The 69,543-nt window shown below is 46.6% G+C and overlaps 4 protein-coding genes across 17 annotated transcripts; 1 reads left to right on the plus strand and 3 right to left on the minus strand.

Annotated features, from left to right (window-relative positions):
- The first annotated feature begins 3,086 nt into the window (after positions 1-3,086).
- Positions 3,087-10,508, plus strand: MPI (mannose phosphate isomerase). Of its 9 annotated transcripts, none has more exons than XM_082387018.1 (8): positions 3,087-3,183; positions 3,667-3,794; positions 4,776-4,976; positions 6,038-6,179; positions 6,514-6,696; positions 8,412-8,585; positions 9,275-9,483; positions 9,791-10,508. In XM_082387018.1, exons 1-8 carry the CDS (start codon positions 3,168-3,170, stop codon positions 10,007-10,009), a joined length of 1,272 nt encoding a protein of 423 aa, XP_082243144.1. In that variant the 5' UTR covers positions 3,087-3,167; the 3' UTR covers positions 10,010-10,508. The 9 variants fall into 9 exon arrangements, with proteins under 9 accessions (XP_082243144.1, XP_082243149.1, XP_082243150.1 ...); XM_082387020.1 differs by having other exon boundaries at positions 3,156-3,183; positions 4,760-4,976; XM_082387017.1 differs by having other exon boundaries at positions 3,158-3,258.
- Positions 10,509-10,762: 254 nt separating this feature from the next.
- Positions 10,763-20,339, minus strand: FAM219B (family with sequence similarity 219 member B). Of its 3 annotated transcripts, XR_014243156.1 has the most exons (6): positions 16,970-17,625; positions 16,679-16,766; positions 15,889-15,966; positions 15,400-15,448; positions 13,059-13,918; positions 10,763-11,379 (listed from the first exon to the last, which is right to left on the minus strand). XR_014243156.1 is itself a non-coding variant. In XM_082387081.1 (5 exons), exons 1-5 carry the CDS (start codon positions 17,166-17,168, stop codon positions 13,751-13,753), a joined length of 579 nt encoding a protein of 192 aa, XP_082243207.1. In that variant the 5' UTR covers positions 17,169-20,339; the 3' UTR covers positions 11,663-13,750. The 3 variants fall into 3 exon arrangements, 2 of the variants coding, with proteins under 2 accessions (XP_082243207.1, XP_082243206.1); XM_082387081.1 differs by lacking the exon at positions 10,763-11,379 and having other exon boundaries at positions 11,663-13,915; positions 16,970-20,339; XM_082387080.1 differs by lacking the exon at positions 10,763-11,379 and having other exon boundaries at positions 11,663-13,918.
- Positions 20,340-24,666: 4,327 nt separating this feature from the next.
- COX5A (cytochrome c oxidase subunit 5A) lies at positions 24,667-36,331 on the minus strand. 4 transcript variants are annotated; one of them, XM_082387075.1, is made up of 6 exons: positions 36,133-36,331; positions 34,677-34,817; positions 31,778-31,894; positions 29,888-30,009; positions 27,474-27,596; positions 24,667-24,832 (listed from the first exon to the last, which is right to left on the minus strand). In XM_082387075.1, exons 1-5 carry the CDS (start codon positions 36,236-36,238, stop codon positions 27,483-27,485), a joined length of 600 nt encoding a protein of 199 aa, XP_082243201.1. In that variant the 5' UTR covers positions 36,239-36,331; the 3' UTR covers positions 24,667-24,832; positions 27,474-27,482. The 4 variants fall into 4 exon arrangements, with proteins under 4 accessions (XP_082243201.1, XP_082243202.1, XP_082243204.1 ...); XM_082387076.1 differs by lacking the exon at positions 36,133-36,331 and adding an exon at positions 35,742-36,086; XM_082387078.1 differs by lacking the exon at positions 34,677-34,817 and having other exon boundaries at positions 36,133-36,327.
- Positions 36,332-45,580: 9,249 nt separating this feature from the next.
- Positions 45,581-47,114, minus strand: RPP25 (ribonuclease P/MRP subunit p25). Its single transcript, XM_082387074.1, has one exon. The coding sequence runs from the start codon at positions 46,892-46,894 to the stop codon at positions 46,253-46,255; it is 642 nt and encodes a 213-aa protein (XP_082243200.1). The 5' UTR covers positions 46,895-47,114; the 3' UTR covers positions 45,581-46,252.
- Positions 47,115-69,543: the final 22,429 nt, after the last annotated feature.

Genomic DNA, 69,543 nt, shown 5'->3' on the forward strand with positions numbered 1-69,543 from the left:
AGGAAATATTTTACTATTTCCCTCATCCACTTTTCTTAGGGTCCAGCTCAACATTTTTTCAGGAAATGTCCTGAAGTGGGGGAACGGTAGGGATCTATGTTTGTGTCCCCTTAGAAACTACTTAACCGTAACCCTCCCCCCCGCCCCCCCATGGCTACCCCTTTTAGGGCAGTATAAGGAAAACCTCTCGTGTTTCCCCTTTACTAGTCACACAGGACATTTCTGTTACCAGACGTGGAGTTTTTTTCCCCACACTAATCAATTTTCTGATACCAGCTGGGTGTCATTCAATTTAGTTCTGACACTATCTACCTGGAGTTAGGGTCAGATCCCACAGGTTAAGTAAGCACTCAGTCCCACAAGATTGCCTCCACTTCAGAGGCCAATTACAAGTCCGGGTGTCATGTCATCACCTGTACCTCTATAAATCGGGGTTCCCACTACCCCCTCCTTAGGTTCAATAATTTGCTAGAATGGCTTCCAGAACTCAGAGAAACACATTTACTGGCTTATTATATAATAAAGGAGATGATAAAGGATTCAGAAGAATGGACAGTTGAAGAGATTCATAGGGCGAGGTCTGGGTTCTGAGCGCAGGAGCTTCTGTCCTTGTAGAGCTGGGGTTTGCCACCCTTCTGGTAAGGAGATGTGTTCAACGCAGAAGCTCTCTAAACCAGTAGTTCAGGTATTTTTATGGAGGCATCATCATGTAGGCGTGATCAACTATTAATGCGATCTCTCCCTTCCCCGTAAGATGGGAGGTGTGGCTGAAGGTTCCAAGCTTCTAATTGTGGCTTAGTCTTTCTGGTGACCAGCCCCCATCCTGATGCTATCCAGGAGCCCACCAACAGTTGCCTCATTAGGACAAAAGATGCTCCGATCACCCAGGAAATTCCAAGGGATTTAGGAGCTCCGCGTCAGGAACCAGGGTCAAAGACCAAGTATTAGAACAAAAGATGCCCCTAGTACTCTTACTGCTTAGGAAATTACAAAGGTTTTAGGAGCTCTCGCCAGGAGCCAGTTATTCTATCACAGTATCACAGGCAACACACAGAGATCTTTGCTGTCTGCAGCCTGAGAGGAGAGCAGTCCACACAACATGAGGCTGTCCTGCCTCCTCCTTGTCTGCCCAGCCTCGTACATTGCTGAACTGTTGAAGAAAGAATGGAATTTGATATCGCCAACGTGAAGCTTTTCCACCCATCTATCTCTGAAGACCCCTGGGATCTGTCTACTTCCCTCTGAGAGAGACATCATACATTTATTCACTCATTAACTTGTTCAACAAGAGAGGAGGTATAGTAAATTGGAACTCTATGCTCTTGGACCTGTTACCTCTCCAAGACCCATTTTTCTCATCTCGAAAATGGGGCTAATGACAGTACCTATCTCATAGGGTTGTCCTGAGAATTCTTGAAAAGGGCTAGCATAATCGTTAGTACATAACAAATAAATGTTAGCTGCTATTATCGCTTGAGCATCAGCTGGGCACTGGCAGAAATGTGAAGCTGAATTAGACGTATGGTCTAGATGGAGAGAGAGGAAAGTAGATCATCACTAGATAACAAAGTGTGATCAGTTCTATTAGAGGTAGACAAGCAAGAGTTAAGGGCGAAAGGTTCTAGGTTCTCCAAACACCCTAGTTCCCTTCTAGATATATTTTTCTGTGTGTAGGGAGGGTGGTAAGGGGTGGGGGCTCTGTCCCAACAATCTAAGTTCTTCCTTCCCTGTGCAGAGGTACTGTGAGGAAGGGACTCTAACTTGACTTCAGTGATGGTGATAGTGGGAGGTGCTCTAAGAACTCCCTATGCCTAGACTAATCCCTCATTCTTCTCCCAGAAGGTTCATATTGCTGGAGGAGTGGGGATGAGAGGAAGGAGAGGTATTCAAAGTTAGGAGGTATGTGAGATGTGCTGTTTGTATCGTTCATTTTCTTATTCCTTAGTGTATGGTGAAGCTTCCTTTGAAATGCAGGCTGATTTATCTGAGCCAGGGGACCCTTAGGGAGGTCGATGTCCATAGCTGGGCAGAACATGGCAGAGAAAACAGTACCCCTCTTTCCCCTGGACGTGTGTGGTAGACGCCATGGGAATCAGTGCGGGAGGAAAGAGGAGGCAGAGTCAGGATTATAGGCCCTTACTCCAGGTTCCCTGGAGCTTTGACTGCTATGCTCCTGGGCCCCTCCAGCTGGCCGCCCTCTTCCTGGGTTGTTGAGTGAGGAGAGCCGTATGTCAGAGCCTTTCTCTCCAGGATATAGCAAGATTACTCCACAGCCAAGGCCAAGCCCAGCCTTCACAATGCAGGACTCCTGGTGACTTCCCTTGACTTCTGTGTGTGTGACTTGCGAACAGCTCAGCCTGGAGGAGAAGCTAGGGTTCTGAGTCCTGCAGTACTTAGGGCAGGGAGAATCAGAGGAGCACCAAGCACTGCCTGCCTGCCTGAGTCCCACATCATCCCATCTCACCCTCCAACAAGCCTGTCAGTCCAGCATTATTATCCCCATTTTACAGAGGAAGAAACTGAAACTCAGATTAAGGGCCTTGCGTGTGACATTTGCCATCATCATCAAGCATCAGTGAGTTCCTGATGAGATCCTAACAATTCTTTGCTCAAACCGGCTAATGAAAACCTGAAGTCGTGACAATAGCCTACGGAGTTCTGCCCATTGCCTTTCCTCTCTAACCACCTCACTTCCACCCTTCCTGCTCACTCTGCTCCAGCCACTCTGGCCTGTTTGCTATTTACTCCGTAAAATGCCAGGCACATTTCCACGTTCCCACCTTAGGGCCTTTGTTTTTCCTTCACAAGAATGTAAGCTCTACAAAGGCAAAGTAATCGTCATCTCGTTCTCGGATGTATCTCCAGCCCTCAGAACAGTCCGTGGCATTTAGCAGGTTCTCAATAAATGTGTGCCTGGTGAATGAACAAATAAATGAATACTGAGACCTAAGATTGTGGGCTGGAAGCCTCTGGACTGGAGGGTATTCGTTCTGAGAGCTGGAGGGTGGGAGAGGGATTCGGAGTGCGGGGAGTGGCCACAACGGGCGCACGGGTCTCCGAAAAGGCCCTCGAGAAACTACACTTCCCATGAAGCTCTGGGGGCAGAGGGGCCGAGGGTGCTGCCGGGAAAAGTATACGTGGGCGAAGCCAGGTCTGGTGCTGTGAAGATGGCCGCTCAGAGAGGTGGGCTGTTGGCTGGGGTGCCCGCGAGCGTGGGGTGGGTCGCGTCCTCGGACCCTTCCCGACCTGATATGCCAGGTAGAACCCACCCGCGGAGCTCTGCGGAAGGATGGATGGGCGCCGGGCAGAGGAGGGGGCACCTGCGATGGGAATTGAGCCGTTATTGCAGCCCTCGAAGAAGGGTCTTGAGGGGAGGGGGCTGCGCGTGGGTTACTTCGAGACCCGGTGCGGTGGAAATAGATTCCTCCCACCCCCTCCCCGTCACCTTAACGCAACTATCTGCCTCACGTCAGCAGAAGATCTTTACTGCCCGTCTTAGAGATGGGAACATCGAGGCCTGCAGAAGGGTCTCAACTAACAACCTACAAACTCCTTATTTGACTCTATCTCCCAGACAGAACCCTCAGCTAGGGTGTAGTTTCCCTGGGACAGGAGGGTCAGGCCTCAGGAGTGGAGTGGAAACTGACGCTCTGTCTGTACCCCCAGTATTCCCACTTTCCTGTGTGGTGCAGCAGTATGCCTGGGGGAAGATGGGTTCCAACAGTGAAGTGGCTCGGCTGCTGGCTAGCAGTGACCCACTGGCCCAGATCTCAGAGGACAAACCATATGCAGAGGTGAGACCCGGGCTGTATTTTAGCCTACTTTACCAGCAGGTGGGATCAAGGTACTCCTCCACTCAAGGGGCCCCAGGCAAGTCATGTGAATCAGCTGGGAAGGGAAGACAGGAAAAGAGAGAGGAGGCCTCCTTGCCTTTTCAGATCTGTGCAGGTTGATGAACCCACATGGTAGCACCAGAAGAAGTAAGGTTTTGTCATCATAGACTGGAATTTCCCAAGAACTGTCAGCACTTACTGACTTTTATTTTATTTTATTTTATTTATTTATGGCTACATTGGGTCTTCGTTGCTGCGTGGGCTTTCTCTAGTTGCGGCGAGCGGGGGCTACTCTTCGTTGCGGTGCACAGGTTTCTCATTTCGGTGGCTTCTCTTGTTGCGGAGCACGGGCTCTAGGCGCGCGGGCTTCAGTAGTTGTAGCTCACGGGCTCTAGGCGCGCGGGCTTCAGTAGTTGTAGCTCACAGGCTCTAGAGCGCAGGCTCAGTAGTTGTGGCGCACGGGCTTAGTTGCTCCGTGGCATGTGGGATCTTCCCAGACCAGGGATCGAATCCACATCCCCTGCTTTGGAGACGGATTCTTAACCACTGCACCACCAGGGAAGTCCCAGCACTTACTGAATTTTACTTCAGCCCTCCTTGACAATTAAAATTTTTACTTTGACTAAGTTTGACATTTTTAATAACCTAAAATATATATTTTTCCTGCCCATTTAGTAGAGAAAAAGCCAAAGCACAGGAAGGCTTAGCCTCTACTTCTGAGACTAGAATAAATGAATGTTAACCCCTCACAGAGCCACCTCAGAGTCAGAGCTCTGCTGCCCTCATGTATGTCTCTGATGGTATGAGCATTTATACCCGGTCTTGGGAGTCCCATTTCAGAACTTAGCTGCCCTGTGGGGAGCACAGGGTAACGGATTGGGGCAGGCCAGTGGGTGGTGCCAGCTTCTTCCTTTTTCCCTCCCAAGTTTCCTGTTTTTACAGCTGTGGATGGGGACCCACCCCCGGGGAGATGCCAAGATCCTTGACAACAGCATCTTGCAGAAGACCCTAGGCCAGTGGATTGCTGAGAACCAGGACTGCTTGGGTTCGAAAGTCAAGGACACCTTTAATGGCAAGCTGCCCTTTCTCTTCAAAGTGCTCTCCGTTGAAACGGCCCTGTCTATCCAGGCACACCCTAACAAGGTACAGGATCAGGGTAGGGCACAGAGGTCAGGGTAGAGAAGAACTTATGTCAAGGCCCTCCCACAACTTTTACTGCTGCTTTTACCCTGCCCATGCCAGGCTCCAGCCCCAAATTAAATCCAAGCCTGTCAACTCCCAATTTAGCTCTGCCAAGCTGATTGCTGGTGACACATGTGGCAGCTAAGTTTAAGTGGACAGCTGACCAGCCTGTGCCAGGGGAGCTTCTCCATGCTTGTTCCTGGGCTCCCCTCAGCCAACCCAGGACTATTCATATCTGCCATTTTTCCACCTGGCTCTCTCAAAGAGTTTACCTTCCAAGGCAGGGCAAGTACCCTAGTCATTGCCTCAGCTCCACTCCCATGTCTTTCTGCACAAGCCCATGAGTCGCAGCCTAAGCATTTGTCTGTCCAAACTCCTCATTTCTAGATGAGCAAAGTAAGACCCAGAGAAGAGAGGGATTTACCCAAAGTCACACAGCTTGTTAGTGTCAGAGCTTGGCTTGGTGTTTGGGTTTCCTGATTCGCAGTCCTCTTTTTTTTTTTTTTTTTTTTTTTAATTTTTCTTTATTTATTTATGGCTGTGTTGGGTCTTCGTTTCTGTGTGAGGGCTTTCTCTAGTTGTGGCAAGCGGGGGCCACTCTTCATCGCGGTGCGCGGGCCTCTCACTATCACGGCCTCTCTTGTTGTGGAGCACAGGCTCCAGACGCGCAGGCTCAGTAGTTGTGGCTCACGGGCCCAGTCGCTCCGCGGCATGTGGGATCTTCCCAGACCAGGGCTTGAACCCGTGTCCCCTGCATTGGCAGGCAGATTCTCAACCACTGCGCCACCAGGGAAGCCCTCGCAGTCCTCTTAAAGCCTGCCCCACCTCTCCCCCAGAGTTGGTCCACGTGCCTGCCTTGGGTTGGCTGAGCCCTGAGTTTCTGAATTATGCCTTGACTGGGCTCAGTGCCAGAGGTAGGAAGCTGACTGGGGAGTGTCGAGAGCAAGGTCTGGGTGAGATTGGCGTCTTCCTAGATGATGGCTGCACCTTAACCATTCTCCTCTTCCCTGGCTATGCCACAGGAGCTGGCAGAGAAGCTGCACCTCCAGGCTCCACAGCACTACCCCGATGCCAACCATAAGCCAGAGATGGCGATTGCCCTCACCCCCTTCCAGGGCTTATGTGGCTTCCGGCCAGTTGAGGAGATTGTGACCTTTCTGACAAGTAAGTTTGGGCAAAATGCTGAGAGCATGCATATTGGCCTAGGATGCATGGGCAGCCCAGGGCAGAGCTGGAACAGTGGCAGAGAACAGAGGCTGAGTGTCACAGGAACTGAGGGGCTGGTTGACCTCATGAATTCTTGACACTCCGAGGGCAGGCCCATGAGACCAGGCTCGGGTGTGATTGCTGAGGGTTGGTGGTGAGCAGTCGCTTTTCACTGCAAAGCTTGCCTGGCTCCTTGGTTAGGGATGAGATGGGGAGGCCTCCTCCAGCTTCCCACTTTTGCGGTTCCATCTTAACCATTCCTGATATGGGCCCTGGCCTGACCTTCCTGCAGAGGTGCCCGAGTTCCAGTTTCTAATTGGAGATAATGCAGCAACACAGCTGAAGCAGAGCCTGAGCCGTGACTCCCAGGCTGTGGCCTTTGCTCTGCGGAGCTGTTTCTCCCACCTGATGAAGAGTGAGAAGAAGGCAGTGGTGGAGCAGCTCAACCTGTTGGTGAAGCGGATCTCCCAGCAAGGTAGGTGTCTCAGGCCTGGGTGCAATGCCCCGTCCTGGACCCCTGGCACAGACACTAGGCTGTGGGGATAGGGTTCTCAACCCCTTTGTTCAAGTAGAACACCAAAACGGGCCTGACTTAGATGGCCTGTTAGTGACTTAGCATTTCTTTGCCAGTCTTTGTGGAACAAGACCCTAGGTTGAATGCTGCTTCTAGCTGCTCTCCATGGAGGGTTTTATACTTTGGGGCTAGAGAGCAGGAAGGAGATGAAGGGATCCTCTCTCTCCTCCAAAGGCCTGAAGTCCAGAGCTCTCAATCAGTAGATCTTTCCTTAAATACCTGCTCTGTGCCCAACCTTGTGCTAACTAAGGAGAGTTCAGGAAATGACTGTGATGGGTATGGTTGTGTCACCTTTGGGTTGGAGAGTCAATACAAGCAGTGAAAAACAAGGCAGAATGGACTCTCTGCTAGGAGCTTATATGGCACATGTGATGAGGCCCCAGCTCCTTTTCCAGGCAAGCCCAGAGCTCTTCTGGTTCTGTTTCTACCCATTTCCCCTACTACCTTTGACCCACAGGGAACTATTTATTTTACCCAAGCATATCCTACGTTTTGTTTTGTTTTGTTTTTTTACTGTCTTCTCTGCTTGCATGCCTCTCCCTTTAGGGCTTCTTGCACTCACAGCAGAGCTGATTACTTCTGCTCAGAGCTCCCATAACACCCCGTTCATACGTCAGGTATAGCCCTTAACACCTGTGAGTAGATATCATCACATGCACACCTGTTAAAACTGGAGTTTTCTCTAGGCCAGGGACCCGTCTCCTTGACCTTCGTGTGTCCCCACAGTGCTTAGCACAGAGTAGGCATTCAGCATGTCTCTGTATGAAGACTCGAAATAACCCTCCAATCCAGACCAACTGGTCTCTTCATTGTGGCACTGACACACTCTGCTTTTACTTAGAGACACCCTCCCCCTTCTCTCCACAGTCAAGGAAGCCCAGCTCACCACCCTCCCCTCCTCCCCCCAGTTCCCAAGAAGCCTTCCTCCACCACTCTAGCTCAGGCTGAGCTCATCTCCCCTGCTCAGCCTCCAGGACACATTTTGGCCCTTGGTTGCATCCTGCCTCATGCTATCTGGGGTGACCAACCATCTCAGTTTGCTTGGGACTGAGTGATTTTCAGTGTTAAGGGAAAGGCCTGGGCTAACTGGGACAGTTCGTCACCCCACATGGAACCCTTGGGTTATCTCCTAACTAGATTTTAAACTCCTAGAGCAGAGGTTGTCAACCAGGGGACACTGGCAGTCTGGAGACATTTTTGGTTGTCAAACCCAGGTTTGGGGTGCCAGTGGTATCTCGTGGGTGGAGGCCAGGGATGCTACTGAACATTCTGCAATGCACAGGACAGTCCCCACAACAAAGAATTACCTGTCCCCAAATGTCAATAATGCTGAGGTTGAGAAACACTGTCTAAAAGGACTACACTCTAGCCCTTTTAGTGCCTAGTAGAGTGGTGGGCATATAGATAGTCAAAATGGGGAAAACGGCCATCTGTGTAGGCTGGAATATCAAGGAATGCTGGCCCCCAAAGGGTGGGGGAATGTGACTAGGAGAATATGCCCACCAGTTTCTGGATTCCTTGGGTAGGATCTTCTCCAGGACTCTCCTTGGCCAAGGTGGGGCTGTGAACACCACTGAGGGTTCCTAAGTGGCCTTGGGGTGCTCTGTGACCCTCAGTGGCTGCTGGAAACAACATGGAGGACATCTATGGGGAACTCTTGCTGCAGCTGCACCAGCAGTACCCAGGTGATATCGGATGCTTTGCCATCTACTTCCTGAACCTGCTTACCCTGAAGCCGGGGGAGGCCATGTTTCTGGAGGCCAACGTGCCCCATGCCTACCTGAAAGGAGGTGAGCCGCATTTCAGCAGTGAGCCCCACTGCCATCCGCCTCAGGCCTTGTTTCCCCACCTGGACAAAATAGGAGGGGGTGGTCGAGGAGACCACTTTTAAAGTCCCATCCAGCTCTGACCTCCCAGGGTTCCTGGGGTCAGCAGGGAAGTGACCAATAGGGATGATGAATGCCAGCTTGAGTTGGACACTGCTTGGATCCTCACACCACCCCTGTGAGGTCATGATGCTCTCATGTTAAGACCTGTCAATATGTGTGGGAACCACAGTTTGAGTCCAGGCTATACTGGATCAAGGCCATTGTTCTCTTCCCTGCCTTCACATGTCTGTCCTGTCTTCGCAGAGATTTTATGTTAAAAAACACATTGCCGCAGAATGGTGTCACATTTTGACTATTAGCCGTTTATCCACTCGTGGACAGGATTCTGTGGTAGAAGGGGAGAATACAAAGTCTTCAGAGGGTTGGGGCTCCTCCAGGGGATAACATGACTCCCCTTGACAATGGTGGGTGACGTGTCACCTGTTTTGGTATCTGTTATCTTAGCCCATTCTCACAGAAGACGCAATTCACACATTTTTACCTAATTCTACAGGGAGCTCATGGCACTCAAGTTAGAAGGCCCCGCCCTGGAGAGCCAAATTCCAAGGCATCCTTCATTAGCTTACCACGTGACAACTGTCTGTCCCCAGACTGCGTGGAGTGCATGGCATGTTCAGACAACACGGTGCGTGCTGGCCTGACACCCAAGTTCATCGACGTGCCAACTTTGTGTGAAATGCTCAGCTACATCCCCAGCCCCAGCCAGGACAGGCTCTTTCCTCCAGCATGGAGTCAGGAAGACCCCTACCTCTCTATCTATGATCCCCCCGTGCCAGACTTCACCATTATGAAGATGGAGGTGAGTGACAGCTATCGTGGGTGTTTTTTGTGTGGCATGAAGAACGCTGGTAAGGGCCACATGTGGAGTATACCTGGGGCTGGGTTTCCTTTCCGCCAAGCTCACGTGGTGGGAGAATGGCCACAGGGCCTGTCTGTGGCTCTCTGCACCAGGGACCAGACAAGGGCCTCCGTGCTGACAAAAGCCTGAGCCGTGGGGGAGAAGGCGGCAGAGCTCTCCCTCTCACTGTCCTTGGGGCTCTCCCGGGACCCCTATGAGCTAACAGCGGCTCAGACCCTGCTCCATCTTGCTGTTTCTTTCTGCCCAGGTGCCTGGCTCCGTCACTGAATACAGGGTCTTGGCGCTGGACTCTGCCAGTATCCTCCTGATGGTGCAGGGGACAGTGACAGCCAGCACCCGCACAGCCCAGGCCACAATCTCCCTGAAGCGTGGCGGGGTGCTCTTCATTGGGGCCAATGAGAGTGTCTCACTGAAGCTCACGCTGCCTGAGGACCTGCTGATGTTCCGTGCCTGCTGCCTGCTGTAGAGGCCACAGCCTTCCTGGCTCTTCTCTGCCAGTCACCCTACGTCCTGGCCAGCCTCACCTCCTCAGGCCCAGCCCAAATCGCTTCCCTGTTCCGGGCTCTTTGGGTACACCCTGAAAGAGCTCGGGTAGAAGAGCTTGAAGTCAGTGACTCCTGAGCAGGCCTAGGCTGAACCGTCTTCTTCCTGGTAGGAGGGGCCCACGTGAGAACTGAGGGCTGATACTCCCCTTGTATTCTTGCCACCCTTGAGCCAGGCTCTCCTGCACGAAGCGGCAGCTCTGTTCCAGCCTATAGCATTAGGCAGGCTGGTGAAATCTATGATTAGCTCAGCATCAGTCACGGCAAGATAGGTAATTAATTTGGAAGAACAGCGTTCTGGCCCTGGGACTGCCCATTTTCCTCAGTGCAGAGAAGGAGGGAAAAGGGTAGGCCTGTGGACTAATGCTGCTCTGTCAAAGCAATTAAAGATCACCTGTGTTGAGGCCTTTGGGCTAAAGAGCACTCAGCCTTTTCCATTCCAGTCCCTGAAGCGGGCTGAAAGAGCCCTCCCTGGATGTTGTCCAGTTTTTGCTTTATTCCTGTTTCAGACAGCTTCCTGAGGTAGGCAGGCTAGACTCCAGAGACCTTTTAAAGGAAGGTGTGGGAGAGATAGCCTGCTGTAGCCTCAGCTGCAGAGCTTGCAGGCAAACCTTGGGCCCTCCAGCCCTGCAGACAGTGGAAGATGGGTCTAAAGAAAGGCATTGTCAGTGCAGAGGTTCTTCTCTTCAGTGCTTTAGTTGGCTTTAGGGCAGGGATCATCAGGCTAAGGCCAGCAGGCTGGATCTGGCCACACCCTTTCATGTACATACTGTCCAGTTCCATTCAGGCTACAATGGCAAAGTTGAGTAGGTGCACCGAACTGTATGGCCTGCAAAGCCAAATGTACTGACTGGCCCTTCACAAAGGTTGTCAACCACTTCTCTAGAGCACATTCAGTCACTGTAGATACAGGGACTAAAGGACAGGACAATCTAATTAATGTTGTGAAGAGAAATCAAGCTACTTTTTTTCTACATTGGCAGGAAGTATCTATGAGGGCATCTACTCTCCCTGTGCCTACCCTCTAGAGGTGGGACACACCCAGGAGGTTGCACAGCTGTGTGTTTTGCCACTGAAGTTTCTGACTAGCAGTCTTAGATGCTATCACCCCAGACTAAGCAGAGACCCAGCCTAGTGGCTCCTTCCTGTAGGTAAGGGATTAATCTCACACAAAAGAATCTTTCTGGGCTGCTGCCCACACTAGACCTGTACAATGGAAGTCCAGGAAACTACCTTCAAAAAAGTTGTAGCCAATCTGTTCGGCTTTTTTTGGCTTCCAGTAAATTTTCTTCAGCTGAAAAAAAAAAAAAACCCTGAAAAGCAAAACAAAACCTGGGAAGAAAGGGTCTGCCAAAGGGAATTCATTCTAAAGAGAAGTGATATGCAAAGGCCTATTCCATCCATGGTCCCCAATGAGCAGGCCTGAAAACGACGCCTATTGGGAACAAGAGAAAGGAGAGGCAGTCCTCAGAACAGTTGGGGCTATTAGGCTATTTCTTCATTTCAGAATTCAGAAGGGGCAATGACCGTAGTCTAGGCCTTTGTTAAAAATCCTATTGCAACACAGAGACTCAGGCTCAACTAGCATGATTGTATTTATTCTTACAAACTTACAGAGCTATAGAAGCCTAAGCCAAGAGTTCTGTAAACACCATACAGTACTACTCCCATCTGTGAGGTAAGCCTGAATACCTCCCTGTCTCCTCGGAGTGCTGTCACCTGCAAAACACCCAGCACTTTTAATTAAGGCAGTCTGGTTCTAGACACCTTGGTGCCTTTATTCGTGACATTAGGCTTTATTCGTGACATTCGTGGCTTCTAGCTCCAAGCAATCGACCATTTCTACCCTTCCTTGCTGTACAATGTTCCTGCAACTTTTTCTGCGAAGGTAATGCCTTCCACACAGGGTCAACCAGCTCTGAAACATTCCGGGGAGAGGTGCAGCCAAATACACCAGTGTGGCTTTATAACAGCAACCACCGGAGGGCCTTGTTCTTGGGGTCCTGCTGCCATCCTCACCCCCAGCAGCTGTCAAACACTCAGGCTACTCTGTCCTAACCAAATGAAGCAACAGATTGGGCAAGTTCCCAAGTTGGGGCCACACCTCAATCCTGACTACCCTACCCCTTAGGCTGGGAACCCTGTCCACTCCCATTCAGTCCCATTTGGTTTTAGGTAAGGCCAAAAAAAAAAAAGAGAACCACTAAAAAATTAAATTCCATAGAGAGGTCTGGTATAGCAAGAGATGCTATCTACTGGGGGTCACAGGGGAGATTATGCCGGCCTTTTGGTGTGTTCAAACTGGGGACTGAAAGAGGCTGTATTGCACCCAGAGGTTTACTGTAAAGCCCAATCCTGAGTATCCACTGTGAGGCCCATGCTGTGGTCAGAGGAATCTGGATGCAACAGAATGGCTTTCCCTAAGGTGAAGGGAGGCCCTCTGCAATGGCAAGATTATTTCCTCAGGTGGGGGCCGTGGGAGCTTTCACAGTTCCCTCCTCCTCATCCCGTCTGTGAGCCTCTGTCTCTGTCAAAGCCCACATATCTGCACCAGTATACTTCTCACCCATTGCTGCTCCTCAACTGTAAAAAGTTAAACAAATAGGGGAATTCCCTGGCGGTCCAGTGGTTAGGACTCCACGCATCCACTGCAGGGGCCTGGGGTTCATCCCTCCCTGGTGGGGGAACCAACATTGCCACAAGCCGCGGTGCGGCCGGGATGGGGGAAGAAAAAAGTTAAACAAATTGGGAAGGCACCTAACTACTCCTGCAGCTCCCTCTGCTGGTAAGCAAAAAGTGCAGGCTTCCCGGGGCGAGCTCCAGAACCTTCACCCAACCTTAGCTCAAGGACTGGGTGAAGATACTAGCTAAGACCAAGGTGAAGAATGGCAACCAAGGGAAGACAAATAAATTTTGTCTACACAGTAGAGCAGTTTTTCTCTAAGGATGGACGGACCAAGTTACTAAGCTCACCCAGACAGTTGGACCAGATGGGAATGCTCTGCTTCCAGGGATTCTGGAAGGCTTGATCAAGTTGTGCCATTAAGCAACCTGCTCTACAGTCAAACAGGAACAACTGGAAGAGGGCCAAAGGGCCCTGCTTTATGTTCCTTTGAAGGTCAAACAGGTAACCCATCTTGGAGCTAGGAAGAGGAGAAGAGCATATGGAATTTCTTGAACTGGATTGGTCCCAAATAGTTAAATTCTTTTTCAAAGACTCCCAGCTGCAAGGCATAAAGTGCTGTTCTCTGCCTCCACACAACACCATCCAGCATAGCCTGGGCGCAGAAGCTCTCCTTTCCCCTCTATAGGGCATGGTGACAAATACCACTCAAGATATCTGCAAGTTTTTCTCTTAGCCAACTTTGTCACTCACCATAAGAACCAGAATTTCTCTGTTCCTTCCCTTACTAAAGTGGTTTCTCCAAACTCTACTCCAACAGCAGAGGAAAACTGCAGAATTCCACCTATCCCCTATGGCCCAGGTGGGGGCCTCTGGCCTGAGAAGCACCAGGTGTGGGGTAACTGCGGTCACTGACTTTCCCAGAGGGTCAGTGTCTCCAGTGATTCTGGGGTTGACAGCAGTTCCCACTGCACTGTGACCAATGAAGGGCCAACAGGACTCTGCAGGCATGGTGAGCAGGGCCCATCTTAGGGGGTTATGTCTACTGGAGGGTACAGAAGGAAGCATCCCTAAGACAGCACCAGCAGCAGGAGCATGTTGAGGAGGTCATAGGCTTGGGGGGAATGAGGTCCAAGTCCTCATCATCTGGAATCTCATCCAGGTGGTACCCATCCTGGAGCAGCTGCCGGCTCACATCCTGGTTCACCTGCTAAGAGCAGGAGAGGAGAGAACTATAAGCCAGGCTACAAGGCAGAAATAACTGCTGCCCAAAAGGCAGACCCACATTTCCTTACTATGCATGCTCCACCCTCAGGCCAAGGCCACACAACCCTGGATTACAGGAAGAAGTGCCTCACCCAGCAGGGAGGGACATCCAGGGGCCTGAGCCAGTACTATCCAGGCTGCATTGTCACTAGCCCCCAGGGAAGCTGCCCTCACTAAAGAATCCTGAGAAAGCTGATATAAATATCAGATTACAGATTATGTTTGAAAGTCAAGCCCTGACCATTCCCACTGGGAACCCAGGTTGGTCCCTATGAAGGCTGAAGAATATGGAACAATGATACCAGAACAATCGGGTAGAAGGGTAGAGGAATATGGGTTAGAGTTGAATGGGGTGGGGAACAGATTTTTCTGCACTGCCAGTTAGACATGTCATCCTTTGATGCCAACAGAGCTCATTCCTTGCAAAGTGGAACCTGTCAGCCCAGCTTCACCAATTCCACTGAGCAGAAGGAAAATGAGACTGCAGAGTGTAGGACTTTCTCTGGTTCTTGGCTAATTTTTTTTTCTTTTTTTTTTAACAATCTTAGGCACCCAGATGTTCAAGGAGGATACAATTTTCAAACTGCCTGTATTCTCTGGCAGAAACTCAGGGGGCGGCCAAGGGTTTCCAGGAGAATAAGGAAGAAATACCAGTGGTATACAGTCAAGTCCCCAGCACTTCATCTCTGTCAAAGGCAGTAAGCCGCACATGCCAGAACTTTACGTCCCCATGTTTCTGTCTGGGCCAGTCACTCTGGAAACTGTCCAGAAGTCCAGCCCAGGAGTATCTATCTCTGTCTCAGTTCCCATAGATGGAACAACTGAAGGAACAGAAGTTGGCCTGGAAGAAAGCAAGCTTGGAGGAGGATGGCCAGGGCAGGGACAGGAATGCTAATCTCAGATAAAAGACAATCAAAAGAAGGGAGACTAGAATTACTGTGTGACACTGGAGGCAGGACTAGGACCACTAAGTCCAAGCTGCAGGAGACACTTCCAATTAACAAGGAAGATTTCTCTACGATCTACCTGAATTGTGTGTGCCGGTGGGGGAAGATAGGCAGCAAGGTTTCTTGAAGGTAGTACTCACTACTCACTACCCAATTACAAGAAGCATTCAAACAAGCAGAGGATGGTAAACACTTAGCTGGGATTTATCAAGAGGATTCCTTTTCTAAGTGGTGGCCTGGATTAGAAGACTAGTGAGGTCATTTCCATCCCTAAGGGTCTATGGTCTCCTGGACTTTCAACAGCGCTCCTCAGACACCTAAACTTCTGCTGGGGGAAGAGGGCAGAGTAGAAGATTGGAGAACAGACTGGAAGTCTAGCACAGTGCCATGCATACAGCAGGAACCAGACAAGCATTTGGCAGTGGCAGTGACACTGCCTGCAGCCTGGCCCCACCACAGAAAGGTGCTCTGGACTTGCCTCTGCAGAGGAATACCCGGAGGAGTATCTGGATTCCAGCTCCCCATCACTAGGAGAAAAGGAAGACAGTCAGTTCGGGGAGATGCCCGTGGAGCACAGCTACAAATGGCAAGGTGCACAGCATGCAAAGGGGTCTGGAGGACTTGTGAAGCAAAGACCACACACCATAGAACTCAAACCCATAATCTGCCATGAGTATAAATGGCTCCTTCCATTGGCTCCAGCATGGACAGGGTCACTGTCACTAACAGTGCAGACATAATAGGGCAGGATGACTCCCCCAGACAAGGTTGGTGCTTCAAATCCAAGAGCAGCAAGATCACCTATGAGTCCTCTAAGCAAGCCATCCTGGGAAGAGATAGTGCTCTGAAGCAGCAGTCCTGGAACATGCACAAAAGGTCTTGGAAGAGACAGGGAATAAGCGAAGCAAGTGATGTGAAATTTTACCCAAGTCACTCCCCAAGGGGTATTTTCAAGGAGGGCACTCACCTGTCAGAGTCGAGGGACACCAGGTTTTCATCTGGACTCTGACTAAGAGCAGTATAGCCCTTGTTAAACTTCACTGACCTGAGGGGAGATGGGGGGGACAGACCAAGCATAGATGAAACGCCAGCATTTCACAGGGAAAGCCAGAGTCCTCGCCCTTATGGGAAAAAAAAAACAAACTGCACTACTCCTGACTTGCCTTCTGTCTGGACAGCCACCACTGCCTGCCATGTATCTGGCCACAGCTCCTCAGAATGTGCATGTCCCCACACCACTCCCCCTGCTGCTCCCGAGCAAAAGCACACCTCCTCTTTCATGAAGCAGGAAAAGCCCCATCTCCCCACCTTATTTAACCAGAGAACAGAAAAACCAAAGTCCTTAGACAAATTCCTTCACCTGCTTTAGCTCTTTGTAAAAGAGGCCCTGGATAAGGTCCCATCCAGCCCTCAGAGTTTACCGTTCTGTTAAGAAAAAAATACAGCCCTGGCTGTTTCCACACTGCTCTCCATCCTCACTCCTGGGGACCCCAGCCACTATGCTCCCCCCTAATTTAGACAGTGAATGATCCTAGGCACTGACGAAAACTCTTATTCCAAAGCTCCTTCCCTGACGCCATCACATCCTGGAAGGGAAAGACAAGGTCGTTCCTCTTCCCCTTTTAAAACAGTGAACCGGACAGGTTGGCCTCAGGGGCATCACTAGCTGGGCCTTAAGCGTGGGTACTCTGTCTCCCAGACTACACTAAGGCCTTCTCTGGAAACGCTTGCACAGAGGAGGTGGCGCCTGCTGAGACCTTTTCCCTGAAGAGTCGGGGCGGTTCGGCGCGGCCCCCAGCATGCGTTTTCTCCGCAGAACTGCCTTAGCCAGGTCCCGGTGCTTCTCTGGAAGTCAAAGGGACCGGGTCAGCGGGCTGTTCCCCACTCCGCCGTGCCTCCCAAACGCCAGGAGCCCGCTCTCCGAACAGACTTCCGGGTGCGGGAGCGGGCTGTAGGAGCCCCTCCGGGGTCGCCCCAGCGGCGCTCCGGAGCCCGCCCGGGACGCGGCAGCCCGCCCAAGCAGAGACCCCTCATCGGGCCGCACTCACGCAGCTTGGCCTGACCGGAAGGCGCGCGCGCCACCATGTACGGCCCCCGCTTCTCCACAGCCGCCGGGGTCCGCTCCCCCAGCCAGGGGACTCCAATGCCGCTTCGCTCGGTGGGCGGCCCCGCAGCTCCGGTTCCGCTGGGCCGGGGTGCCGGGTGAGACGCCCTCACCGCAGGCCCGCTGGGCTCCGCGGTCGCCATCGCCTGGCCACGCCCCGCCGAGTCGCGGAGCCCCGCCTCCTGGCTAACCAGCCGTCAGCCGGGAGAGAGGCGGTCCCTCCTCGAGCAAGATGGCGGCGCGCAGGTGTGGACCGTAAGCGCCCGAGTTTTCTCGTCGCGCCTGCTTCAGGGTTGGCTCAATTGTTCCGCCCTTCTGGGGGCTGGATTGTTTCAGTCCCTCCTTTCTAGCACCCTGCGGTGCTCGTAGTCGGCCTGAGCCTGGGGATGTCAAGCCAAATTATGTCTCTAGTCGAAATTAAATATCGATATTTCCGAGGGGCTGCGGGTGCGCGCCTTCAGACTCAGAGCCCGTTAGGCCCTGGCGCGCACGCGCTCCCCGCAGTGTTTCCGCACAGGTCCTATCGCCACAGCCGGAGCTCCCCAAGGGCGGAGCGGGGAGAGGCTGTATTGAACCGAAAAGAGCGGTATGACAAAGGGAGGTATTAGCTCCCGTCTCTACAAAAGGAAACAGGCTAGAGAGAAAGGTTCAAGGACCTTGTGGAGGTCACACAAACTAGAGGCAGTGCCTTGGTAACGCCAAACCTTCGTTATTTCCAACACCACGCTGTGCCCGAGACCTTGAATGAGACCTGACCTTCTCTAGGCCTCAGTTTCCACATTTTAAAATGGAACCAACGTCTCTACCTGTCTTACAGTGATAAACAAGGACAAAATAGGACTTGGATAGAAGAGCAAAAGTGCGTTGTGTTTGGGACTTCCCTAGTGGTCCAGTGGTTAAGACTCCACGCTCCCAATGCAAGGGACCGGGTTCCATCCCTGGTCAGGGAACTAGATCCCCGATGCGTGCCAGGCAACTTAAGATCCCACAGGCAGCAACGACGATCCGGCGCAGCCAAATAAATAATAACTATTCAGAAAGAAAGAAAGTGCGCTGCGTTTGTGTGCGTCGGGGCATGGAGCTGTTATGGCTCTTGACGTTTCTGGACCCCAAGGATGTGCTTGTGGCTGGCTGGAAAGTAGCTCCAGATCCTTGTAGTAATTGCCAAATCTCACGAGGCTGTCCTAAGGTGAATTTATTAGCTTCCACAGGGTAGGTCAACAGTGTGCAACTTATGAACCCCCAGGGCCACCCAGAGAGTTGAGCGGGAGTATGCCGCAGACAGCATAAGAGGAAAGGACTAAATTTTTTGAAAAATCAGAAGCGCAAAGGAATGCTATTTTGGTAGATTCCACCGCTGTTTTTGACCTCCAGAAACAGCAATTTCATGTGGCTCAACTTAATATTTAATCCTCCTGACCTCCCAATGAAGCACTGTTACTCCCATTAAGCAAATGAGGCTTAGATTTGGTCAAACTCACCAGTTAAGTGGTAAGCCTGGAATTTGTTATTTATTATGTTTTTATATTTTTTTGAATTTTATTTATTTTTTTATACAGCAGGTTCTTATTAGTTATCCATTTTATACATATTAGTGTATACATGTCAATCCCAATCTCCCAATTCATCACATCTGCATCTATTGAGATGATAATACAATTTTCATCCTTTTATTTTGTTAATGTGATGTTCATTAAGTCCCCTACATACAACCAAGTTCTGTTTTGAGAACGTGTTTGTAAGTCCAATTTGTTCATAAGGCCAACAAAGCTAGCCTAGGTAGCCAACTAACACAATTGGCTATATAGTACTGTACTATAATAGGTTTATAGTATTTTTCACACAAATAATACATAAAAAACAAACACAAATATAAAGAAAACATTTTAAATCTTAAAAGTAAGTACCTTGAAAAGTATGCCAGACACGTGAACTAACTCAAGTGATTGGACATACGAACGCACGTTTGCATCTTTGAAAGTTCACAACTTGCAGGTTCGTATGTAGGGGACTTACTGTATCATGTTGATTGATTTGTGGATATCGAACCATCCTTGAATTCCTGGAATAAATTCCACTTGATAATATTGTATGATACTTTAAATATATTGTTGAGTTCTGTTTCCTACTATTTTGTTGAGGATCTTTGCATCTGTGTTCATCAGGGGTGAATTTTTTATCCTGCTACTTCTTTCTGAGGTTCTCTTTCCCCATCTCACCAGGTTTCAGATTCTACCTTTTGACTTTTCCTATTATTGGTAGAGCACAGATAACTGACAAATGGAGCCTATGAATCTGTGGGTGTTTCTGGGTTTCCAGGTCACCAGCCCCACCTTAATCCCCACATTAATTCATGTCATCTCCCTCTAGGGAAGAGATATTTCCTGATCCTCATAGCATCCTCATATGGTACTGTCATACCTACTTCACATATATATAAGGAAAGTGACAGTCACAGGGATTAACTGATTTGCTGAAGGCCACAAAGTTGTATAGGTAAGAGTTGAATCCTTATCTGCCTCAAAGGCCTGACCTATTTTTATACGTCAGGTGTACGTCTTTAATGTTATGGACTGAATTGTGCCCCCACTCACCCAAATTCATATGTTGAAGCCCTAATCCCCAATGTGCCTTTATTCAGAGCTAAAGCCTTTAAGGGGGTGATTAAGGTTAAATGAGGTCATAAGGGTGGAGCTGTAATCCAACAGGACTGGTGTCCTTATAAGAAAAGAGACACCAGGGAATTCCCTGGCAGTCCAGTGGTTAGGACTCTGCACTTCCACTGAAGGGGACACGGTTCAATCCCTGGTCAGGGAACTAAGATCCTGCATGCCATGCAGTGTGGCCAAAAAAAAAAGACACCAAAGATGTGTGCACACAGAGAAAAAGCCCTTGTGAGGACACTGAGAGAAGGCAGCTCTCTGCAAGCAAGGCAGACAGTCTCATCAGAAACCAACCCTGCTGGCACCTTGATCTTGGACTTCCAGCCTCCAGAATTGTGAGAAATAAATTTGGTTTTTTGTGTGTGGTTTTTTTTTTTCTTTTTTTTGGCCACACAGCTTTCGGGATCTCAGTTTCCCAACCAGGGATGGAACCTGGGCCACGGCAGTGAAAGTGCCGAATCCTAACCACTAGACCACCAGGGAACTCCTAAATTTCTGTTCTTTAAGCCTGTGGTATTGTTATGGCAGCCTTAGCACACTAATACAAATGACATTCTCCAAATTTTCAGAATTTACTTCCAGAGCTTAATACTTGCTCTAACATGATACTTCTAGAATTAAAATGCTGGGCAGAAAGCTAATCATAAATAAAAGCATGACCGCAGCTGTGGTGAGCCAAGGCTACCACAGAATGACAACACTTTTTTATTAAAGAATTTTTTTTTTAAGGCATTGTTTATTTATTTATTTTTGGCTGTGTTGGGTCTTCGTTTCTGTGCGAGGGCTTTCTCTAGTTGTGGCAAGCGGGGGCCACTCTTCATCGCGGTGCGCGGGCCTCTCACCATCGCGGCCCCTCCCGTTGCGGGGCACAGGCTCCAGACGCGCAGGCTCAGTAATTGTGGCTCACGGGCTTAGTTGCTCCGTGGCATGTGGGATCTTCCCAGACCAGGGCTCGAACCCGTGTCCCCTGCATTGGCAGGCAGATTCTCAACCACTGCGCCACCAGGGAAGCCCCACACTTTTTTTTTAACATCTTTATTGGAGTATAATTGCTTTACAATGGTGTGTTAGTTTCTGCTGTATAACAAAGTGAATCAGCTATACACATACATATATCCCCATATCTCCTCCCTCTTGCGTCTCCCTCCCACCCTCCCTACCCCACCCCTCTAGGTGGTCACAAAGCACCAAGCTGATCTCCCTGTGCTACGTGGCTGCTTCCCACTAGCTATCTATTTTACATTTGTTAGTATAGATAAGTCCATGCCACTCTCTCACTTCGTCCCAGCTTACCCTTCCCCCTCCCACTTTTCTTTGTTTTGAACAAACTTCCCCAACGTAGGAAAATTATGCAAAATTGGGCCAAATGAACTTGCCTTTGCAAAACATGGAAGATGGACTCCATGTGCTGCTAAGGACAAGCGCCCTGGCATCTGAACAAACAGGAGAAACTGCATTGGCAGCTAGCAAAGCTTAGGAAAGAATGGCTAGGCTTAAACCATTTTCCTAAGCACCATGATTATAAAAATGATTATAATGAATAAGACCTAATCTTATTAATCTTTCATTCTCATTATAAGCCTGCAAAGTAGCTCCCATTTTCAGATCATAAAACAGAAGCACAGGAAGGTTAGCTAACTTATCCGTAGTCATATAACTGCTATATAGAATGGGATTTGAACATAGGTCTGAATACAAACCATTTTCTCACCCTATTTCTACATTGTGTTGCCTTCCGTCGGCTGATGGGTAGATGTAAAAAAAAAAAAAAATGCTGGACATACTAACATCATGTCCCCTTGAGGCAATATAATTGGAATTTCACATCATCTGTGTAGTACTGGAGCACCCCCTTACCCACGTGGGATACATTCCAGGACCCCCAGTGGATGCCTGAAACTGGGGATAGTACCGAACCCTGTAAAGACTATGTTTTTTCCTATACATACCTATGATAAAGTTTAATTTATAAATTAGGCACAGTAAGAGATTAATAATAATAACAATGTAGTGTAATAAAAGTTATGTGAATGTGGTCTCTCTCTCTCCCTCAGAATATCTTATTGTACAAATTTAATGTCTTTCCATCTTAACTAAGGGCTTATCTCACTGTGGCTGTTAACTTTTGCAGTTCAAGGTTCAACAGTAAAACTAGCACAAATTTTTTTCCTTCTTTACAATAAAACAGACTGGAGTTGTTCTTAGACCTTAGCACCCTCAGCATAGGACTTTTTTTTTTCTTTCCTTATTAAGTCAAGAACTTTCACCTTTTCACTTAAAGGAAGCACTTTTCAGGTTCTCTTTAGCATATGCAAATTGCCAGCATTACTAGTCTTGCACTTTGGGGATATTATTAAGTTATTTGAACACAAGCACTGTAATATCACGATAGTCAACCTGATAACTAAGACAGCTACTAAGTGACTAATGGGATGGATGGGATGGAGAGGGAAGGCAAAAGATTTCATTATGCTACTCAGAACAGTGCTCAATTTAAAACATGTTTATTTCTGGAATTTTCCATTTAATATTTTTGTACCTCAGTTTACTATGGGTAACAAATTGCGGAAAGCAAAACTGCAGATAAGGGAGGGGACTACTATATCTTTGCCAGAAACGTTTAACTGGATTTTAACATGAGGAAACAATCAGGAAGATGCAGATGCAGGACATTCTACACCACTGGCCTGGCCTCTTCAGAAAAATCAGTCATATATATTTTATGCCAAACTTCTTGAAGCATGTTAATGGTACTGTGGTTATTTAGGAGGAAAAGGCCTCTCTCTTAGACGTTGCTTAAGTATTTAGGGGTAGGGGCTTCCCTGGTGGCGCAATGGTTAAGAATCCGCCTGCCAATGCAGGGGACACAGGTTCGAGCCCTGGTCCGGGAAGATCCCATGTGCTGTGGAGCAACTAAGCTCGTGTGCCACAACTACTGAGCCTGTGCTCTAGGGCCCATGAGCCACAACTACTGAGCCCACGTGCCACAACTACTGAAGCCCACATGCCTAGAGCCCGTGCTCTGCAACAAAAGAAGCCACCACAATAAGAAGCCCGCGCACCCCAACGAAGAGTAGCCCCCGCTCGCCGCAACTACAGAAAAGCCCAAGTGCAGCAACGAAGACCCAACGCAGCCAAAAATAAATAAATAAAATTAATAAATTTATTTTTAAAAAAGTATCTAGGGGTAAAGTGTCACATCTTGAACTCACTTTCAACTGATTGAGGAAAAAAGTGTGTATATATACTAGAACGAAACAAATGTAGCAAACCATTAATCGGTTTGAAATTTTTCAAAACAAAGAGTAGGGAAAGAAAAAGCTAGAGACCCCATCCTGTTAGGGTAGAAGCCCTACCCATCATCAAGCTGTGACTGTGTTCTAGCTCTACCTAAAAGTAGACCATATTGTTAGTTTCACATCTCTACTTCTTAAAAAGGGGGAAAGTGGGACGTTTTGGTAGGGAATCAGCCTTCTATAAAAGGTCATTTGTGTTAAATCTTACCAAAACTGATTTTTCTTTTCTTTTTTTGGCCACACTGTGTGGCATGCAGGATCTTATTTTCCCGACCAGGAATCGAACCCATGCCCCCTGCAGTGGAAGCGCAGAGTCTAAACCACTGGACCGCCAGGGAAGTCCCCGAAAACTGATTTTACTAACATTTCCTTACATGGCTTTAGGAGAGAAGACATCTAAATTTCAACCTAGTATTAATCCAATTCGCCTGATGCTGCAGTCTGAACTGGCTGTATTATAAGTCACTCAAACCTAAAACCTCTTTATCCAGCAGCTGGTTTCTACTATTATGGGGCTTCTAAAGTAAGACAGGATTTGTGTATTTTATTCTCTCAAGTAAACTTGGACTTCCCTGGTGGCGCGGTGGTTAAGAATCCGCCTGCCAACGTGGGGGTCACGGGTTCGAGCCCTGATCCAGGAAGATCCCACATGCTGCAGAGCAACTAAGCCCGTGCGCCAGAGCCCTCTAGCCACAACTACTGAGCCCGCGTGCTCCAACTACTGAAGCCAGTGCGCCTAGAGCCTGCGCTCCACAGCAATAAGAAGCCTGTGCACCGCAATGAAGAGTAGCCCCCGCTGGCTGCAACTAGACAGAAAGCCTGCACGCAGCAACAAAGACCCAATGCAGCCAAAAAAATAAAAAATAAAAAATAAATAAAATTACTTAAAAAAACCCGAAACTCATTTACTCAGTTCTTTAAGCAGAAAGCCTCCAAATCTACCCCAGCAAAGTCTTCGATGTCCAAGGCTAATACTGTACTGCGAGGGAAGAACAGGTAGGGAAAAAAAGAGGCACTAAGGGGCTGGCTATTATCAGCACATCCTCAAGACTATCTTAATGACCACTTTAAAACTTTATTTTACCCATTTTTTAAAAATTTATTTATTTATTTATTTTTGAATGTGTTGGGTCTTCGTTTTTCTGTGCGAGGGCTTTCTCCAGTTGCGGCAAGCAGGGGCCACTCTTCGTCGCGGTGTGCGGGCCTCTCACCATCTCGGCCTCTCTTGTTGCGGAGCACAGGCTCCAGACGCGCAGGCTCAGTAGCTGTGGCTCACGGGCCTAGTTGCTCCGCGGCACGTGGGATCTTCCCAGACCAGGGCTCGAATCCGTGTCCCCTGCATCGGCAGGCAGATTCTCAACCACTGCGCCACCAGGGAAGCGCTATTTCACCCATTTTTGGGAAGGTACACAATTTGATCTATCCCCAAGGACCATGGTACTAAGTCCATGGTACTTGCTGGCCTGTCAACAAGAAAATTCTACATGAATGACTTCTAATTTTTAGCTAATTTACCAGCCAGTGCACTCAAATATCTTTATGTAGCTGACTTTCATGTTGGGTGGTTTCCAGAGAATTGAAGCAGTTCTCTCAGCATATAACGCGGCAACCAGTGAAACCAACGACCCTATAATAGTTCTTTTTTTTTGCTTTTTAATGCAAACACATGAAACAATACCTAATTTCAGTTCAAACTCATTTCCCTTTTATTAAAGTCCAAGTTACATTACATGGTTTGGTACTCAACAAAGGGAAACTTGTTCAAATAAGGTAATATGTTTTCATCAGTATTTCCAGGTGATTGTTTACAATCAAGTAGCATTATCAATAAATCCTTAGGAAGCCCATCTGTAAGAGAAAACATGAAAAATTAGCTAGGAAATAAAGAAAAGGTAGAAATCTTACTAAAAATAACCTTTAGAGCAACAGCCCAAGAAAATCACTGCTTCTGTGTAGTCTCTTCTGCTCTTACTTAATCCTGCCTGCAATCAACACACCAGGTACTAACTGCCTAGTTTTTTGTTGTCATACACCCGGTAATTATTGGGGTAGTCTTTTCCAATCAGAAAAGTGTTGGGGAGTTGCCCTCTTAAACAAATTTTAAGTAAAAGAATACAGTGTTACTGCAGCTACAAAATATCCTACATAACAAAGATCTTCTGGACTCCTTGGAATAATACTTGATAAATGAAAGCCCTTCCACGTTTTACAAAGATGTGCTCTCTGGCTTCAGGGAGGAGGAGGAGGTGGTAGTGGTATAGGGGTAGACAAAGATAAAATTAAGACTCCTGCTCCAAAGCAAGCTGTGAAGAGAGACCTCAAAATTGGATTACAAAACCTCAGGCATTTTCTGCTCACTCTGTCAGCAGGAAGACTGAATGTAGGGATTCTTTCTGACTTCTAAGATTTTTTTAAAACTTAATTTAATTATTTATTGGCTGCATTGGGTCTTTGTTTTTTTTTTGTTTTTTTTAGATTCCATATATATGTGTTAGCATATGGTATTTGTTTTTCTCTTTCTGATTTACTTCACTCTGTATGACAGCTCTAGGTCCATCCACCTCACTACAAATAACTCAATTTCGTTTCTTTTTATCACTGAGTAATACTCCATTGTATATAGGTGCCACATCTTCTTCATCCATTTGCGTTGGGTCTTTGTTGCTGTGCATGGGCTTTCTCTAGCTGCAGCGAGCAGGGGCCACTCTTCATTATGGTGCAGACTTCTCTCTGCGGTGGCTTCCCTTGTTGCAGAGCATGGGCTCTAGGTGCGCGGGCTTCAGTAGTTGTGGCTCGCGGGCTCTAGAGCGCAGGCTCAGTAGTTGTGGCGCACGGGCTTAGTTGCTCCGTGGCATGCGGGATCTTCCCGAACCAGGGCTCGAACCCATGTCCCCTGCATTGGCAGGTGGATTCTTAACCACTGCGCCACCAGGGAAGCCCTGATTTTTAAACAAGTGCTTATTAAGTGTGAAATTAGATGTTCACTAATGGTATCCTAACCCGGCTCTTTATCTTGTGAGGAGTCTGATACTAGCTCTTTAAATAATTTGGGGTCCACTTTTATTGAAACTTTTATAAGATAGTTTAGTTCCATCTTTTAAAAATAAACTTCTTACTCTTAGGAAGCAAATCCTCTATTTAAACCTCATCATTTACCTCTGTGAAGTAAGAGTATGGCCTTAGTAAATGCCTCAGTACTGCAGTGCAAAGGATGTGTGGCATAGTAAAAGCAATGGACTCTGGAGCCAGATTGCCTGGATTTAAATGTGGGCTCCTCTACGAGTTGTATGACCTTGGACAATGTGCCTCAGTTTCCCCATCAGTAAAATAGTAAAATGGGAATAATTATAATAATAGTAAGTACCTCACAGGACTGTTTGAGGATTAAATGAGTTAATACTTATAAAGCTCATAAAACAGTACCTGACACATAGTAAGAGTTATATACACTATGTGTGTTTGTTAAATAAAATAAATATATGACTTTTTACTTATATATTTTCTGTTTTACAAAGGATTTTCTGCATACTGCTCACTACCCAGGCAAATCTGTGGCTCGTTTTATTACCTAATCTGTCATACAGGACAAGGTATCAAATAAGCTTTTATTATCAATGAATATTACTTAACTATCATATTCCAACTTGGGCACACAATAGAAGCATCAAATCAATAAAACCCTGCTATTAGGGCTTCCCTGGTGGCGCAGTGGTTGAGAGTCCGCCTGCCAATGCAGGGCACACGGGTTCGGGCCCTGGTCTGGGAGGATCCCACATGCCGCGGAGCAACTGGGCCCGTGAGCCACAGCTACTGAGCCTGCGCGTCTGGAGCCTGTGCTCCGCAACAAGAGAGGCCGCGGCAGTGAGAGGCCCGCGCACCGCGATGAAGAGCGGCCCCCACTTGCCGCAACTAGAGAAAGCCCTCGCACAGAAACGAAGACCCAACACAGCCAAAAATAAATAAATAAATAAATTAAAAAAAAAACAAAAAACAAAAACCCTGCTATTAAAAATAAACAGATGTATAAAAGCATGCATGATGAACACCTTGTATGTAGTAGATTACCTTTAGTTGGGGGAGGTTAAAGGGCTGGAATTAGGGAAGAGGTACAGAGAGGGCTTCAACTCTAATGTGAAACCTGTCATTTCTTGGGGGAGGGGGGAAACTAAAGCACACATGGCAAAAATAATAACATCTCAAAATCTGGGTGTGGTTACACTTATTCCCTATGCTATTCTTTATGCTTGAAATATTTTATATAGATTTTAAAATAAGGCTTTTACTTGCCTTTACGCCAGTAAAAGAATAATTATGACAACTAGAAACAACAATTCTAGCTCCTTAAATTAATCATCATAGGTACTCTCTCAATCTCTAAGCTCATAGCCTCTAACAAGGCCACAAAAAAGTCTTACTCTGAGAATACTGAAATGCCACTCACTCACCCCTCCCTGGATTCTTTCCTGCCTTTTTCAGGTATGTAGCTTACCCATGGGGTTTACACTTTGTCAAGGCCCAGTTCCTCTGGAGTGGAGATTCCCAGTTCATTTAAAGTTGGTCTAAGTTCCTGGATGACATAGGGGTAGATTTCCTTATGAGGTCCTGCTTTGTCCTGATGGCAAAGAAAATAGTCACATTTAGCTCTCAAAAGCTGTCTCTATTAACAAAATGAACTTGAAAATGCTTTTAATCACATATGCAGAGGCTAGTAGCAGAGAATACAAGTCACCTACTTTTAAGTTAACATATTTGTTCAAAAAAGAGCAACTTGGGACTTCCCTGGTGGTGCAGTGGTTAAGAATCTGCCTGCTAATGCAGGGGACACGGGTTTGAGCCCTGGTCCAGGAAGATTCCACATGCCATGGAGCAACTAAGCCCGTACGCCACAACAACTGAGGCTGCGCCCTAGAGCCCGCGAGCCACAACTAATGAGCCTGAGTGTCACAACTACTGAAGCCCGCGCGCCTAGAGCCTGTGCTCCGTAACGATAGAAGCCACTGCAATGAGAAGCCCGTGCATCTCGACAAAGAGTAGTCCCCACTTGCCGCAACTAGAGAAAGCCCGCGCGCAGCAACAAAGACCTGACGCAGCCAAAAATAAAAAACAAAACAAAACAAGACAGCAACTTATATAGGCACTATTCAAGGTAGGTTTTTTTTTTTAAATTTTATTTATTTATTTTATTTATGGCTGTGTTGGGTCTTCGTTTCTGTGCCAGGGTTTTCTCCAGCTGTGGCAAGCGGGGGCCACTCTTCATCACGGTGCGCGGGCCTCTCACTATCGCGGCCTCTCTCGTTGGGGAGCACAGGCTCCAGACGCGCAGGCTCAGTAATTGTGGCTCACGGGCCCAGTTGCTCCACGGCACGTGGGATCTTCCCAGACGAGGGCTCGAACCCGTGTCCCCTGCATTGGCAGGCAGACTCTCAACCACTGCGCCACCAGGGAAGCCCTCAAGGTAGGTTTTTAAGACACCTGGAGACTAACTAAGACAACTGGACTAAACCCAAGGGAAAAAACATTTTAAAGCCTTGAGTTACTGGAAAAGAAGGTGGTGATGACAGAATTTTTGTGAAGGCAATTAAACATGCCTAGCAGGCAACAGTAATAATTAAATTATCACAGAAAAAAGTTTTTTGATTTGCCTCAATTTGAGACCCTAACTGAATTAACTACTGGTGCTGAATGGATTGATAGCCTACAGAACCCTTAATTATCTTACCCATTTTAGATAAAGTAATATCATACTTACCCTCTTACAGACCTTGAATTTCTTTCTTATAGAACACAATGTCTTTTCACGGAGAGCCACACTTAGAGAATACTTATTTCCAAGGCAAGAGAGTTTTGATGAATACTCACCATAACATACAATCACACCCATATTGTCATAATATTTGTTCCTCAGGGACAAATATTAAAAAAGTCAAATGGACTAAGACAGTGCCAAAATATTACTCTTCTGTCTTTAACAAATTCTAGGTCTCCTTAGCTGTATTTGCTAAATAAAATTCTTATTTAAAATTCCATGCACTAATTTGTTCATTACAGAAAAATTAGAAACTATAATCAAATAAGAGGGAGGAGAATAAGTATATATATCCTCTTACATTTTGATCATTCTCTCTATACTTTTTAATAAAATGGGGTCATACACCGCAAAAGTATTTCATAATTTCCTTCAGTTAATATACTATGAATATCTTTAATGTTAAACACATTTCTACAACATTAATAATAACCTCTTCTGGGAAGTCCCACCTTAAGAAACCACTAGCAACATTTAATTTCATATCACAAACAGCACAAAGATAAAGTGTACATTCTTAATTATTCCTTAAGGTAAATTCTCAAATGGGATTGCTGAACAAATGGGTATCAAGCATAACTTTTCTAAAAAAATTGGTACTTTTTTAAAAAAAATTTATTTATTTTTATTTATTTATGACTGTGTTGGGTCTTTGTTTCTGTGTGAGGGCTTTCTCTAGTTGTGGCAAGCGGGGGCCACTCTTCATCGCGGTGCGCGGGCCTCTCACTATCGCGGCCCCTCTTGTTGCGGAGCACAGGCTCCAGACGCGCAGGCTCAGTAATTGTGGCTTACGGGCCCAGTTGCTCCGCGGCATGTGGGATCTTCCCAGACCAGGGCTCGAACCCGTGTCCCCTGCATTGGCAGGCAGATTCTCAACCACTGCGCCACCAGGGACGCCCCAAGCATAATTTTTAAGTCTCTGAATAAATTCTACCAAACCACCCTCCAAAAAGACTGTAATTGCAATGTATATTCCCTCTAGCTATGTAAGAACTAATTTTAGGTATTTTAACAAATTCAAAAACACAGAATATGCTAATACCTAATCAATAGTCCACCTATTTCCAAAACAACTTTAGCATTGTTATTTTACTGACCTTAACAACCTCTAGGATGCGAACTGCACTAGCAAAATCATTTAAGCGTCTGCATGCCCTCAAAGCAGCATCAATGATTTTGGGTTCTGGAACCAGGTCATAGCCAACAAGGGTGTTCATCCCTGTCAAATTAAAAAGAGGGGTCATATCAACCTGGAATATCCTCACTTAAACTACGATTTAGTTATTTGTATTTTTATTGAACCATAGATATGTGATCTTGTCTGTTTGAGCCTCTATTCTCTTATCTCTAAAATGAGATAATTGGGAATTTCCTGGCTAGGGAGGACTGGTTAGGACTCAGCGGGTCCACTGCCAGGGTCCTGGGTTCGATCCCTGGTCGGGGAACTAAGATCCTGTAAGCTGCATGGCGCAGCCAAAAATAAAATATTCTAGATAATGAGATCATAGTGGATCTTCCACAGTGAGTCAGTGAAAAGAACTATGCAGTAGCATGCAGACGGAAGGAAAAAAACCTCAAGAGTTTTCTTAAATGCAAACCCTATTTTCAAAAGTAGCTGGTTTCTTTTCAAACAAGAGGGCCATTTTCAACTTATATCTTTAACTCTTAGTACAATGTATGTACTTTGATTGCTTTAAAATAGATCTGATTGGAAAATAATCTAAAAATAACCAGAGAAATGCTTAAGAAGAGGTAATGAAGCCCAAATGAGGACATTAAGGAGATACAGAGAGCCATTAGCACACAGTCACAAACATTCAACCAGAAAATGACTGGGCATGATTACTTTTGGCTTGGCACAAAACGATACATCATAAAATTTAAGATTCTCTTAATGGGAATGCAAAACTGCTGTTCTTTTCAATACTTCTACTTAAGATTATCCAATAAGAATTTCCCCAGCTGCAGCAAAATGGTGTCATTACATTCCTGCAGAGAAGTATGAAGCACTTAGATTTCTTGCTTTTATTTATTTTAAAATATTTAAAAGAAAGGACACCAGTGACTGCAATGCTAGAATATAGTCATAGAGAATGAACTCTTGGTCTGAGATAAACTTCTTACACTTAAAATTAGTTATCTACCAGTCTACTAGCCTGGTTATTATTAATGCTACTTACTTATGTTAAATGTGTACTTACAAATTTAGGATAAACAAGTTCTAGCTTATTCAGATCGGACACTTATTCAGGGCAAGACAAATCATAACTGAGAATAAAAATAGCAAAAATCCCAAACTATTACCAAGAGGGGAAGAGAACCAAATGACTACTTACGTAAATTATCTAAAAATTACACAACTGTTAAATCTTGCTCACCCTGGCCTATCATTATAGCAGTGATGATTTTGTCCCCCAGGAGACATTTTTAGTTGTCACAACTGGGGGTGTGTGAGGGTGTTGGCATCTAGCGTGTAGAAACCAAGGATGCTGTTAAATATCCTACAATGCAAAAGACAGCCCTTGCAACAAAGAACTGTCTGGCCCAAAATGTCAACTGTGCCTCCTTTAAAACCCTGCTTTACAGGAAATACTCTGGAAACTATAAACTTTCCTAATTGCAAGATGCATGACAATACTCAGTTTGCATGATACATGTTTTCAAAATACAGTTGACCCTTGAACAACATGGGTTTGAACTGTACAGGCCCACTTACACGTGGATTTTTTTCAATAAATACTACAGTGCTACACGATCCGAAGTTGGTTGAATCCGTAGATGGAGAACCTTGGACACAGAACTGCAGATAAAGAGGACCAACTGTAAAGTTATATGTGGATTTTCTATGTGGGGGTGTGTGTCGGTGTCCCTAACCCCCCAAATTTTTCAAGGATTAACTGTAGTTACTTTCAACAAAGTAGTGGAAGACTACACAGCAGTTCATAACTCTATACTAAAACAGACACATATGCCTATGTTCCAATTACCTTTACGCAATTCCCAAGCATCAATATCTGGCTTATTGAAGTATGTCACCCAGCGAGCATCAAACTCCTCATCTGTCTCATGTGACCCATGGGAGTAGCAGCGAATTGACTGGATAGCTATAGGGGAGAGAGAGCAAAAACTTCAATGTATAGAAGTAGTACTTGACATATCTTGCCAATACATAAAGTTTTTTGTTTTTTTTCTTTTTTTGGTGTCTTAAAATACACATAACATAAAATTTACCATCTTAACCATTTCTAAATGTACAGTTCAGTGGTATTAAATACACTCAGTGCATGAAGTTTTGAATCAGCTATGTATGTCATGGTAGGAAAATTATTCAGCAGGTCAAATGAAACAAATCTTATGTACTGATTTGAAAAAAATCTTAAAAATTAAGCACAGAAAAGCAAGTAGAACAAAAAGTACTATGTATGTACGTTTATGCTTTTATCCCACTAATGTGGAATGCTGGCATGTAATTGTTAAGAGCAGTTATCTTTGGAAGGAAAAACTTTATTTCTTTATACATTTATTTTTATGATAAGCAATTATTAATTCTTAATTTAAAATAATGTCCATTCTTGGGAATTCCCTGGCGGTCCAGTGCTTAGGACTCTGCGCTTTCACTGTCGAGGGCCCGGGTTCAATCCCTGGTCGGGGAACGAAGATCCCACAAGCCACTCAGTGTGGCCAAAAATAAAATAAAACAATGTCCATTCTAGTTCTTAACCAAATTTATAAGATACACTTTCTTGATAAATTTAAAAAAAAACTTATGCTCTCCATTAAATTATATCCCAAAATAAATTATACATCCTGACAAAGCAATGGTAATTTAAAAATTGTTTTATCAAACTACAGCCCCCTCCTTGAAAATTCTAATTAAAAAAGTGACTTACACCTAATGGAAAGAAGTTTTACTAGATTTCTAAGAAGTGAGATTTATTAATATAACACTATCAAGAAAATAGGAAACAGTATTCTGCTCTCAATCAATATACCCTTTCTAGTACCATATGAAAAGCCTTCCCATTTTTAGTTTCTGCCTATCAAATGGACAGTGAATTGGGAGTTAAGAAATCTGAATTCTATCTAAACAGCCTCTGAATGGAGCAGGAGGTGGGAGAAGGCATTTTTACCTTTGGGTTTTAGGAGGCAGCGGAGCCTAGTGGTCAGATGCTTCTAGGCTCTTCACTCTCCCACTGTTTGGCCCTGGTAAAATTAACTCAAGTTTTATATTCCTTATGTATAAAATGAGGATACCACTACCTTAGCAGAGTATGATGATTAAAAATGAAAGCAAGGTAACACTTTGCCCAGGGTTTAGTACCTTGTACATAGGTACTCAATGAATGGTAGCTTTAAATTAATCCTTATCTAGAAATGTCTTAATTGATCTTCTGTTTATGGAAATCCTAACTTATAGAAATAAAACATTCTTCAAGTTGCATTTCTTGTTATATGAATTAGACAAGCTTGGTATAATTTCTAGTTATTTTTAAAGGCTTAACATACCAAAAATAACACTTTAGCCCACTGTTACCAAAAATTTGTAAACTACTGTTTTTAAAAACTAAAGTTATCCCTAGCAGAATAAAGTGCAAGTATATAATCGAAGTATAAACTGTTTACCAGTTCCTTATCAAGTTAAATACACACCTACCATACCCAGTAATCCCACTTCTTAGTATTTACCCAAGAAAAATGAAGTATATAATTCTCTCCAACCACCCAGAAAAGCATTTCATGATAACAAATCTCTTTTGCTCACTGCTGGGCATGGGCATGGATTTCACTGGATGACTGTGGCTTTGTTTTGTTTTCTAACTATGAAAAAGATGGCTAGCAACTACAAATCCTAGACAGGGAGATTAATGGATCACCTTCGACAATTTGTTCACTTTCCTTCTGAGAGTCCCAAATTACAAACTGGTTGTATTCAAAAACAAAAAACAAAAACCCTGTATGAGACAAGTATTTAGAATACCAAGCAAGCACTGGGAACACACATAGCTTCCAGGTTGGGAAAAACATACTCTCCCACATGGTTTAAATTATATTCCTAATTCCAGTAATGGGTAGAGCAGGATCTATTCTTGTAGTTATTATGGACATGCTTAAAATTTTGATTTTTAGGTAAACTATACAGGCATCTTTTCCCTCCCCCACACCACCCCTACTTAAGTACAGCATTTCCACCTAGTTTTGAGGCTTGTATGGTAAATTATTTTGGAAAACAATTACTCAGTGCTTTTATATAAACTAAAGATTCCAGACTAGGAAAAGGGAAGCAGCTGTAAAAAATTGGGACATTTCTAGGGCTACAATCTAAAAATCTATTTCTAACACTGCTTTCTGGCATTCAGTTAAGCAATCTTTTTTTAAAAAAAGGCTAACAATATATTTAGAAAAATTAAGAGGCACATTAATCCCCTTCAATAACTCATCAGCTCAGACAAGGCTCAGAGAATGGACATTTTGGTGGTGGTGATTCTAGGAGTAATGGAAAGAAGTGAACAATGCAGAGGGTACATGAACAAGCTCAAAGGCAGGGTTACAGAGGTGTAAGGCTTAAGAGCAGTCATGAACCTTGGGATCCTAAGGCTGGAAATCTATAAATGTGGGAGTGGTGCAGAAAAGGTTGGAAGGTAATAAAAAGTGCTACTTAAATGTAGCCCTGCACCAAGAAAGGAAAAGCGGAAACTCCTCCCACCTTTTCAGAGCTATCAGGGTAAGGACAGGTGCCAGGATTGTGTAACTTTTAACGGTTCACTAGAGAATCTAACCATTATTCAAAACATTTAATTATCTAATTCAGCAGTTATTGGAAAACAATTCTGTTACAAGTTGGAGACTTCTCCTGGGACCAAATATGGAATTTGGGTTGCTACTTACCTACAGCAAACTTGAGGCCCCTCAGGTAACCCCTCCAGAGCTCTTTCACTTGACCTTGGATAGCCTCATCCAAGAATCTTAGTCCTTTCTGACTTTTAATTGCATAAAACCTCTTCATCTCATATTGATAACAAACCTCACCTATAATATGCAAAAATGAAATGCACTATAAAAAAGCAAATATGTATTAAGCATTTGTGCCAGGAAAGGTGCTAAGAGTTACATTATCTCAGTTAAACCTCACAACTACTAAATATTATCCCAATTTTACAGATGAGGCAACTGAGTCTTAAGGTTTAGTTAATAAGTCCATGGTCACACAGCTAGAAAGTAGCTGACACAAATGTAACCAAGACTGCCTCCTTGTGGCAAATATTTAGGTTTATAGGACAACACCTAAAATAAAGCTTTTTATGAATTATACTGAAGAGGGTGACTAGAGTGCCTAGAAGATAAATCACTATGTCCAAACTTACTAACAGTTTGAGTTCACGTGTTTAAATACGCATGCTTAGGGGCCAAATTTCATAATGTCGCATATACTACCACCATGGACCAAAATCAAAGTGCAGTTAAAATATTAAAAGTTCCGTGCTGGACACAAAGTTTCCCGGAACACATATAAGGGGAAGGCAAAATAAGAGACAGCAATCAGCAGACCATCTCATACTCCAACAATCAGGCTTCTAACCGGAAGCCAAAAATAATGCTTCCCCATGTTTGTAGAAGCCAGTATTCCCGGGTCTGTGGTACCCAATTTTCGAAAGAGTAATATTCTTATCATAAGACCTATCAACAGTCAGGCTTTCTTCCAGACCTCAGGAAACAACCACACACGTCTATCTATCGTGAAAATGGAAGAATTAGAACGTGGCACAGCAGTCTCTAAAAATAGCAGAATGGTCTGAGAAAGTGACAAAGCGCTAACCGAGAAATGTCGGATGAAACGACTATACTGCGTTCCACACGGAAGTATAACGCATTCTCTTAAGAAGCTGGGGGCGGCGGTGCCGGGGTCCCCGGAGGGACCATCCCCCCCCGCCCCTACCCTGAGCTCAATGTCACCTTCGCCGAAGCGCTGCAGGCCGGCGGTGGCCACTCCCAGTCATGTGGCCGCGGGGTCAGCGCCGGGGCAAGGTCACGGCCCGGGGACCGAAGGGATTCGGTGGGCGCTGGAGGTGCGCTGCGCCCCCTCCGTTGCGCCCACAGCAGGTCCACACTTGACCCGTCCGCGGTGCCCGCACCAGGAAGTCACGCCGAGGGAGGCCCCGGGGGCGCGCCCTCGAGTCCTCCACAACTCGAGGCGGCGGAGAGAACGGCCAGCGGTCACCAGGTTCGGCCGCCGGCCCGCAGGGCAGGAGCTAGGCCTCTGGGCGAGCCTGCCCTCGCGTGGCGGCGGGGGCCCAGGTCACCGCAAGGACACGCGGGCGCGGACAGTGGCAGGCGGGGGCCTTACCGGCGGCGGGGCCGGGGGCCGGAGTGGGGTGCAGGAGGCCTCGAGGGCTGGTCCGGGCGACTGCGGCTGCTGCTACCGAGCAGCGGCGGACAGCGGCGCCTAGCATGACGGTGATGGCGGCGCGCAGGATAAGGCTGAGGAGAAGCCGGGTGTGAGCTCAAAACCGCTCGCGAGCTCGTGGGGGCCGGACTCACGCACCGACGCACGGCGGGCGGAGCGTGAGGGCCCGCCCACTGCGGAAGGGGGCACCACGCGGCCTCGGGCGGGCTACGGCGGCGCGCTCAGGACAATTTATTTCGGCGCCGCTCTCCGCCGGCTCGCTGGTCCCGTGGACTGCAGCGGCGATCGTGGAGCGAGGATGGAAGGAAGAAGGCGAAGAGCCGTCAGTGGACCGTAGCGTGGTTCAAGTCTGGCTCGGGAGGCGACTCTAGCACCTCAACATGGGAACAATAACAACGACAAATTATTATAAAAATACCTTCTTTGCTTTACCCCCCTGTTTGAGCCTAAAATAAGAGAACGAGTGGGACAGAACGACTGCTTACCTATAAGGGACCCAATTAGTAACTATTCTTATACCACAAACCCGCAAGCATTCAAAAAATGAGTCCAACCACTTGACGTTACAGAGAAGGAAACGGGCTCAGAAATTAGATTCCTTGCCGGCAATCGAGGCTCTTTTCACCTAATCCCCAGTTCCAGGACTCACCTGGATATTTCTGGTGAAAGGCCCTCCCCCATTCCCTACAGGAGGGGGTTGATTAAGTTCCAAGACTCTTAAACGTCTAATCTGGCTTCACTAACTGCATTCTGACCTTGAGCTCCTGGGCAGTGAGACCACATTCCCCAGGCCTGAATTATCTCGGTGCCACAAGGAGTTAATGAGACAAGTCTCATCTTCTCTTGTTATCCCTCATTCTCTATCGCTGGATCTGAGGAAAGAAAAGATGGACATTCAGTCTCCACTTCCTGACTCTAGGCCCTGTCTCCACGGTGTCAGTATTGGCCCTTCTCTGTTTCCTACCTAGCAGTGCTTTAGGGGGTATGAACCTGGCTGGGAAAATTATAAAAAAGCTTTTTTTCAAAGCACCTGTCCTCAACTTCTCCCACCAACCTAACGAAAGGACACCTGGGGAAGGTTTCACCTCTTTGATTTAAATTAATATTCATCAAATCTCCAAGAGCTGGAAGCTCAGGATGAGATCAGGGCTCCCATAATTAAGAAATCACTGGGAAAATAATCTAGAAAGAAGTGGGTATATGTATATGTGTTACTGATTCACTTTGCTGTGCAGCAGAAGCTAACACAACACTGTAAATCAACTGTACTCCAATAAGGATTTAAAAAAACAAAAAACTATAAAAACTTGAAAAAGAAAGAAAGAAAGCACTGGGCTGGGAGTTCCATAGCAGTCCAGTGGTTAGGACTCGGCGCTTTCACTGCCATGGCCTGGGTTCAGTCCCTGGTGGGGGAACTAAGATCCCTGAAGCCTTGCGCAGCCAAAAAAACAAAACAAAACAAAAAACCCACTGGGGTATATGGCAACTGAATCCCAACTGGTCTTTGCTGTCAGTCTCTCCACTTGGCCTACAGGACCTTAGATTGGCTACAGGAGTGTTGCGTGTTTTTGTTGTTGTTGTTTTCAGAAACAATTATGACCATAATTTATTATGTGCCACTGCATGCTACAAACTATTTATTATCCCATCTAAGCCTTATAACATTGTTGTGAGATAAGTATTTATCCCTATTTTATGGATGAAGAAATAGACTCAAAGGACATTGCCCAAGAATCACACAGCTGATAAATAGTAGTGCTTAGATTTGAGGCCAGTTTTGTCTGACTCCAGAAATTTTCTTTCCCCACCACCCATAAAGGTAGGCTTTGCTGGCTTCCCAGCAAATTCTGAATCCCCTGCTATTTTGAGGGCATTTCTAAGCTCTCATCACCTGTTTTAGGTTTTTTTTATTGCTGCATACCAATTTACCACAAACTAAGCAGCTTAAAACAATATCCATTTATTATTTCCCAGTTTCTGTAGGTCAGTTATGCCTTCATAGCATAACTGGTTTTCTACTCAGGGTCTTCTGACAAGACTGAAATCAAGATGTCAGCCAGGACTGTAGTCTCATCTGGAGCTCAGAGTCCTCTTCCAAGCTTGTTTAGGTTGTTGGCAGAATTCACTTCCTTACAGTGGTAGGACTGAGTCCCCATTTTTTTCTTGTTGTCAGCCAAGGATCACTCTCAGCTCCTAGAGTCCACCCTCAGGGCCTTACCACATGGACCCTTCATAGGCCCTCTCACAATACCACCACTTATTTCTTCAAACCAGCAGGAGAGTATCTCTGACACTTCACCCTCCTTTAAAGACCTCATCTGATTAGGTCAGGCACATCCAGCGTAATCTCTCTTTTGATTAATTCAAAGTAAATGGATTAGTAGCCTAATCTTGGGAATGGTATCCCATCAAATTCACAAATTCAGCCCGGTTTATACAAGGCATGTACACCAGGGGGCATGAATCCTGGAGGCCATCTTTGAATTCAGTCTACCACATCACTTATGGAGGGGGGCCCTGTTGGTTCCCATGTTTGCCTACAGTTGTGCCTCCAGCCCCCAGACCATTCTGTCTACTCCCTCCAGCTCTTGCTCAAGGACGTCAGTGTCTTTTGTCTCTTTCTATCATCTTCTGCCCTGAAATCCTTTGCCATCCCTCTGGATCAGCAGCAGCTGGACTTCTGATGCCTCAGGGGTGTCATTGCCACCAGCTGATCAGCCTATCAACTTCCTGCTGCAGCCAAGAGCCTGGAAGAGTTGAGATAAGACATTTCCTCTGATGTGTGCAGAGGGGAGGGATTACTGAGGAGCTTGTGAGGACAAAGACACTTCTATCATGTGAATTTCTAGTAAAGGGAAGTTCACATTCAAGAAAATCTCTTATCTTCTCTGGTGGTAATTAAGCATGCCTTGGGAAAAAAATGAATCCTGCCATTTCAAGGCTGGAAGTGGCCTTGAGGCAGTTAGTCTGACTGATCCTATATTGCTTCCATTTCCTCAGGTCCCAACTTGTGCACTTCCAATGATGGTGATCTCACTACTAAACTGCTTTGAAAATGGAGATGAACAAGAGAGAGCACCTGAGAGAATGACATTCTTGCTGCTGTTAAATTATAGCTCTGCCACAGGGCCTTAGGCAAGTTGTTCCAATTTCCTGAACCACAGTTAATTCATTTGTATAATAAGAATAATGAGGGACTTCTCTGGTGGCGCAGTGGTTAAGAATCCACCTGCCAATGCAGGGGACACGGGTTCGAGCCCTGGTCTGGGAAGATCCCACACGCCGCAGAGCAACTAAGCCCGTGAGCCACGACTACTGAAGCCTGTGCACCTAGAGCCCGTGCTTTCTCTAGTTGCGGCAAGCGGGGGCTACTCTTAGTTGCAGTGAGCGGGCTTCTCATTGCGGTGGCTTCTCTCCTTGTGGAACACGGGCTCTAGGCGCGCGGGTTTCAGTAGTTGCGGCACGTGGACTCCATAGTTGTGGCTCACGGGCTCTAGAGCGCAGGCTCAGTAGTTGTGGCACACAGGCTTAGTTGCTCTGCGGCATGTGGGATCTTCCTGGACCAGGGCTCGAACCCGTGTCCCCTGCTTTGACAGGCGGATTCTTAACCGCTGTGTCACCAGGGAAGTCCCAATAAATTTATAAATTTATAAAAGAAAAAAAGAATAACAATGGAACCTACCTAATAGGTTATTGGGAAGATTATATAAGATAATGCATGTAAAATACTATGTCCTGGCTGGACATAGCTCAATAAATGGAGCTCAGTAAATGGTGAGTGTTGTATTCTTCTGTTGTAAATTATAGAAAGTTCTTTTCCCAGGGCATGGCAGGTTGTGAGGCTAGGGACAAGGCATGGAGGTGGGGGGGGATAAACACACCGTATAGATTACCTGGGAATCAGGGAGAAAGGGTGGCAGGAGCCTTCAAAGGTGATCCTGTGGGGGGCCACCATCCAGTATGGATAGGAGAGCTCTAATGGTACTTTTTCATAATTAATTAATTAATACTTAAGTAATTTCCTAAATTATTTCTTTTATGATCAGAACATCATTAAAGGATATAATTTTTGATTGAGATATAACTCACAAACCATAAAATTCATCCTTTTAAAGTGTATAATTCAGTGTTTTTTTGTATACTCACTATGTTGTATAAGCATTATCTAATTCCAGGACATTTGCATCACCCCAAAGAGAAACTCCATACCCGATGGCAGTCACTCCCCATTCCCCCTACCCCACCAGCCCTAGGCAACCACTAATCCTTCTGTCTCTATGGATTTGCCTATACTGTACATTTCATATAAATATGAATGTTATTTTGTGTCTGGTTTCTTTCACTTAGCATAATGTTTTCAGGGTTCCTCCATGTTGTAATCAGTACTTCATTCCTTTTTACGGCAGAATTATACTCCATCATATGGATATTCCACATTTTGTTTACCCATTCATCAGTTTATGGACATTTGAGCTATTTCCACTTTTTGGCTATTATGAATAAGGCTGCTGTGAATATTTGTGGACATGTTTTTGTGTGGACACATGTTCCATTATTTTGGATATATATCTAGGAGTATTATATGGGTTATAAGGTAAGTCTATGTTTAACTTTTTGAGGAACTGCCAAGCTGTCCCAAAGCAGCCTACATCATTTTACATTCCTGCCAGCAATGTATGCAGGTTCTATGTTTTCCACATCCTTATAATTTTTTTTTTTAAACAAAGAAAGCTGAGTTTTTGTAGCTGTCTGAACTAAGCCCCACACCCACAGTTTCCAATCAGGAAACAGGGCCCAGGGCAGGGGTACTTTGTGTTCTGAGTTCATTAGCTGCTCTCCTAAAGGTTTCTTCCTGTGTCCCCCAGCTCCTTGAGCCAAGAGACTCTCTTTTCCAGCACCAGCTGTAGGGGGCAGCTCTCAACAGTTCTTGAACAGTTGAGTTTCTCTCCATGGCTGAATGGGAAGGGAAAGAGAAGGGGATTTAGCTTTGGGTCTCTTACCAGTGTGAGTGCCCCTCCTTCTATATATATTATCTCAGGGGACTAGTCAACCTTGATTAATCATCAAAATCACCTGAGGATCTAATTGAACTGCCCATTTCCAGGTCCTTCCTGGGATATTCTGATCCCGTTGCTTTGGAGTTCAACGCCAGCAATCTGTATTTTTTAAAAATTGAGGTATAATTAACATATAACATGCAACCTATATTTTTAACAAGTGCCCTAGGTGATTCTGATGATGAATGATTGGGAAGCCTGGTATTGTCCCCACAGCAATCTGCCCCACTTTGTAGATGAGAAAGCTGAGGCTCAGAGAAGAATTAACTTGCTCCAGATCAGAGTCAGCCTCATTTCCTGCAAAGCCTATGATCTGTTCAGTATGACACCAGGCTTCATATTTGCTAGCAGAAACGTGCAGAGACCCTCTCTCCATGCAAGACTGGACCTTGGCAAACACCCCATATTCCTTTTCCCTATTCCCACTGAAGGTGGTGGGAATACCTATTGTATTAGTTTCTTAGGGCTGCTTTAGCAAACTACCACAGGCTGGGTGACGTAAAACAACAGAAAGTTATTCTCGCATAGTTCTGGAAGCTAGATGTCCAAAATCAAGATGTCTGCAGGACCATGCTCTCTCTGAAGGCTCTAGGGAAGACTCCATTCTGTACCTTTTTCTTAGCTTCTGTCGTTCGCTGGCGATCTTTGGCATTCCTTGTCTTGCAGCTGCATAAACTCCAATCTCTGCCTCCATCTTCACATGCCGTTCTTCCCTCTGTGTGTCTGTCTCTGTTTCTTCTCCTCTTCTTATAAGGATATATTGGATTAAGGACTCATCCTACTTCAGAATGACCTCATCTTACATATTAATTACATCTGCAAAGACCCTATTTCCAAATAAGGTCACATTTACAGGTATCAGGGGTTAAGGCTTCAAAATACCTTTTGAAGGGACACAGTTCAACTCACAATATCTATAATAGTCAGCAGGTGTCAGAATCCTCAAGTTGGATATCACCATGGTGACCCTTAGCTTCTTCAAAGAGAAGGTAGAACCCAAGGGCCCAGACAGTGGGGATAGGGCATAAGCAGTGGTGGGGAAAAGGGGAACATATGGTCACTGTCTATGGGGCTGGACAGTTAAGGACTTTGATGTGGCATCAGAACAGTTCAGAAATCTGGTTCAGCCAGTCTTTATTCACTCAGTCAACAGCTCTCTGTGGGCTTCCTGTGTTCCAAGATCTGGGTAGGGAGCAAGGCAGGCAGGATCCATTCAATCATGCCTTATGGTTTACTGGGGTGACTGACAACCAGAGGTTCACAATAATGAGGGCACAATTACAAACTAAGATCTGTGCTCTGACAAGAAGAAACCTGGTGTCACCAAGGAGAGCTTCCTGTGACTATATTTCCTCCTTCCCTTTCTTCAATTACCCTTCTCTCTGGGAGACCTGTAGGTGTTTCAACATCTCAGTGAAATAGAGGGGACTAGAGAGTCCCTAGTGGCCAGTATGGGCATAGCAATGATCCAAACTGCAGAACTATGGAGTGGGAGCTGGAACATGAAGGGAGCTGGTGGGAGAGATGGGCGTGGCAGGGTGGGAGTGTCTGATCCAGGTCTTCCCCCAACTGTACAGTGAACATGCCCTGGCACATTCATGGCCAGTGGACAAGAGCTTCTAAAGCTTTTACCAATTTGAAGCTGTGGACTCCCCTACCTCACTCCCCTTCCCCACCAAAATCCATCTATTGTTTGATGCCAGAAAGGCAGGCTAAGTCCTGGCCAAGCTAGGGTTAAAGCCACAAGGAGAAACCCTTCTCTATCCTGGCTGTAATGGCAGTGAAATCCTACCTAGCCTGAGTAGCTCTCAAATCTGTCCCCATCTCTGTCCCCACTCCCACTGTCCCATCTCCTACCTCCTTGCAGTATATGGAATGCAGTCAGGTCCCTTCCAATCCACCTCCCACCTACACAGGTGCCAGAGGGATCCTTCTCAAACATCAATCAGACCAGGGCACTCCCTGGCTTCCACTCCCCCCCTCCCCTTTATTCAGGGAGGTTCCTTGTGACCTAGCTCCCACCTGGTATTCCAGTCCCACCTGCCTCTCGCCATGCTTCCTTCAGACACTGTGGCTGCCTCAGCACCAGACAAGCATCACCTCTCTGTGTTCTGCCTGGAATTCCCTGTCCAGTCCTGTCCAGCTGGCTAATTCCTTCTGATCACTGGGGAACCTGCTCCATCAGCACCTCTGAGTGAATTAAATGCCTCTTCTCAGATCTCCCTTCTCCCACTATCACTGCATTGTGCTGTAACTTTCTTTTTTCTCTCTCCTAGACTAGGACATCGTTGCGGTAGAAACAATGTCTGATTATTCTGATTCTTCCACCCCAGTCCCACACTGTGCCTAGACTGGGACTTGGCATAATAATGAAGTCCCTCGAGGTCCAGCTGGTGGTCCAGTGCCCATCTGACCACACGCTCTGGCCTTGGATGATACACATTTATGTTCCCAAATGGATTTTGATTATGTGACGGGACAGTTTTGTGGGTGTGAGTCTTCACTGCCACCCCTAGCCTGGAAGTGCCCCAAGGCAGGGCCCAGGAAGCTCTTGGTTAGAGGCCACTATTGGAAAGATGAGGTCTCACGTTTGTGGTGGTGGTAGTGGGGTATCCCACTCCCTTCCATTCTACCACTAGTCAGTTCTCAAAGTGAGCGTCTCTGAGATGCTCCCCTTGCCACTCCTTGCCTTACTCCAGCACTTCTCAGGTTCCCACCTTAGCCTTGGGCATGGGGATGTATAGGGATATCTGTCACCTTCCTTTGGAGCCTGCTCCTGGGTCAGCAGGGCCAGAGGGTCCAGTAAAGCAGGGGTGGGGAGCTCACAGGTGCTGGGTTCCATTGGCACCCATGAGCACCCATCAAAATCCTGGGAACTGAAGCTGCTGGGGTAGAGTAGAGGTGCACAAAAGAAAGCCAGTTTCATAACCTGCTTTCTAGCATGGGGGCAGAAACAGCCCACATGTGAACAGGTTAACGCTCTAAAGGTTGGGAAACAACATGAAGGGGACTTACCTGACCCAAGGCATCAAAAGAGAAAGTCTCTGCTTGTATAGTCCTGGTGACCCGCCAATCAGGACTTCAGACACTAGTGGTCTTGAAAGTTGGCCCTTTTCCAGAACCAAGACCAGTCTCTCTTAAGATCCTACCATGCAGGACCTCTTCCAAGTTTTATCATGTACTTGAGATGCAGACGCCCAGTGCCAGCTCAGGGCACCTTAGTTGTCAGGATAGTTTACGTTCTCTCCACACTTCTTGGGCCACCCCTGAGATTCAGACAAGCATACCCAAACCCCTTGGCCCTCCCTAGGGACTTATCAAGAACAAGAAATTGGGGAGGGCAACCAGTGTCAGAGTCTGTATGGCAGGGCTCTCTGATCCAAAGCTGAAGCCGAGATAGGGGGGTGGGGGTGGACTCCCTGAAGAGCCCCTTCTGTCAACTGCAGAAACCTACCTTTTGTTACCAGCAGGATTCATTTCAGGTTTCTGCCTACCAAGTGACTTACATACTTCCCCATCTCCTCCTTTGCAAGGATGCTGTTAAGTTGCAAGGGGGCAGGGTCTGCTTCTGAGATCCCGGGGCTATGTGCCCCCCGCCGCCGCCGCCGCCCTACCTGCGAGAGTGCTTCCAGTACACAGCACTCTCTCCACCCTCCCACCTGACTTGGAGTTGGGCAGAAAGGCTTATAAGGCCATTATCTCTCAACAGACAGCTGTGCAGAGCTGGAGGCAGCAGCTTATCAGGGAGCCTGCAGTGATTCACAACCCAAGTCCCAGCTTCTCTGTTGAATAGTAATTTCCAGCAGTGGATTTGTGCTCCATCTCTCCTCCCCCTCTCCCAAGGGTGTGCTGTCCTTTCTCAGAGAAAGAAAGCAGTGAAGGGTAGATCCTATCCATGGGGATGGGGGGGCTCTGTGCCAGCCTTCTGGATAAGGCTGTCTATTGGCAGGAGGCTGCAGGTTTAGGGACCCCAGTTGGATCTGCCACCCTTGGCAGTGACAGGAGAGTTCATCGATGCTCATCTTCCTTCCTCTTCCAGAAAAGCAATGTGCTGCTCCCTTTCCCTTAGTGGTAATGTGTAAGGTGAAAATGGTCCCCTTCTGGCCACAAGCCCTGAAGCTAGAGACAGCCAGGGAGGGCTGAGAAAGAGGGAGAAGCCGGGGACTGGGTAATGTGCCCCCTGCACCATTTTGAAGCTGTCCAGTTTCTGTGCCTGACCCCTACGACTCCAAAGGCTAAGGATCCAGGCTGGAGGGGACTGAGACACAAGGGGGCAGACCAGAGCAGTCTCTGCACAGGCAAGTGGTTAGGAAAAAACCCAGGGACAGAGCCATTTTTGTGTTTGTTTTATTGGAAGCAAGACTCCAGCTGTGGGGCTCAGGAGAGGAGGCATGGGAAGTTCTGTCCTGGGTCTCTCCCTCTGGGCCAGCATGGGGAAAGCGGGATGTTAAAAGAGCTAGAGCCTATGGAGACGCCCCTGCCAGCATGATCTCAGGATGCTCCTTAAAAGCAGGGGAAGGGAAACTAGAAAGGAAACTGTGTCCTAGGTGAGGGGCACAACAGGGCACCCCCGCAACTCATAATCCACTGCCCTCAGGCAGTGGTTTCCAACCCCTTGCCCTCTGCTGACAGTGGTGGGGTGATTCCAAGAGCTTTCCTCAGCTTCCACCCTCCAGGCCCACTTCAAGAATCCTAGGTGCCTTTAAGCCTTGGGGGTCCTGAGCAAGGCTCAAGAGTCCCACTGCCCACCATTCCCTCCCTGAGGAAGGTCCCCGTATGGTTCAGAAAAGCTGAAGGTGGAGTTCTGTGTCGTCAGTCCACATAGGTGAAGGAGCAACCCCACCACGAAGTTTCCCTGGGGTCCCCTTCTTGTCGCCTTGGGGTCCATGCTGCCAGGTCATGGGTTCCAGAGTACCAAAGCATGAAAGGCTGGAGGTACATCTCAAGGTGGAAGCTCTGGGGGTAAGATCCAGCCCGCCTAGGTGGCCCAGAGGCCAGAGCTCTCAGGCGGTCTGGTCCTCTTCAGCAGCACCTGGCTCAGGTTGTGACCGCTTCGCAGAGCCTTCTCCAGCTGCGGGTTCCCCTAGACTCCTCTTGGACGTCGGTGCAGCTGGCTGGGACGAGGGGCCAGGATGGGGGTTCGGGGGCTGGTAGCCGGGTTGGCGCGGATCCAGTGAATCCTTGGAAAGTAGGATGGCGAGGCTGGGCACGTTCTTAAGTACACTGAGACTGGCGGCTGGCTCACCAGGCTTCTGACCCGGCGTGGGCTCCGGAGGGAGGCTCTGCCACACTTCGCGCACGCTCCGGTAGCGCAGCCGCGTGACCTGATGCAGACCCGCCAGGCGGCGCTTGAGGATCTCGGCGCACGTGACGGTCTTGGTGGTGGCCCGACCGCAGCCGCTGAAGACGATGGCGCGCGTGGCTGGCTGCGCCATGCTGGCGGTGGCGAAGGCCAGCAGGTTCCGGATCTTACTGCCCTCCTTGACCCGCATGTGCACGGCGCCCGGCGCCAGGTCTGCGAAGGGGCCCGAGCCCGGGCCGCCTCCCTCGTCCCCGCTCCCCACCGGCGCCTCCTCTGAGCGCACCTTACGGAAGTTCTCCATGCGCCGTCGTTGCCGGGACCGCGGGGACGCAGGCTTCGCCATTGGGCCGCCTCAGCCCCGGGGCTGCATGGCGGCCGGTCGCGTCTGGCAAGGCCCGGCCGGGGTAAGGGTGAGGGAGCTGCGTGGACGCTGGCGGGCGGGCTAGGACGGTGCGATCCTCGTCTTCCACTTGTCTCCACTGGGCGCTGCTCTACTCCGCGCTCTCCGCGCCCTGGGCTCCGCGCCTTTGGCTGAGGCCCCGCCTGAGAGCCTAGGAGCCCCGCCCTTACCGCCAGGCCCCGCCCCTAACTCAGCCCGCCCCGCTGGAGCCCCAGCCTCACCAGCCTCTCGGATCCAGTCCGGTCCTCAGCTACCCGGGCGTGAGAGCTGCGCGCACCGTGGGGCGACGTGGCAGTGCTAGGGGGTGACCTGTCAGGTGAAGTTTCCCTGTAATCTCCATCAGCCCTCCCAGAGCCAACCCTGATAAACGGGCAACCTAAATAAAAACTGCGTTTGCAGGGCAAACGCCGCTTCGACCCGGGTCCCCGAGCCCTTCCGCGTTTCAGCTGAAGGCCACCCCTTGTCTCCTCCCAAGGAGAGATTTCAAAGCGGCCTGCTGGGGGCTGGGACCTCTTTCTCCCACTCCTCAGTGGAACCCCCCACCCCCACCTTCGTCCCTTCGGCTCCCGAGCCGCTATTCTCGCCTCAAGGACAGTCCTGTGCACCGTCAGCAGAGTGCGGGAGGCGCTGTCTCCGGCTCCGCTCCGCGCCTGCCTTCGACGACTACGTCGCGGCGTGGTCCTCGCAGGGCAGCCGGAGACAGAGGTCTCAGCCTCGCCGTGTCTGTCTGGGGCTGGAGGCTCCTAGACGCCCGCACACCCCTAGGGTGTGGGGACTGAGGCTCTGGGCCAGGCTGTTCCCTGAGATGAATGGGAAGAGAGCAAGGAGACCCCTTCTCAAGGGGGAGTTAAGCTCCCTCCATCCATGCCTGAAAGTCGAGTTATTTGAGCTGCATGCTTTAGGGTAAGCCAGGCATTGTTCCCTGCTAAAGTGGGTCCCCCTTTTTCTCAAGTGGAATTTGTTGTCAGCCTGGCTCGCTGGGACCCAGCAGGGTCCTTTTTCAGAAAGGAGATTGGGTGAGGGCAGGTTTTGAGAGAGAAGGGAGGTAGGTGGGAAGTTGAAGCCCCGGGGGCATTACGAAGCTACTGGGTGCCCCTCCCCGGGAACTCCGCAGGACTGAGGGAGTGGCCCCGGATCTCCTGCCAGGAGAGATGAACAGTGAAGGGAGAGGTGAAGTTGGGGTTGAAGGACTGCTGATGAGAGGGAGGGGGTTTGAGAAGGAGCTGGACCCTCCCTAGAACTGCCCTAGCGTCTCGCTCTTCATCCTTCCACCCCCTCGCGCACGCACAGAACCGAGAGTGGGCCAGACGTGATCCGGCGGGAGTGACTACCACGGGGCTTGGCGGGGAGGAGCGCAGAGAGCTGCGGCGGGCGGGAAGCCCTTGAAGTGCTGGGGGCATGACAGTGCCCGGGGGAGCTGGGCCCCAGCCTTGAGACGGGGCTGCCGGGGTCCCCCTCCCTCCCCTCGCGGCCTCCTCAGCATCTTATATCTCCCAGCTCTCGGCCTTCCTGTTTGGAACCCGGGGCTGACCCCATTACCGCCCCTTGGGAGTGACTGGAGCAGGTGGACCTTTGAGCCCCAGCGTATGAATGACCAACCCCCTCTCGGATCTTCTGCTCGCATTCTGGGATCAGGGGCCCTCGAGGTCGCGTTCCCCTCGGAACCTGTATTTCCGTCTCGCCCCAGCTCCCGCGGGCCCCACAAGGAACAGCCGTAGGGGTCGGAGGCACAGCAGTCTGGAGAAGACACAAGAGTCTGCAGCGCGTGGCGGGGCACAGGGAGCCTCAAGCTTTGTAAGACTCGGGCAGTTGTGGGACTTAAAGGGCATCAGTTTCTCTAGGCCTGAGAAAAAGTCCCCGAACAGCTGGAATCTATGTTCGAACGGGTTGGTTAGGGAAGAAGCGAGCTCTCCATCCACGCGGGTATGCAAGCCTAGGCTGAACGTTCACTTGGAGGGGATTACGCGGGGGTCTGCAATTTGGAGGAAGGGGCCTGGGAGCTCCGAGTTTACGTCGGGTGAGAGTGAGGCCGTTATGCGTCCGCCTGAGTTGGCCCTGGAAAGCGCCCCACCGCCATCCCCCTCCACTGCCGCCAGCTGTGGAAGTCTCGATTCACTTCGCTCCCCAGTCAGTGAAGGGAGACCGCGCAAAAGGCCCGCATCCCCTCCCGTCCCTCCCCTCCCCTTCCCAGCTCCCTCTGCAGCACTTAAAATGTAAATGTACTCCGTGATTAGCCGCCGGGTCGCTAATTACCGCTGAAGCCATTCATTACACTGTCAGCGCGCGTCGTAGCCAGCCGGCTGTGCGCTCCTGCCGGGCCGCGGAGTGGCAGGGCCTGGTGGGGAACGAATGAGGGATGGGGGGGGAGGGGGACTCGAGGAGGGGAGCGGAAAGATTTAAGGGGGGGAACTGTGAATGAGGGGAGAGAGGTTGGCAGAGAGGACGCGTGGGCGGGAAAGGGGCCAGTGTGTTCGATGGTGACGTGGGGGAGCGGGGCAGGGAAAGCGGAGAAATGCACGAGGCAGTTAGGAGTGGAGGCGAAGGAGAGGTAGCGAGGATAGCTGGGGAAGGGGGCGCTGTGTTAGAGAAACCGGGATGAGGAGCGGGGCGAAGGGAGGATGCGCTGGGGGAGGCAGGGAGGAAGCGGGAGGACAGGGCGGAAGAGGTTGGGAGGGGAGTAGAGGGCTCAAATCTGGGAACGTGGGTAAATAAATGTGAGCATCTGTGGCGCACACTCCGCGACAGTTAGAAACGTGAACAGTCAAGACTTTCTGTTTAAAAAGTCGGGTGGCAGCTATCCACACAGTAGGACCACAAGTATTTTTTTTTAAAGTTAGGGAGTCTGTTTCCGTGTGTGCACGTTTATAGATGTAAATGTATTTTTAAAATAATTTAAAAATATCTGCAAGAGAACAGCACACTGCATCTGTTACCTCTGAAGCCGCATTTTGTGGGCCTCTGTAAGGAAAGAACTACTAAATATGAATACAAAATTAAGCCCAGAGTTTTAGAACAGTCTGTGTAAGTGAGGTCCTGACCTTGAAGCCTGAGCTTCATTAGTTTCTTTTTGCCTCTTTGTGACCTTGGGCAATTTGCTTAATCCTTATGCCTTGGTTTTCTTAGCTGTAAAATGGGGCTAATACAGGAACCTGCCTCATAAAGTGGTTGTGAGACACATAACAGTCTTAGAACGTTGGCTGGTAAGTTCTCAGGAAATGTTGGCTAATGTTATTTTTCATGCATTATTTGTGATTAAAATAAATTTTAAAAAATTAAAAAGGGAGGGGGAGGAAGAAAGCTGGTGAAAAGGAAAAGAAATGGGCAAAGCCTTGGAAATAACAGTTTTCCTAATATGTTGGGGACTAGTGAGTGGCAAAGTAGACTCCTTTCACCCTCCAAGGAGGTGGAGGGGTGACTAGGCTGGAGTCCAAGCCTCGCCAGTGCAGCACCAGCCCCTGATCTGCAACGGGACCTTTCCAGCAGTACATCCCGCGTCTCGTGGACAAGTCTCCTGTCACCCCAATACTGGGAGAAGATCCCTGGTTCAGGGCAGGTCTCTTCCTCCTCTGTCTCCAGTGGCAGGAAGAGGATGGGGATCCCCTAAAACTCCTGGTCCTAGTCCCAGCTTGTCCAGGCAGGGGCTTGGGGGCATGCAAAGGAGTCAGGAACTAGAAAGTTAGAGAGGGCCAAAGGGAGGTCAGATTTATCAGGCACCCACCAAGTGCCCAGTATTGGGCCAGGTACTCTCACATCTATTCCCTGATTTAACCTTTGAAATCTTCCTTTCTATCATTGTTTCACAGATGTGGAAACTGAAGCATGGAGAGATTAAGTAACTGGCCCAATATACCACAGCTAGAAAGCAGCAATCACAGATACCTGAATGCAGGTGTTCTACCTCACCTGAGTTTAAGAAAATAAAGAACTTCTTGGCTTCCCTGGTGGCACAGTGGTTGAGAATCTGCCTGCCAATGCAGGGGACACGGGTTCGAGCCCTGGTCTGGGAAGATCCCACATGCCACGGAGCAACTGGGTCCGTGAGCCACAATCACTGAGCCTGCGCGTCTGGAGCCTGTGCTCTGCAACAAGAGAGGCCGCGATAGTGAGAGGCCCGCGCACCGCGATGAAGAGTGGCCCCCGCTTGCCACAACTAGAGAAAGCCCTCGCACAGAAATGAAGACCCAACACAGCCATAAATAAGTTAAAAAAAAAAAAAAGAACTTCTTAATGATTTGAGCTCCCCAGTAAACGTGTGAGTTGGTTTTGGGGAGAGAGGCAGTTCCTACAGTGGGGAAGATGTATTGGTTATCTATTGCTGCATAAAAATTACCCCAAAACTCAGTAGCTTAAAACAAAAACATTCATTCTCTTACCCAGTTTTTGAGGGCTAGAAATCCAAGAGCAGCTTATAGTGGTGGTTCTAGCTCAGGGCCTCTCATGAGGTTGCAACCAAGATGTCAGCTGGGGCTGGAGCATCTGCTCTCAAGCTCACTCACATGTTGGTCAGAGGCTTCTGTTCCTTATCACATGGATCTCTCCATAGATCTCATGACAAGCAGCTGGCTTCCCCTGGAGCTGAGAGAGAGGGGGAAAGAGAAAGGGAGGGAGGGAGAGAGAGAGAGAGAACAAGCATGAAGCCACAGTGCCTTTTATGGCCCCACCTCCTCTGAAGGGGAATCTGGTTCCAATTCTTGAAGGGAGCAGTATCAAAGAATTTGTAGACATTTCAAAACCACAACAGAAGGGGAGTGTTTGGGAGGCAAATTCGGGAGGAGAGGGAATCAGGACTCAACATATCGAAGCAAATATGTGGAAAGACTTTGAATCAGGAGAGCTGGATTTTTTTGTTTATTGTCAAATGGATGTAAGAGTGACAACTTTTCCAAGATGGTTTTTGGTCATGGGCATAAGAGCAGTCACCGCTCTACAGGGCTCTCCTGGAGGTTGAGTAGGATTATGGCTATTAGAGCTCTTTGTAAATTTAACACTGCTAGGCAATGATGCCTGGAGGCGAGCGTGGCCTGGGAGAGAGTTCTGCTATAACAGAGTCCTTGCCCACGACAGGTACCTCTTCCATTAGACTGAGTCCGGGGCCCTGGGCCAGTGCTCTGATTCTAGCTCCCCATCTTTGTCTCCACCATAGTCCAGCCTCCTCACCATGTTTCACTTCCATCAGTGCTTTTCCCCTTGGGCCAGCCAGGATAGAACCCAGGAGTCCCAATACCAGCAAAGCCTCTACCTTCAGGCCACTCCTCCTGCTGTGCTGGCTGTGGCCCCACAGATGGGGAACAGGGGTTTGCATCGCAGACCCAGTGAGTGGTTCCCTTTGGGGACAAGAGCCATTAACCTAGCACGAAATTCACTTGCTTTTCTAGCCAACAGGCCAAGTCACCTGAGTCCTGGGAGGGAGAGGTCAGAGGGGGTATGTGAGGCCTAGAATGAGTGAGGAGAGGGGTCTGTAGGATGGGGAAGGAGAGGCAAAAGAAGCCATTGGAGCTCCTTCTCCATCTCTTCAGGAGTGGGTGCTACCGCTAGTCGTCCATCTTCCTTCCAGATTCCAGAGGCAAGTATAGTAAAAAGCCACTCACCTGGGCAAAGTTAGAGCTCCCAGGAGAGTGCTTGTCCCCAAAAGACTTCCCAAGAGCCTGCTGGGATGCCTGAAATCCCCCGTTATTTCTTCCACCTTTAGGTCAGTTTTGCCCTCTGAAGATAAGGTTATACTCCTAATTCCAAGGTGGGAATTGATCAAAAACAAAAGAATCAGCATGTTTGAGAACCTTGGGGTGGGAGGAAAGTATAGAGCTGATAAGGTGTGGGAATAGTTACCAATTGTAGTGGACACTTACTTAGCACTTACTTTGTGCTGGACACTCACACATATTAACTCATTTCATACAACAGTGAAGCCACTACCCGTTTCATAAGTGAGGTAGAGCCAGATCCAGAGTCAGTATGGCTTGAGCCTGCTCTTAATCATGGCATTAGACCATCTGCAGGAAAAAGGGGAAGCAGGGCAGAAAACCACCAGCTCTAGGCCCCCGCAGCTACCCACAACGAAGGTCCTGGAACTCCAGGGTAGAATTCTGCTCTGCCAGGTGCTTACCTGGGATGGGGGGTGGGGGGCACCAGGGCCGCTCTTCCTCCTCCCACTCTGACCTGGGCCACAGCTAGGGTGCTTGGTTTATGCCTTCCCAGAATTACAATTATCCTTCAGGGATGCACTGAGTTTGTCTACAACTTACAAAATGCTTGTCTATCTAACACACATGAGCAGCTGGTGAGGTGGTTAAGAGCATGGACTCTGGAGCCTGACTGCCTGGGTTTGAATCCCAGCTCTGCAGCTTGCTAGCTGTGCTCTTGGTCGAGCTATGGGACTTCTCTGTGCCTCAGTTTCCTCTATTGTAAAATGGAATCTATGAGGATGATAATAGGACTTACTTCTTGGAATTGTCTCAGGTTATGTCCCAGTACCTCCATGGGATCATCACTCCCACTTTGCAGATATAGGCTAAATCCCTTGTCCAAAGACTCAGCTACTGAGCAGCAAAGCTTGTAGGCAAACCTGGTGGGTGGGGTTAAAAAAATTAAAAAAGAGAGAGAGAGACAGAGCAGGATGTCAGCCCTCATGGGGCAGCCAGAGCTGTGGGCCCCAGCTGTTTGTTGACAGGTAGGAATGCAGACCCAGTGGTTTTGTTTTGCTTCTGTGTGATTTAACATTTTCTGCTTCATTTCAATGGGGAGTGGCTGTATCAGCTTTTCTGAATGTTACATGCGTAGATCCCTTCTCCCATCACATCCTGTCAGAGTCAGGCTTATAATAAACTGTAATTTTGTTGCTGTAGAGGCCCCTAGGATTTGGAGCACTGGGAAGAAGCCAGGAAATAGTTTCCTCTTCCCTGCACCGCCTCTTTTCCTGGCAATTGTCCTTTCCCCACCTCCTCATGGTGGTGAGAATGGAAGCAGCTCTTTTCACATAATACTCCTGTCACCACCATCCCAGGGTTCATCCCAACTGGGGTTCATCCCAGTTCAACGAGCTAGTTGGTCAAATCCAACTTTATGGCCATGAGGGTCCCCTGTCACCACCAGGTAATTAATTGTCTTCCCTTCTCTTGAGCAAAAGATGAAGTTAACCAAGTGTGCCTGCCCTCTGTTGTTCTGAATTGAATCACAAGGTGCCTTGTGCATACTGTCCCAGAAGATAAATTTTACATATTTCAACAAGGGAAAAGAGAATGTTTTGTTTGCAGAATTCCTGGGAGAACCCTCTCTCTGCCCAGAAATCATGCATACTTGCTGATGAATGACCTGCTCAGTGGACTTTCTTTGGGAAAGATAATAGTTGTGATTGGATATCACCAGCTCCCATCATTTCTGCCTCCAGGGAAACCATGGGAACAGGCAGAACTCCCCTTTCTAAAGCAGTTGTCTTGTTGTATCCACAGATCTTCACTCTGGGTATGGGCACATCTTTCAGATTCTTCCCTGAAGTTCAAGTGAGCAACAGAGGTCCAGTGTTTTCAAAAAAGAAGCCCAAGGACTTCCCTGGTGGTCCAGTGGTTAAGAATCTGCCTTTCAATGCAGGGGATGTGGGTTCGATCCCTGGTTGGGGAAGATCCCACATACTGTGGGGCAACTAAGCCCTTGCACCACAGCTACTGAGCCTGCGTGCTCTAGAGCCTGCACGCCACAACTAGAGAGCCTGTGTGCCGCAACTAGAGAGCCTGAGCACCACAACTAGAGAGAAGCCAGTGCGCCACAACAAAAAGACCCCGCATGCTGCAGCGAAGATCCCGTGTGCCGCAGCAAAGACCCAACACAGCCAAATAAATAAATAAATATTAAAACACAAACAAAAAAGTAAGTATCCCACACGTGGGATACTTACAGCCTTGGGAGTGGCTGAAATCACCCGGGGATATGAGTTAAACAATAGCTTGAGTGGGCTATGGACAGAGGAATAACAATTTTGCTTTTTCTTTTGGGAGATATTTGAAGGACAAATAGAAGAAAGAAGTTGAGGGCACTGAAGAAAGAGGATAATTGATGGATTAAAATCCCTGAAGAGGCAATAAGTGGTGCTGGGAAAACTGGACAACTACATGTAAAAGAATGAAATTAGAACACTCCCTAACACCATACACAAAAATAAACTCAAAATAGATTAAAGACCTAAATGTAAGGCCAGACACTATAAAACTCTTAGAGGAAAACATAGAACACTCTATGACATAAATCACAGCAAGATCCTTTTTGACCAACCTCCTAGAGAAATGGAAATAAAAACAAAAATAAACAAATGGGACCTAATGAAACTTAAAAGCTTTTGCACAGCAAAGGAAAACATAAACAAGACAAAAAGACAACCCTCAGAATGGGAGAAAATATTTGCAAATGAAGCAAACGACAAAGGATTAATCTCCGAAGTTTGCAAGCAGCTCATGCAGCTCAATATCAAAAACAAAAACAACCCAATCCAAAAATGGGCAGAAGACCTAAATAGACATTTCTCCAAAGAAGATATACAGATTGCCAACAAACACATGAAAGGATGCTCAACATCACTAATCATTAGAGAAATGCAAATCAAAACTACAATGAGGTATCACCTCACACCAGTCAGAATGGCCATCATCAAAAAATCTACAAACAATAAATGCTGGAGAGGGTGTGGAGAAAAGGGAACCCTCTTGCACTGTTGGTGGGAATGTAAATTGAAACAGCCACTATGGAGAACAGTATGGAGGTTCCTTAAAAAACTTAAAATAGAACTACCATACGACCCAGCAATCCCACTACTGTACATATACCCTGAGAAAACCATAATTCAAAAAGAGTCATATACATACAACAATGTTCATTGCAGCTTTATTTACAATAGCTAGGACATGGAAGCAACCTAAGTGTCCATCGACAGATGAATGGATAAAGAAGATGTGGCACATATATACAATGGAATATTACTCAGCCATAAAAAGAAACGAAATTGAGTTATTTGTAGTGAGGTGGTTGGACCTAGAGTCTGTCATACAGAGTGAAGTAAGTCAGAAAGAGAAAAACAAATACCGTATGCTAACACATATATATGGAATCTAAAAAAGAAACAAACAAACAAACAAACAAAAAACGTTCTGAAGAAACTAGGGGCAGGCAGGAATAAAGACGCAGACATGGAGAATGGACTTGAGGACACAGGGAGTGGGAACGGTAAGCTGGGACGAAGAGAATGGCATGGACATATATACACTACCAAATGTAAAATAGATAGCTAGTGGGAAGCAGCCACGTAGCACAGGGAGACTAGCTGGGTGCTTTGTGACCACCTAGAGGGGTGGGATAGGGAGGGTGGGAGGGAGACGCAAGAGGGAGGAGATATGGGGATATATGTATATGTATAGCTGATTCACTTTGTTATAAAGCAGAAACTAACACACCATTGTAAAGCAATTATACTCCAATAAAGATGTTGAAAAAAAAAAGAAAAAAAAATCCCTGAAGAGGAACTTTGCTGGTGGTCCAGTGGTTAAGACTCTGTGCTTCCACTGCAGGGGGCACGGGTTCAATCCCTGGTCGGGGAACTAAGATCCCGCATGCAGTGAGGCACAGCCAAAAAAAAAAAAAAAAAAAAATCCCTGAGGAGTTAAGGAGGGGTGGAAATCAGAGCAAAGTTGGGGGGCTGTCCTTAGCCTGGGAGAAGATGGGGAGACATCTGTCTCAGTCCGTTTGGGCTGCTATAACAAAATACCACAGACTTGGTAGCTTATAAACAACAGATATTTATTTCTCACTGTTTTGGAGGCTGGAAGTCCAAGGTCAGGATGCACTCACGGTGGGGTGAGGGTCTTCTTTTGGGATGTAGACTTCTTTTTGTGTCCTCACATGGTGGAAGGGGCTAGGGAGCTCTTTGGGGGTCTCTTTTATAAGAACACTAATCCCTAGTCTCTTCTCAAAGACCTCACCTTCTAGTACCATCACATTAGGGGGTCAGGATTCAACATATGAATTTGGAGGGGGAACAAATATTCAGCCTATAGCAACATCTCTTCCTTTGAGACAAGTAGGAAGGAGGAACAGATATAGGGGCATGTTAGTTAACTTTTCCCCTGTAAGAGTTTAGGTTACCTGCTGAGACTAAATGGAGTGGGCACTATTGGGAGGAATTATCCCCAATGGGCTTTTGCAAGGTCCACATTCAAGGACATCAGTTGATAGGAGTTTATTGAAAGGATACCCAGGGAAGAAAGCAACACTATTATTGATCATTGATTCATTCCAAATATGTATGGGGTCTCTGTTATGTGAAAGGCACTGATGTAGGTGCTGGGGATACGGCAGTGAACAACACAAGAACAGTACTTGCTCGGTGGAGCTCACATTCTAGTGAAATAAAAATAGCCCAGTAGATGTGCTCATCACCACCTCCATGGCGCTGAATCGTCAGATGAACTGAACTCCTGATTGCCTCTGCAGTCAGCACACAGAACAAAGCCCATGGCCCCCTGAATATGCCCAGTTGGTGCTCACCAAGTGCGGCAGACAATGCTGGTACCCTCCTCAGTATCCATTCTCCCCGTCTTCCTTACTAATACAACCCTGGTTTTATTGGCAGAGACAACTGTGCCCAGTTAAAAAGTTAAAATGTGTCACACAGTCACTTCCTTGCCAAATAGGAGTGACTATGTGACAGTTCAGGACAATGAGAGATAAATGGAAATTGTTGGGTAGGGCTTCATGAGGAAAGCTCATTAAATGGGGGTGCAGACTCAGCTAGCATGCCCTTTGGCCCTTTGCCCTTCCTCCTTCCAGCTGCCTGCGATGCAGCCGTGGTGGCTGCAGTTGAGAAGCCATCTCAAAAGTCTGAGGAAAAGGCCAAGAGATTTGCAGAGATTTCTACCCTGAATCATTTTTTTAAATGAAGTATAGTTGATTTATAGTGTTGTGTTAATTTCTGCTGAACAGAAAATTGATTCAGTTATACATATATACATTCTTTTTTTTTTTTTTTTTTGGCTGCACCGTGCAGCTTGAGGGATCTCAGTTCCCCGATCAGGGACTGAACCCGGGCCACGGCAGTGAAAGCATGGAGTCTTAACCACTAGGCCATCAGGGAACTCCCTACACATTCTTTTTTATATTCTTTTCCATTATGGTTTATACAGGCTATTGAATATAGTTTCCTGTGCTATATAGTAAGACCTGTTGTTTATCCATTCTATAATACTAGTTTGCATCTGCTAATCCCAAACTCCCCCTCCATCCCTTGCCCACCCCCCTACCCCTTGGCAACCACAAGTCTGTTCTCTATGTCTGTAAGTCTGTTTCTGTTTCATAGATAAGTTCATTTGTGTCATATTTTAGATTCCACATATAAGTGATATCATATGGTATTTGTCTTTCTCTTTCTGACTTACTTCACTGAGTATGATAATCTCTAGGTCCATGCATGTTGCTGCAAATGGCACTGTTTCGTTCCTTTTTATGGTTGAGTAGTATCCCATTGCATATATGTACCACATCTTCTTTATCCATTCATCTGTTGACGGGCATTTAGGTTGTTTCCATGTCTTAGCTATTGTAAATAGTGCTGCTATGAACATAGGGGTGCATGTATTTCGAATTATGGTTTTGTCTGGATGTATGCCCAGTAGTGGAATTGCTGGATCATAGGGCAACTCTATTTTTAGTTTTTTTGAGGAACCTCCATACTGTTTTCCATAATGGCTACACCAACTTAAGTTCCCACCAACAGTGTAGGAGGGTTCCCTTCTCTACACACCCTCTCCAGCATTTGTTATTTGTAGACTTTTTAATGATAGCCATTCTGATCAGTGTGAGGTGGTATCTCATTGTAGTTTTGATTTGCATTTCTCTAATAATTAGCAATGTTGAACATCTTTTCATGTGCCTGTTGGCCATCTATATGTCTTCTTTGGAGAAATGTCTATTTAGGTCTTCTGCCCATTTTTGATTGGATTATTTGTTTTTTGTTGTTGTTGAGTTGTATGAGATGTTTGTATATTTCAGAAATTAATCCCTTGTCAGGGATTTGCATCATTTGCAAATATTTTCTCCTATTCCTTAGGTTGTTTTTTCATTTTGTTTATGGTTTCCTTTGCTATGCAAAAGCTTGTAAGTTTGATTAGGTCCCATTTAAAAAATATATATATTTATTTATTTATTTTTATTTTGGTTGTGCTGGGTTTTAGTTGCGGCGCACGGGATCTTCATTGTGGCATATGGGATCTTCGCTGTGGCATGTGGGATCCTTAGTTGCGGCATACGGGATCTTTTAATCGCAGCATGCAAACTCTTAGTTGTGACATGCATGTGGGATCTAGCTCCTCAACCAAAGATCGAACCTGGGCCCCCTGCATTGGGAGCGTGGAGTCTTACTGGACCACCAGGGAAGTCCCCTCATTTGTTTATTTTTTGCTTTTATTTCTATTGCCTTGGGAGACTGACCTAAGAAAACAGTGGTATGATTTATGTCGGGGAATGTTTTTCCTGTGATCTCTTCTAGGAATTTTATGGTGTCATGTCTTATATTTAAGTCTTTAAGCCATTTTGAGTTTATTTTTGTGAATGGTGTGAGGGTGTGTTCTAACTTCATTTATTTGCATGCGGCTGTCCAACTTTCCCAACACCATTTGCCAAAGAGACTGTCTTTTTCCCATTGTATAGTCTTGCCTCCTTTGTCTAAGATTAATTGACCGTAGTTGTGAGGGTTTATTTCCGGGCTGTCTATTCTGTTCCATTGATACATATGTCTGTTTTTGTGCCAGTACCATACTGTTTTGATTACTGTAGCTTTGTAGTATTGTCTGAAGTCTGGGAGGATTATGCCTCCTGCTTTGTTCTTTTTCCTCAGGATCGCTTTGGCAATTCTGCGTCTTTTATGGTTCCATATAAATCTTAGGATTATTTGTTCTAGTTCTGTGAAAAATGTCTTGGGTAATTTGATAGAGATCACATTAAATCTGTAGATTGTTTTGGGTAGTATGGCCATTTTAACAATATTAATTCTTCCAATCCACGAGCAATCAATTTCCTTTATTAATGTTTTATAGTTCTCAGCATATAAGTCTTTCACCTCCTTGGTCAGGTCTATTACTAAGTATTTTAATTTTTTTGGATGTGATTTTAAAAGTGATTGGTTTTTTTTTTTACATTCCCTTTCTGATATTTCATTGTTAGTGTAAAGGAATGCAAATGATTTCTGTATGTCAAAATCTTAAATCCAAAAAAAAAAAAAAAATCTTGAATACTGCTACCTTGCTGAATTTGTTTATCAGTTCTAGTAGTTTTTGTGTGGAGTCTTTAGGGTTTTCTGTGTATGATATCATGTCATCTGCATATAATGACAATTTTACCTCTTATCTTCCAATTTGGATACATTTTAATTATTTTTCTTGTCTGATAGCTACGGCTAGGGCTTCCAATACTATGTTGAATAGAAGTGGTGAGAGTGGGCATCCTTGTCTTGTTCCAGATTTTAGTGGGAAGGCTTTTAGCTTTTCACCGTTGAGTATTATATTGGCTGTGGGTTTGTCATAAATAGCTTTTATTACATTGAGATGTGTTCCCTCTATATCCACTTTGTCTACCCTGAATCTTTTTTTTTTTTTTTTGGGTGCACTGCACAGCATGCAGGACCTTAGTTCCCTGACCAGGTATTGAACCTGTGTCCAGTTCAGTGGAAGTATAGAGTCCTAACCACTGGACCTCCAGGGAATTCTACCCTGAATCTTAAAGTCTCCAAGCCAACTCACTTATTCTTGGACTTCTCATTATGTGAGAAAAAGACTTATCTTGTTTAAGCCACTGTTATTTGAGTTTTCTGTTACATGTAGCCAAGCTAAATCCATACATGATACACCAAGAATCATCTGTGTTTGTGGCCATGAGAATGGCTTCTCACATTTTTCATGACAGGGAGTGCAATTGACCAAGGGAACCAGCTGCTGCTTTCTGAAATCCATCACTGCATTTGTTACAAGGCCAAATTTCCCATGGCTGCTCCTGGCTAATGAATGAGCACAGATGGGATATTAAAGCAGGCCCACTCCTGGGAAAAGGTGGATGATGGGTGGCTTTTGCTGGAGGACTCCCCAGTTGCATTGCTGAACTTTCCTGCACTGCAGTCTAGAATGCTTCCACCCACCTTCCTTCCTTCCCTCTCTCCTTCACTCAGGCTCAGACTTGTAGCATGGTCTGATGGTTCTCCTAGGCTCACCTGGCTCCCTCTTCATTTTCTCTAACAAATCATTTCCCCTAATAAATATCTTGGGTATTTAATCCCATCTTGGTGTCAGCTTCTCTGGGAACTCAGACTAACACATTCCCAAACCTATTTATGTCTTTTGTACTCATTATTGTAAATACATAATTTAATAAAGTATAACTAAACCAAAGAAATATGAGTGCAAAAGGAAAGTGAGTTATTATTTCTATGAAAACTAACTTTACTGCTTTGGAAACTTTTGGAAAAGATAGTCATTTTTTTAAAAAGCTGCTCACAAAAAGACAAATACTATATGATTCCACTTATATGAGGTATTTAAAGTAATCAAATTCATTTTGGTTTTGAAAGTAGAATGGTGGTTACCAAGGGGTGAGGCAGAGGGAGAAATGGGGAATTGTTGTTTAATGGGTAAAAAGTTTCAGTTTTGCAAGATGAATTGTTCTTTGTACAACAATGTGAATATACTTAACACTGACTACTTAAATGAGTATTTTAAAATGGTTAAGATGGTAAATTTATTTTTTATTTTTTTATCTAAGTATAGTTGATTTACAATGTTGTGTTAGTAAATTTTTTTAATTGAGTGAAAGATTCTTTAAATTCTACAGTGCTTTACAATTTTCAAAAGTTTCACACATATAATTTAAGGTGGTAAATTTTATCTTGTGTGGATTTTTTTTTTTTACCACAATGAAAAATAAATTAAAAAAATAGCTTTTGAGTTTGGCTTGGGGAAACCACTGTAAAAGATTTGGGAAACTATAAAAACTCAAGAGTCTGCACTCAAATTGCTTTGCATTTGTCCTAAAACTCTTACGCATGTTATAGAATCTGGAAGTCTAGACAATTTGTTATGGGTATGTTCTACAAGAAATGAGGAATTCCAATCAGCAGATCCATATTAAAAAAAAAAAAAAGCCTTAGCATTACATCAAAAGATTGGCAAGGGGCTTTCCTGGTGGCGCAGTGGTTGAGAATCTGCCTGCCAATGCAGGGGACACGGGTTCGAGCCCTGGTCTGGGAAGATCCCACATGCCGCGGAGTAACTGGGCCCGTGAGCCACAACTACTGAGCCTGCGCGTCTGGAGCCTGTGCTCCGCAACAAGAGAGGCTGCGATAGTGAGAGGCCCGCGCACCGCGATGAAGAGTGGCCTCCGCTTGCCGCAACTAGAGAAAGCCCTCGCACAGAAACAAAGACCCAACACAGCCAAAAATAAATAAATAAATTTATAAAAAAAAAAAAGATTGGCAAGTTAATACACATTTATATGTTTTAAGTTAAAACATCCAAATACATATCATTTTTTATGATACTCCTTTTAAGCTGAATTTTTTGTTGAATTGACCAACTTCTGGTTTCAATTGCATCAGATAAGAGGGCTTCTACTGAAATAATGATAGTAAATGTGAATTGCTTTATTGCACAATTATTATATACCCAGGGTGAAAGGCTTGAGTATAGCCACAGGAGAAGGATGAGCAGAGAAGGGGGGACGTTTCAGGCATCAGGAAGAGGCTGATAAACAGGGCTCAGGGAATAATGTCCTTCAAGACTGAAGGACCTGTCTGGCAGTGCCGAGAGGACTGGAAGAAGAGCAGGCTATAGCCCAAGAGACAAGAGGGGAGAATGAGATTCTTGGGCAAAACTGTTCCTGGTGATGGATGACAAGTCCCATAGTGAGACCATGGGAACAGGGTGATGGCTGAAGGAGAAACAAAGGTCACTGGAGTGAGGAGGAGTCATAAACCCAGGGTGTATGGTGGGTCACCCAGTGAACTCAGAAGTCTTCTAGACTGGCAGCAAGATTGGGCCTGGAGGAGAAATGGGGGGCCAGTGATGTGCTGGAAGCAGCTTGTACTGGCTCATGAGAGCCAATTGTTAAAATTTCAATTTTGTGATCTGCTTGGTAAACACAGCCATTATTAAAAATTTAATTATATTACCTTACAACGAAGTCAACTATATTAAAACAAAGGTAATAAATATTCAAAACTCATCACTTTCAGACATGTTTGTTATTTGTCTTCAAGGAGAAGAAACATGAGAACAGTTAACAATCCTAAATTCTGAGTGTGGTAGAGTTATATGTAAGGTAGTGCTGGCACAGAGGAAGAAGAAAGCACAGGCCCTAGGGGGATGAGGCAAGGGTGTGAATTTCAGCTTCCCACACGTTTTTCTGTGTGTTCTCCTTTTGCTCCTCTGTACCAGGCACTGAGCTAAGTGAGTTTCATACATTATTTCTCATGTCTTATGGCCACCCTATGGAAAGAAAAATATTTTTTTAGCCTTATTTTTCAGATGAGGAAAAAGAGACTCAGAGAAGTTAAGTAACTTGCCTAAAGTCACACAGCTAATAAATGGCAGAGCTAGAAATCAAATCCAACTTTGTCTCTTTATGACTGCACACTATTACTTCTCCAACAAGTTGTGTTTAAGATACAGAGCTCTAAAGGTAGAAAATGTTTTTCATGTCTCAGCTTTAAACAACTGCTTAATAATTTTCATGATGATATATTTTTTATGTTTATAAAAATATAGATGATCCAGGAAAAGGTATTGCTTACAAGTTCATTGTATATGGGGTTTCTCTGGTGGCGCAGTGGTTAAGAATCCACCTGCCAATGCAGGGGACACGGGTTCGAGCCCTTGTCCGGAAAGATCCCACATGTCACAGAGCAACGAAGCCCGAGCGCCACAACTACTGAGCCTGTGCTGTAGAGCTCGCGAGCCAAAACTACTGAGCCCACGTGCTACAACTACTGAAGTCCGCACAGCTAGAGCCTGTGCTCCGCGACAAGAGAAGCCACTGCAATGAAAAGCCCACGCACCGCAACGAAGAGTAGGCCCCGCTCGCCGCAACTAGAGAAGGCCCACGCGTAGCACCAAAGACCCAATGCAGCCAAAAATAAATAAATAAAATAAATAAATTTATTTTTTTAAAAAGTTCATTGTATGGAATGATCTCTATCAACATTACTCTGGTGCCAAGAATTTGTGAGAACATGTAGCTTGCAAAAACCAAATTCAATTATGAAAAAAACAAAACAAATAATGTTGTTTCACTTTCTACCGTGCCTTAGAGAAGCTTTTCCATAGACTTTAAAATAAACATGTTAGTAATAAATCATATTTTTTGAGCTGTAAAAAAAACCCTCATCACTTTCTAATAACTTTACAACATTTTACTGTTCATGCTCTTAAAGTTATTTGTTTCTTGTCTCTGTGTGGTGGAACTATGACATAATGGTGTGCTATGGTACATCTTTTCTCAACTCTGCATTCAGTGACATCATGCTGGTAGCTCAAAATCAGCCATGGTGAAAATATTTACATCACAGAAATTAGAGATACTATAATTAGAGTTTGATTTATTGTTTTGTTGATTATCTACACTCCTTCATCTATTGTAACTGGAAGTTGGCTATAGATACAAGAGTTAAGGAAAAACCAATGAAAACATTCTCTGAGAATCAACTGGCTATATGAAATTTACAATAAAGAGTATTGTATATTTTATTATGTGTTAAGTTATCTGTTACACATACATATCAGTAAAACATAATAAATATATGTGTATATTTATGTACACATTTCCCCCTAAAGAGCCAGTTGTTAAACATTTAGCAAACACACCTCTCAACTAAGGTCTCCTTCCCCTGAGACTGGCACTGGGGTGATGGTGAACAGTTCAGATGTGGACCTGCTCCCTCCCTCCTGCTCCAGAACTCACAGGCTCATGAGGAGTCAGGCACCTAGATAACAACACAGCACTGGGTGGCAGGGAGAGAAGCACGAAGCAGAGGTATCTAGTCCAGGGAGCCATCCAGAGGAGTGAGACTCATGTAGGCACTCAAAGGATGAGTAGGAATCAGCCAGCCAGAGGAACAACGTGAGCTAAGCCCAGCTGTTGACAGCAACAATGAAGGACAGAGAGTGGCAAGTCGGCTGACACAGGCCATCGTGTGTCTGCCAGGGAGAAACCGGCAGGTTATAGGATGCTCCATCTGGCCTTGTGGTACCTGGAGGGTGGAGTAAGGGCAGTTTCTACTAGAGAGGGTCCTCTGGACCCCAGTCCTAAAAAGAGTAAGGATTTCTGGACAAAGGGACAGGGATGGGAGTCAGGTGAGGAGAGGAGAGGAGGGAACAGCATGTGCAAAAGCAAGGAGGTAAAAGAGAATCTGAATTCTTAGAACTACAAGCTCTGCTGGGTGACAGCAGCAGTGGGGAGCCTCGGGAGTGTCCTAAGTAAGAGAGTGGCATAACTAAGATTCCTGTGACTGCTTGGAGGAGAATGGCTCGAGAGGGTGTCAGGTGGGGAAACACTAAAGCAGGGGTCCCCAACCCCCGGGCCGCAGACCGGTACCAGGCCGCGGCCTCTTAGGAACCGGGCCGCACAGCAGGAGGTGAGTGGCAGGCAGGCGAGCAAAGCTTCATCTGCCTCTCCCCATCGCTCCCCATCACTCGCATTACTGCCTGAACCATTCCCCCTGCTACTTCCGTGGAAGAATTGTGTTCCACAGAACCGGCCCCTGGTGCCAAAAAGGTTGGGGACCGCTACATTAAAGGATGTAATGTCTTTGAGGAGACTATTGCAGTGGTGATGGAATTGGGTAGTGGGTATGGGGAAACAGAATTGATAGGACTTAATTTCCAGGGGTCGGGCTTGGGTAACTGAGGGTTGACACAATCATTTTTTTAAGAGTACTGGTCAGTTATTTTGTAGAATGTTCCTCAACTTCGGTTTGTCTGATGTTTTCCTCATGATTAAATTGAGGTTATGCATTTTGGGGGGCAAGAAAATCACAGAAGTCAGTGAAGCCTATCAGGAGGTACATGATGTCAACATGTCTTATCACTGATGATAGCGCCATTTTTGGAGGCAGGATCACAGGAGGAGGAACAAATAGAGAGAAAATATCTGGGGTTCCAGCTTGGGATGGGGCTGGAATGTAGAAGAGAATTCAGACCAGAGACAGAGCTCTGGGAGCCCTGGGCTCCTTAGAGGTAGCGGAGGACTTTGCAGGGGGCAATGTTGCCAGGGGAAGAAGGTATCAGGCTGAGGAGGTAGAAGCAAGACTGGCTTTGCAATATAACTTTTCAGGCAGGTGAGGACTGGAACATGTCCTGTGGTTTTGGTATCCATGGGCTCAGCCAGTGACCAAGGCCACTGTTTACCAGGCCAGGCCCAAGCTGGGACTTGTGAAAGGTATTTTTTCTCTCTGACAGTTAGTTGGAGCAGGTTGGGAGGGGCACTCCAGTTCTAACTTGACAAGTGAGCAGTGGATATTGCATGTTCAGAGCTGCTGGCAAGGCTGCAAGAGGTGGTGGTGATGAAAATGAGCTGTGTGTAGGCCAGCAGGCTATCCAACGCCCAGCACTTCTAGCTGCCTGCAGAGAATTAGCTCTGCAAGTGTTAGTGGATGCCAAGTGCAAGTGCAGGCGTGGGCGCCCCCAAGTGGTCTATGGGGGGCTCTGCTGGTAGAAGAGAAGCAATGAGAGGTGGTCATTGACCTGGGCTTCACGTGTAGGCAAGAGGTTGGAGGTCCGGAATCACCTTTGTTCTCTAGATTCAAGCTGCCTCAGGGATCCCCATTTTTTTAAGCTAACAGTCCTTTACTGAGTTATAATCAATAAGTTTTCAGTTTGGTAAGTTTTGACAGTTTTATATACCTTATAACTATCAGCCCAAACAAGATCTAGAATATTTCCACCACCCAGAAATTTCTTTTCTGTCCCTTTCCAGTCAATCTAATCTACCCCCATCGCCAACCAGGAACCACGATTCTGCTTTCTATCACATTAATTTTCCTTGTTTTGAACTTCATATAAGTGGAATCATATAGTATGGTTTTTGTTTGTTTGTTTTTTTGGCTGTGTGCGCAGCTTGCAGGATCTTAGTTCCCCAACCAGGGATCGAACCTGGGCCCCCTGCAGTGGAAGCACGGAGTCTTAACCACTGGACCTCCAGGGAAGTCCTCCTAGCATGTATTTTTTTTTTTTTAAGGTTTTTTTTTTTTAAATTTATTTATTTATTTTTGGGTGTGTTGGGTCTTCGTTTCTGTGCGAGGGCTTTCTCCAGTTCCAGCGAGCGGGGTCCACTCTTCATCGCGGTGCGCGGGCCTCACACTATCGCGGCCTCTCTTGTTGCGGAGCACGGACTCCAGACGCGCAGGCTCAGTAGTCGTGGCTCACGGGCCCAGCCGCTCCGCGGCATGTGGGATCTTCCCAGACCAGGGCTCGAACCCGTGTCTCCTGCATTGGCAGGCAGACTCTCAACCACTGCGCCACCAGGGAAGCCCTAGCATGTATTTTTTGATCTGCCTTATTTTGCTCAACATAACGTTTTTGAGATTCACTCGTGTTGTAGTTATTAATTGCTCATTCATTTTTAGATTCATATTCCATTGTTTGAATATACAATAATTTGTTTATCCATTCTCTTGTTGATGGCTGTTTCTGGGTTTTAGCTACTACGAATAAAATCGCAATGAATTTGCAAGTTTTTTGTGAATATATGTTTTTATTTCTCTTGGGTATATAGCTAGGAGTAGAACTGATAGGTTTAACCACGTTTCACTCTTTAATGGACTGCCAGACTGTTTTCCAAAGTGGCTGCACCATTTACCTTCCTTCAAGCAATGTATAACGGTTCCGATTTCTCCCCATCCCTGTTTTTTAAAAAAATATTATTTATTTATTTATTTATTTGTTTGTTTAGGCTGCTCTGGGTCTTAGTTGTGGCAAGCAGGATCTTCGTTGTGGCATGCGGGATCTTTAGTTGTGGCATGTGGACTTCTTAGTTGCAGCATGCATGCATGTGGGATCTAGTTCCCTGACCACAAAGCTGGGCCCCTGCATTGGGAAGCATGGAGTCTTACCCACTGGACCACCAGGGAAGCCCCTCTCCATCCCTGTTTTTTTCTTAAATTAATTAATTAATTAATTAGGCTGCATCAGGTGTTAGTTGCAGCACGTGGGATCTTCGTTGCAGTGCACAGGATTCTCTCTAGTTGTGGTGCGAGGGCTCCAGAGCACTCTGACTCAGTAGTTGTGGCACGTGGGCGTAGTTGTCCCGCGGCATGTGGGATCTTAGTTCCCCGACCAGGGATCGAACCCAAGTCCCCTGTATTGGAAGGCAGGTTCTTAACAACTGGACTACCAGGGAAGTCCCCCCATCCCTGTTGATACTTATTATTATTTGTCTTTTTGATTATAGCCATTCTAGTGGATGTGAAATGGTATCACATTATGGTTTTGACTTGCATTTCCCTGATGACTAAAGATGTTGAGCATGTTTTCAAGTGCTTATCAGCCATCTGTATATCTTCTCTGGAGAAATTTCTATTCAGATCCTTTTTATATTTTTATAGTGGGTTGTTTGTCTTTTTATTATTATTATTATTATTTTTTGTTTGTTTGTTTTTTTGTTTTTCAGACTTTTATTGCTAATAGCCCCTGCTGACACTGCCCTTGTCTCTTCTACGCCTTTGCTTCATTTCCACTTTCCCAAATTTCTGTGATGGGGTGAAAGAGCACACGGAGAGAGGAGGGGGAAAAAAAATCCCACTCCTTGGAAAACCCTGATGACTACTCCATGCCTTGTATGGGGTCTTTTTCTTTGAGCTCCTGATGCGTTCACTTCTCTTCCACTTAAATCAGGTGTTTAATTGCATCCTCCTTCATGTTATAGTAATTCTTCTTTGTATGAATCTTTCCTCCCTCATAGTTTTCACTTTCTCTGTGCAGTTTCTAGAGACCATAGCAGTGCATCACAGAGAATAAGAGAGAAGTAGTTTCTCACAATTCCTGCCTTCAGAAATTCACCTTTTTTTCGTCCTTTGCGCTTGGTCTGGTTTCACTTCCTCCTAGGGGGCGACTAGCAGAGGCCTCCCAGCTGGCACTCCAGAGATTTTAGTGTGTCTTTTTATTATTGAGTTGTAAGAATTCTTCATAGGACTTCCCTGGTGGCGCAGCAATGAAGACCCAACGCAGCCAAAAATAAATAAATAAATATCCCTTAAAAAAAAAAAGAATTCTTCATAAATTCTATATGGAAGTCTCTTATCAGATATATGACTTGAAAATACTTTCTCCCATTCTGTGGGTTGCCTTGGGGAGGTTCCAGTCTGCTTGGGGAAAGAAGACAAACATGGGGGAGTGAGGTGGTGGGAAGGTGGTGTGGAAGGGAGAGGCATTGTAGGGGAGGTCTAGGGTGAACTCTCTGAGCCTCAGGTTGCCCACCTAGGTAGTGAGTGGATGAGCTGCACTGACATTGCCATGGCTCGCAGGCAAGAATGTGCGTCACTGTTTACTCAGTGCTGTGCTATCAGGCATATATACTTACGTAAG

Source organism: Balaenoptera borealis (assembly GCF_965194805.1).
Source record: "Balaenoptera borealis genome assembly, chromosome: 3".
In the NCBI taxonomy this organism is placed as follows: domain Eukaryota; kingdom Metazoa; phylum Chordata; class Mammalia; order Artiodactyla; family Balaenopteridae; genus Balaenoptera; species Balaenoptera borealis.

Bases quoted from the DNA above. Each gene is read 5' to 3' on its own strand.
- COX5A (XM_082387075.1), bottom strand. From the start codon at position 36,238: ATGCTAGGCGCCGCTGTCCGCCGCTGCTCGGTAGCAGCAGCCGCAGTC. The intron at 30,010-31,777 runs GTAATTGGAACA...TTAATTTGACAG, and splicing joins TGCTTGGGAATTGCGTAAAG to GGATGAACACCCTTGTTGGC. The intron at 27,597-29,887 runs GTCAGTAAAATA...CTTTGCCATCAG, and splicing joins GCATCCTAGAGGTTGTTAAG to GACAAAGCAGGACCTCATAA.
- FAM219B (XM_082387080.1), bottom strand. From the start codon at position 17,168: ATGGCGACCGCGGAGCCCAGCGGGCCTGCGGTGAGGGCGTCTCACCCG. The intron at 15,967-16,678 runs GTCTCAGCAGGC...ATCTCCCCTCAG, and splicing joins CCCGACTCTTCAGGGAAAAG to GTCAGTGAAGTTTAACAAGG. The intron at 15,449-15,888 runs GTGAGTGCCCTC...CTTTTCTCCTAG, and splicing joins GTGTCCCTCGACTCTGACAG to TGATGGGGAGCTGGAATCCA.
- RPP25 (XM_082387074.1), bottom strand. From the start codon at position 46,894: ATGGCGAAGCCTGCGTCCCCGCGGTCCCGGCAACGACGGCGCATGGAG.
- MPI (XM_082387017.1), top strand. From the start codon at position 3,168: ATGGCCGCTCAGAGAGGTGGGCTGTTGGCTGGGGTGCCCGCGAGCGTG. The intron at 4,977-6,037 runs GTACAGGATCAG...GCTATGCCACAG, and splicing joins TCCAGGCACACCCTAACAAG to GAGCTGGCAGAGAAGCTGCA. The intron at 6,180-6,513 runs GTAAGTTTGGGC...ACCTTCCTGCAG, and splicing joins GATTGTGACCTTTCTGACAA to AGGTGCCCGAGTTCCAGTTT.